Source organism: Topomyia yanbarensis, chromosome 3 (assembly GCF_030247195.1).
Source record: "Topomyia yanbarensis strain Yona2022 chromosome 3, ASM3024719v1, whole genome shotgun sequence".
Classification (NCBI taxonomy): domain Eukaryota; kingdom Metazoa; phylum Arthropoda; class Insecta; order Diptera; family Culicidae; genus Topomyia; species Topomyia yanbarensis.
This window is the reverse complement of record NC_080672.1, coordinates 140,254,064-140,324,704: the sequence shown is the minus strand read 5'-3', so window position 1 is coordinate 140,324,704 and position 70,641 is coordinate 140,254,064. Positions and strand designations below refer to the sequence as shown.

Sequence of the window (70,641 nt, the reverse complement as noted above, 5' to 3'; positions counted from 1 at the left end):
CATTACGACTTAGGCCCTAATGAATGATCTGTGTCGATATGATGGCCACTTCCCAGTTAAACTCATTTCGGAACCGGTTCGGATTTCTGAATGGCGTCAGCATGGATTCCAAATCAAATGCAACAACCGATTCCGACTCAGAATCGGTTGTTGCATTTGATTCGGAATCCATACTGACTCCATCCAGGATTCCGAACCAGTTTGGCAATTATATACCAAATATTCCAGGCTGCAACAATTCTACTCTATTGTTTCGAGTCTATTGATCAAAAGCAGGCAAAAACCTCAAGCGGTGTGAATTTAGTAAACGGGGTAATTCTAAAAGATGCGACGAAATGTTGAATGATAAAAGGTCGAATATAGCAAATGATTGAAAATAACAAAGGTTCCGATGTTACTAAAGGTTTAATGAAACAAAAGTTTAAAATTAAAAAAAAAAAAAGAATAATGTATTCTCACCGTTATGACGCGTCACCTCACCTAGTTTGGTGAGGTGAGAGCGAAAAAGCGATCACCGCAGTCACTTAGGTGACTATAGTCACCCAAGGTGACGGAAGTCACCTGGCAGAGCGATTCCAATAGGGCCCTATTCTCACCGTCACCTCACCTCACCTCACTTGAGTCACCGTCACCTCACTTACCAGTCACCTCACCCACGAAGAGGTATTCCGAGACTCACTTTAGGTGAGGTGACTGTTGGGTGACCGTCGTCACCCAGGTGACTCTCAGAATCGCAATTTTTGAAGTCCCCTCACGGAAATTGTAAAGTGACTACTAGCATCACTCAATCACTGACCCAGATATTTCGAAAGTGCATTGTGTCGATTGATTGATTGGTTGGCATTTTGAAATCCAAGATGGCGCCATTTTGAAATCCAAGATGGCGGCTTCCGGTTACCATGAAACACTTAAAACCACTATCAATATGGGTGTCATTTGAAAGGTATTGATTAGTAGAATGCGAAAATTGACGATTGGCGCCATTTTGAAATCCAAGATGGCGGCTTCCGGTTACCATAAAACACTTAAACCACCATCAATATGGGTGTCATTTGAAAGGTATTGATTAGTAGAATGCGAAAATTGACGATTGGCGCTATTTTGAAATCCAAGATGGCGGCTTCCGGTTACCACAAAACACTTAAAACCACCATCAATATGGGTGTCATTTGGAAGATATTGATTAGTAGAATGCGAAAATTAACGATTGGCGCCATTTTGAAATCCAAGATGGCGGCTTCCGGTTACCATAACACTTAAAACCACCATCAATATGGGTGTCATTTGGAAGGTATTGATTAATAGAAGGCGATAGTTGACGATTGGAGCCATTTTGAAATCCAAGATGGCGGCTTCCGGTTACCATAAAATACTTAAAACCACCATCAATATGGGTGTCATTTTTAAGGTATTGATTAGTAGAATGCAAAAATTGAAGATTGGTGCCATTTTGAAATCCAAGATGGCGGATTCCGGTTACCATTAAACACTTAAAATCACCATCAATATGGGTGTCATTTGAGAGGTATTGATTACTAGAAAGCAAAAATTGATGATTGGTTTCATTTTGAAATTCAAGACGAATTTGACTTGGTTCATCTGCTAGAGCCAATCAACCAGATTTTCATGTGAGAGGTGCCTGATAAGATAGGGTCTTCCCTGTATTTCGATGTTACCAATAAAAAACTGTCTATAATAATCCGTTTTGTGAAATCGGCATAATGATCCATTCGGCGAAACGGCATTCGGCAAAACGGTAATCGACGAACTTACCCGCCCGCTTTTTTTAAATAATTTGTTAATTGCTTTTAATAAGAGCGTTGAACTTAGAGGGAAAAACAAACGCTACGCACAAAGTGTAAATAATAGCGCTTGTCGTGAAGCAAGGAAACTTTCGACAGCCATAATCAATCAAGGTGTGAGATGTTTAAATAAACAAATTTCTTTTTGTGTGTCATTGAAGCAAGCGTTTACCGGCGCATGACGGGGAACGTGTAATTTAAGGCAATATATATTGATTCCTGATTCTTTGGTTCCAGTACTTGAGTATGAAGCGCTGCTGAATAGATAACGAATGCTTGTTTATGTAAAATATATCTGAAGTGAATCCCAAAAGGTATTGCCGTTACCGGGATATCATTTCGAAACGTGTGAACGTGAATATTGTAACCCGTTTTCTTGTGCTGTTTTTTTACTAAAATTCTGACGGCTGATTGAAAAATATATGTTTGCTCTTTCATTAGGCTTCATACCATGATTTTTTTAAATAATTTTCTGACAAAGAACCGTTTAAATATGCAAGCATAAATTAATGCCGTTTTCGTCGGTTAAAAAATTAAGCGAGCGCAAAGAAATGGGCCCTTAGAGATGAATGTTAATATAAGCAATAAAAGTGATATTACTAACCCGGATAGAAATTAACAATAATAATTACCCTACCAACAATCACAAAATAATTAATGTTATGCTTATTATTATGTTTCCACATTATTATGTGCAGAATTATTTCAGTAGATTTACAATGATACGTCATATAACATTTATTTTCATTCACCACAAAAAAATGATGTAGTAAATTAGCATTAAATATTACTGTTTCTAAGGGCCGATTTCTTCACCCTCGCCTAACTTTCAAACCAGGTTCACCAGTACGTTTAAACTTAGCTCAAGCCTTGGTGATGGTGAAAAAATCGGCCCTAAGAAAAAATCCGGAAAATTGATTTATTTAATGTTTAGGAATACAGTGAAGACCCGTTTTTATCAGAGCCTTGGTGAATTTAAGCCTGATAAAACGGGGACATTGACAAAATTGGGAGATACATTTTTCTTTTCAATAATCCGAAGTTCGTAAAATATTTGTCTTTAATCCATAGACATAGCCTCATAACCATTTCTGATTTTCTAGTTTAAATTTTCCTTAAGGGAGTCAGCACATATTTAAAAAAATAGGGACCCGGGGCTATTCGGGACTACTTAAGCGAATCACCCTTTTAGATAAATAGATGTAAAAAAATTTACTGGCAAAGGTCCTAATTGTTAGTTTGAAACCACAGCTACATTTTGGTGCCATAAAAGGTTCATTTGCACCACTCAATGGCATCGCTAGGCGACGATTTGTAAACCTCTACGTGTTTCCATCCATTTTACAATGTAGGGGTAATTCGGACCTCCCTACGGGGCAATTCAGACCGTCATTTTTCTTTAATTTTTTGCAATGGAATTATGTTTACCTATGAAATATTAATAAGAGCCACTCCTTAAGCAAAAAAAAATTGCTTTACAAAAATTTAATCTAGTAAGTCACTGCGAGGGCTTGTAAACAACATAACGCAAATCGTGGTTTAATCATTTTATGGGGCATTCTTCAAAGCTTATGGGGAACCTATATCCTTCGAGACTTTACCTTATGTCCAATTACTCTTCTAACTTTTTACACTTCACTTTTGTAATTTTTTGCTTCTATAACTCCTATTTAACTAACTTGCCTGTTCAACACTTTCCGGGTAAGCAATCAGCCTTTGCAATGATTTGTTGCATGATGCGAGTAGAGCGGGTTGGGTCATTTTCCTTCTGCAAAGTTCATTGCCACCATCTGTGGTACGTAATGCAATGCAAACTACTCAAATTGATCGCCATCCCACCAATGTCTTCGCCTTCCACCACCCTCTATCAATCGATGCCAGCTAGTGGTGCGTTTGAAAGGTATGCTGGGTGGGAGAGGGCATAGCATAGTTGGTAAGTCATTTGCCTTGTACGCAGCCTACCTGGGTTCGATTCCTAACCGCATATAGTTATAGATTTTCTTCATATTTTTATAACCCGAAGAGGCGAATAACCTTAGGGTTAAAACGTTAGTGTGCTTCTTGAGGGTTTATCAACCGTGACTCTCATGGGAGGTCGGTTTACAACAAACACATCAAATATAAACATTTTCTGCTTATAATTTCGAAAAACAAATGTACGACAATAAAAAACACGATAATCCAAACAAACTTCAAGAATTCCGCCGCTTACAGGTCTTTGATTTTCATCATTTATTTACTTGCCTCCTATAAAAATTTCATTCGGATTTTTAGTATTTTGTGGTAACCGCAAGCTGCTACTTTGGATTTCAAAACGGCGCCAATAGTCAATTTTCGCCTTTTACTAATCACTACCTTTCAATTGACACCCATATTGATGGTGGTTTCAGATGTTTTATGGTAACCGGAAGCCGCCATCTTGGATTTCAAAATGGCACCAATCGTCAATTTTCGCATTCTACTAATTAATACCTTTCAAATGACACTCATATTGATAGTGGTTTAAGATGTTTTATGGTAACCGGAAGCCGCCATCTTGGATTTCAAAATGGCGCCAATCGTCAATTTTCGCATTCTACTAATCAATATCTTCCAAATGACACCCATATTGATGGTGGTTTTAAGTGTTTTATGGTAACCGGAAGCCGCCATCTTGGATTTCAAAATGGCGCCAATCGTCAATTTTCGCATTCTACTAATCAATACCTTTCAAATGACACCCATATTGATGGTAGTTTTAAGTGTATTGTGGTAACCGGAAGCCGCCATCTTGGATTTCAAAATGGCGCCAATTGTCAATTTTCGCATTCTACTAATCAATACCTTTCAAATGACACCCATATTGATGGTGGTTTTAAGTGTATTATGATAACCGGAAGCCGCCATCTTGGATTTCAAAATGGCGTCAACGTCAATTTTCGCATTCTACTAATCAATACCTTTCAAATGACACTCATAATGATAGTGGTTTTAAGTGTATTATGGTAACCGGAAGCCGCCATTTTGGATTTCAAAATTCCGCCAATCGTCAATTTTCGCCCTCTACTAGTCACTACCTTTGAAATGACACCCATATTGATGGTGGTTTTAAGTGTTTTATGGTAGCCGGAAGCCGCCATCTTGGATTTCAAAATGGCACCAATCATCAATTTCGCCATTCAAAAACTTCCCAGCTGCCATTGGCCAAAAGAAAAAGTTACCCGAAAATTCTAAAAAAAATCTAAAAATTAACGCAACACTTTTTGGTTCTAGTCACCTAAATTTTTTAGGTGAGAATTTAGTCACTTTTTTTCCTTCTCGCGGTGACCGTCGTCACTCAAAATGACTCTGGGAATCGCTCTGCCAGGTGACTTCTGTCACCTTGGGTGACTATAGTCACCTAGGTGACTGCGGTGATCGCTTTTTTCGCTCTCACCTCACCCAACTAGGTGAGGTGACGGTGAGAATAGGGCCCATAATCATTTTGAGTGACGACGGTCACCGTAAGATGGAAAAAAGTGACTAAATTCTCACCTAAAAAATATAGGTGATTAAAACCAAAAAGTGTTGCGTTTACCTTCAGATTTTTTTTGAATTTTCGGGTAACATTTCCTTTTGGATAATGGCAATTGGGAAGTTTCTGAATGACGTAAATTGATGATAGGCGTTTTTTTGAAATTCAAGATGGCGGCTTCTGGTTACAACCAAACACTTAAAACTACCGTTAATATAAGTGTCATTTGAAAGGTAGTGTTTAGTAGAAGGCAAAAAATGATGATTGGAGCCGTTTAAAAATCCAAGATGGTGGATTCCGATTATCACAAAATACTGAAAACCACCCTCAGCATGGGTGTCATTTGAAAGGTAGTAATTAGTAGATGGCAAAAATTGATAATTGGCGCCATTTTGAGTTCCATGATGGCGGCTTCCAGTTACTGCAAAACATTGAAAACCATCATCAATATGGGTGTCAATTAAAAGGTAGTGTTTAGTAGAAGGCAAAAATTAATGATTGGTGTTGGAACTGGCAGCACGGACAATGTTGGAACTGGCAGCACGTACATTGTTGGAACTGGCAGTACGGACATGGTCGGAACTGGGAGCACGGACATACACGAGTAGGATTTACACATTTAGAGAGAGGAAAGATTTAGAGTGTAGAGAGGAAGAAGTGTCAGAATGAGAAAAAGGAAAAGATTAACAGCGTGCGGAAGAATTTCTATTTCTAAACCTAAACCCTAAAATTTATTGGCTAGTGTAAAACTTATTAACTAGTTAAAACTTAATATCTAGTGTAAAACTTAACCTATCTTAGAACTACTGCGAAACACTACTGTAAGTAAATTTGATTCAATTGCAATAATTAAAATATAAGCTAATTGGAAATTTATCCTAACCTAGATTCGCGTACGATAGAGTTAGTTTGCACTAAAAGCGGGAGATAGCGTATGCAATTGAACGAATACCGATTTATGTAAGTCTTTATTGTATAACTGCATTACCTTTATCTAAACAAATATAATTGCAGCTAAAAGCTGAATCGAAATCACAAATTGTGATTTGTTGTTTGCGATCTGCTAAACAGATTTCGGATCTTCACGCGCCCCGTCTTCTTGTTCTCCGGAACAAAACTTTTAGATAAATCGACCAACGGATCGATAATATGGCAACAAGTGGTAATAACGAGACCCCACAGACGCCAACCGGAGGCGTTGCTTCGAGCTGTGCGAATTGCGACCGTCCGGATAGTGCGGATAATTTTGTGCAGTGTGACAAATGCGACGCGTGGTGGCATATGTCGTGCGCTGGTGTATCGGAGTCGGTTGAAGGCCGTCCGTGGTCGTGTCGTAAATGCACCCCAGATAACGTAAGCATCCGTACGGTATCGTCAGCCACTCGAGCCGCTCGATTAGCGCTACAACTAGAGGAGCTTGAAGCGAAACGAGCCTTGGAAAAACAAATGTTGGAAGCGGAAAAACGACATCTGTCACAAATGTTCCAACTTAGAAAGGCCCAACTGGAATGTGAGGAAGAACACACGGACCGCAGCCGGATAAGCAAGCGGCAGAGTATCGACCAGGTGCGTCAGTGGATGGAAGAATGCGCTGAACAAGCAGAAGGTGCCGTTAGATTCTCAACCAATCTAGAAACAGCCTCGCTGTCAATGCCGCAGCAAACATCCCAGTTCGAGGGGAACACGAAAGACAGTTGCTACCCCGGTAGGACAGTGATGCCACAGGTAGGACAAGTCCAGAGTCCGCTGAGGCATCCTTCGTTACCAAACGTACTTCAGCGTACGTCATTGTCAGCAGTAAATCCAGCTGGCCAATACGGCTACTCCGTTCCAGGTGCCGGTAATTATAAGCAAATCCAACTGGTGGATACCGGTGCAATCCCCAAGGGAACCAACGTTGAGCAAGCCGTAGTAAGCGTTACCCACAACCCCGCAGGTAACCCTTTACCCCCCGTAGTACCAGGTAAGCCACCACATAGTAAAAATAAAGTGAAAGCCCAACTGTGTTGCGAGGATAATATTGCTCAATTAACCGAGCAGTTCGGGAACATTCAAATTCCCTCGGCATTACTAATGAACCAAAAGAGTGATGCTGTATTCCCAAAGAATCTAACGAGGAATGTGTGTATAGAGCAGGTACAACCGAACCCTTCGTTTGGAACAGTCCCAGTTCCTCAAGGGCTTTTGAATATGTCTACATTTGTTCCAACCCCCTCGCAGTTAGCAGCCCGACAGGTGATGACGAAAGAATTACCCCCCTTTTCGGGCAACCCAACCGACTGGCCCGTATTCATAAGCAGCTTTATGACAACTACGCTTGCTTGTGGATATTCGAGTGCCGAAAATTTAACACGTTTACAACGCTGCTTGAAAGGTGCTGCATACGAAGCTGTCCAGAGTCGTTTGGTTCTACCTGAGTGTGTTCCCCACGTGTTGGAGGACCTGCATTTTCTCTTTGGTAGGCCTGAGCTTTTAATCGACGCACTTCTTGAAAAGGTTCGTTCTGTCGCTGCACCGAAATCCGAAAAATTGGAATCCCTTATCGATTTTGGTATGGTGGTACGAACTCTTTGCGACCACTTGGAAGCTGCCGGTCAACGTGAACATTTATCGAATCCGTCCTTGTTGACGGAGCTTGTCGGGAAGCTTCCCGCTCACGTTAAAATGGAATGGGGTGCACATCTGAAAAACTGCCGAGAAGTCAATTTGAAAACTTTCGCCAGTTTCATGTCCAGTGTGATGACTTCTGTGGGTAGAGTGACAATGACAAAAGTGAACAAGCCGCCGGAGAAAACGAATCAAAGAACTAGAGGATCGATTAACACACACGCTGCTAATCCAGTAGCCGCCGTTGTTCCGGATAGGTTGTGCTATTCGTGTAGAAAACCTGGTCACCGCATTCAGGATTGTGGAATGTTCAAAGCGCTGCCTATGGAAGAACGTTGGAGGTACGTGAATACGAACGGACTTTGCCGAAACTGCTTGAATGCCCACGGGAAACGTAGCTGTCGCAGCAAGGGCTCGTGTGGCATCCAGGGTTGCGAGTATCGTCATCATCCTCTACTGCACGCAGCACGAAACAATCAAGTCTTGAACGGCCAACTCCAACATTCAGCGGGAAACTTCACGCATAGAGTACTCGAACAAGTCATCCTGTTTCGTATTGTGCCTGTGGTGTTACGCGGGAGTAAAGCTACCATTAACACGTTCGCTTTTCTCGACGAAGGATCGTCACTGACGCTTGTCGAAGATAAACTAGCAAACGAGCTCGGCGCCAACGGGATTACGAAGCCTTTGTGTCTGATGTGGACCGGAAACGTGACGAGGATGGAATCAGCATCAAAACAAATTTCTCTGACGATCTCGGCGGTGAACGGAAATAAGGAGTACGAGGTAGAAGATGCACGTACAGTGAAGGAGTTGTCTCTTCCAAAACAAACAGTATCATTTGAACGCTTGGTCAACCAGTATCGTCATCTCCAAGGACTTCCGATTGCCAGCTATGAAGATGCAACACCCAGACTGTTGATAGGAGTAAATAACTTGAATCTGATTGTTCCACTACGAACTAAAGAAGGCCTACGTTACGAACCCGTTGCTGTCAAAACCAGATTGGGCTGGTGCGTCTACGGCGGAAAGACGGGTGAGGGAACAACACATACAGTGAACTGTCATTCATGCGGTTGCACTGTAACTCAAGAGCTGCATAACACAGTGAGAGATTATTTCGCGCTAGAGGATGTCGCGGCTAAGGCGGTGACCGTGCTTGTGTCAGAAGAAGAGAAGCGTGCCCATCGTATCCTGGAACAAACGACAACTCGTATTGGCAAACGCTTCGAAACGGGGCTGCTATGGAAGTATGACCATATTGAGTTCCCTGATAGCTACAATATGGCTATAAGCCGACTGGAATGCCTGGAGAAGAAACTGTCACGAGAACCGAAGCTTAAGGAGATCGTTCAGGAGCAGTTGACTGCATACCAAACAAAAGGCTACGCCCATCTCGCTTCAAAGGAGGAACTACTCAATGCGGACCTGAAACGAGTCTGGTATCTGCCACTAGGACTGGTGACGAATCCACGGAAGCCAGGCAAAGTGCGAATAATTTGGGATGCAGCGGCGAAGGTCAGCGGAATTTCTCTCAATACGGCGCTTCTGAAAGGTCCCGATCAACTGACTTCGTTACCAGCGGTCCTGTTACGTTTCCGCCAGTTCAAAGTTGGAGTTACCGCAGACATCAAAGAGATGTTCCATCAAATCTCCATACGCAAAGAAGATCGCCACTCTCAGCGATTCCTCTGGCGTTCGGATCCTTCACACCGTCCGGAGATCTTCTTGATGGATGTGGCGACGTTTGGATCAACGTGCTCACCCGCATCAGCGCAATTCGTGAAAAACAAAAACGCTGAAGAGTTTCGGGAACAATATCCTCGCGCCGTGGAGGGCATAGTTGAAAACCATTATGTGGACGACTGCTTGGAGAGTTTTGAGAGCGCTGAAGAAGCCTTGCGCGTCAGTCGAGAAATGCGCATGATACACGATGAAGGAGGCTTCGAACTGAGAAGCTGGCATTCGAACAGTGCAGAAGTGCTAAATGGCTTAGGCGAAACCAAATCAGCTGAAACGAAGACCATCGTTCAAGGCGGTGGATTCGAGCGCGTGCTAGGACTACTGTGGAGTACGGAAGCAGATGAACTTCACTTCTCTACAACGATGACGAACGAGATCCAGAACTTGGTGGAAGGCAACCAACGTCCAACTAAAAGACAGATGCTGAAATGCCTAATGGGTTTCTTTGACCCACTGGGACTTATGAGTTTCTTCCATATCCATGGTAAGATGCTTCTGCAAGACGTCTGGCGATCGGGAATCGAGTGGGATGATGTGGTCAGCGATAGTATCTTTGAGCGTTGGCTGAAATGGACAAGACTCTTCAGCGAAGTTAGCGTAGTGCGCATACCCAGGTGTTACTTCCACGAAGCGACCCTAGAACACTATGATGGACTACAGCTGCTCGTTTTTGTGGATGCTAGCGAGGTAGCTTACTCCGCAGCTGCTTATTTTCGAGTAGTGAATCCTCACGGTATAGGCGAATGTGCGTTGGTCGCTGCGAAGGCGAAAGTAGCTCCGTTGAAGCCCCTCTCAGTGCCCAGGATGGAATTGCAAGCAGCTGTTTTGGGATCGCGGTTGATGAAATTCGTGGAAGAAGCTCATAGTCTCACCATAGCGCGAAGGTACTTGTGGACCGATTCGGCTACTGTGCTGTCGTGGCTTCGAGCGGATCATCGCAGGTATAAGCAGTTCGTGGCCTGTCGTATTGGAGAGTTACTTACCACAACGGATGCCGGTGACTGGCGATGGGTGCCCTCGAAATTTAACCCTGCTGATGCCGCAACCAAGTGGGGTAAAGGCCCAAAATTGACAACGGACAGTATGTGGTTCAAAAGTCCAGAATTCTTGTGCGAACCGGAGACAAGTTGGCCTGTTCAAAGAATTCGTTCCGTGGACACGGAAGAAGAGTTGCGCCCTTGCTATGCGCACCGCGGAATTATCCTGCCAACGCTGATAATCGATTTGGATCGATTTTCAAAGCTTTCTCGGGCGGTGAGGACCATCGGCCACGTGCATAGATTTCTGGGGAACCTGAAACGGAAGCGACTCAGCGAGAATGCGGTAAATGGAAGATTCAGTTCGGAGGAGCTCAAATCGGCAGAACGCTCATTGATACGGATGGTGCAATGGCAGGCATTTCCCGATGAAATGGCGATAACAGCGCGAAATCAACAGAAATCAGCTGAGCAGTGGGAACCTCTGGACAAGAGCAGCAGAATTTACCAGTTGTCTCCGATCGTGGATGATTATGGGGTGCTCCGGATCGGCGGACGCATTGGGAAAGCCCCTAATATCGACCTAGATGCGAAGTTTCCGGTCATACTCCCACGAAATCATAGGTTTACCACACTATTGGTGGACGACTACCACCGTAAGTTTCGTCATGGTAACCACGAAACCGTGACAAATGAAATACGCCAAAAGTATTATGTACCGAGATTGAGAGTAGCAGTGAAGCAGCAAGCAACAGCTTGTCAATGGTGCAAAATAAATAAGGTCAAGCCGCAAACTCCGCAGATGGCTCCATTACCGGCAGCACGCATGGCCGCATTCACTAAACCGTTCACTTATGTGGGCCTCGATTTCTTCGGACCGCTACTCGTGAAAATCGGGAGAAGCAACGCAAAGCGTTGGATCGCTGTGTTTACATGCCTGACCATTAGAGCCGTTCATGTAGAAGTAGCGCATAGCCTCAGCACCGACTCGTGCGTGAAGTGCGTACGGCGTTTCGTTTGTCGACGGGGTTCGCCGGCAGAGATACACAGCGACAACGGCACCAACTTCCAGGGTGCTAGCCGACTGTTGAGGGAACAAATGCAAGAAATACAAGGAGAGCTTGCAGCAACCTTCACCAATACGAGCACAAAATGGTTATTCATACCACCCGCGACCCCTCACATGGGTGGATCGTGGGAAAGAATGGTGCGCTCTATCAAAACCGCGATGGAGACGGCCTACAACAACTGTCGTAAGCTGGACGACGAAGCTTTGGAGACGTTAGTCGTAGAAGCGGAGGCGATCGTAAACACTCGTCCCTTGACGTATTTGCCATTGACTTCCGAAGAAAGTGAAGCCATTACTCCGAACCACTTTCTGTTGGGGAGCTCAAGCGGTGTTCGTCAGCCAACGGTTGAACCAACGGATTCATCGGCAGCCTTGCGGACCTCCTGGAATCAGATTCAGTTTCAACTAGACGTCTTCTGGAAAAGGTGGACTCGGGAATATCTTCCGACCCTCACGAAGCGCACGAAGTGGTTCGGGGATGTAAAGCCTGTCGCCGAAGGAGACTTGGTGTACATCGTGGACGGAGACAGAAGAAACGGCTGGGAACGAGGTCGCGTGCAGTTAGTCATCAAAGGAGCGGATGGGAAGATTCGTCAAGCGATTGTACAAACTGCGAGGGGGGTTGTGCGTAGACCTGTCTCGAGGTTGGCTGTCTTGGAGGTGGATCGTAAAACTGAACCTGGTGGCCAGTGTTACGGGGGGGAGGATGTTGGAACTGGCAGCACGGACAATGTTGGAACTGGCAGCACGTACATTGTTGGAACTGGCAGTACGGACATGGTCGGAACTGGGAGCACGGACATACACGAGTAGGATTTACACATTTAGAGAGAGGAAAGATTTAGAGTGTAGAGAGGAAGAAGTGTCAGAATGAGAAAAAGGAAAAGATTAACAGCGTGCGGAAGAATTTCTATTTCTAAACCTAAACCCTAAAATTTATTGGCTAGTGTAAAACTTATTAACTAGTTAAAACTTAATATCTAGTGTAAAACTTAACCTATCTTAGAACTACTGCGAAACACTACTGTAAGTAAATTTGATTCAATTGCAATAATTAAAATATAAGCTAATTGGAAATTTATCCTAACCTAGATTCGCGTACGATAGAGTTAGTTTGCACTAAAAGCGGGAGATAGCGTATGCAATTGAACGAATACCGATTTATGTAAGTCTTTATTGTATAACTGCATTACCTTTATCTAAACAAATATAATTGCAGCTAAAAGCTGAATCGAAATCACAAATTGTGATTTGTTGTTTGCGATCTGCTAAACAGATTTCGGATCTTCACGCGCCCCGTCTTCTTGTTCTCCGGAACAATTGGCGTCATTCCGAAATCCAAGATAGCGGCTTCCGGTTGCCACAAAACACTGAAAATCACCACCAATATGGGTGTCATTTGAAAGGTAGTTATTAGAAGAAGGCGAAAATTGATGATTGGTTCCATTTGGAAAACCAAGATGGCCGCTTTCGGTTATCACAAAACACCGTAAACCACCATTAATATGGATGTCATTGGAAAGGTAGTAATTAGTAGAAGGCGAAAATTGACGATTGGAGCCATTTGAAATCTAAGACGATTGACTTGGTTTGTTTGATAGAGCCCATCAAACGAATTTTCATGCGAGAGGTGACAGAACTATTTTTCCTTGAAAACAGTGAGGTTAAGAAACACGAAATCTTTTTTCATGAAGATAGGAGCTTCCCTCGCAGCGCTAGAAGCTGCTCAATTTCTACCTTCTAATGGTCAATTTCCCTAGAATATTCGATTTGAAACAGATTTTGCTTAGTGACCGCACCCCACAACCCATAACTCTGGAATCGGAAATCGGATCGAGATGAAATTTAATAGCCATTTACGGGGATAAAACACCTTTCATTTGAGACCAAGTTTGGTCGAATCTACGGGAAACCAATGAGACTGTAATTCTGAATTTGGATACTTCCGCCGGGGCTTCCGGAACCGACGATGGTGGCCAATGTGACCAAAGAGACTTTTAATGGCTGTTAGTGACCTAGTACTACAAATCTAAGTAGATGTGGCACCATTTTGAAAAAGTTTTCACCATTATACATTCATTACAGAATTTTGAAAATCGACATTGTCTGCGTAATCGTACTCTTCACTCTGCAATTCCGGAACCGGAAGTCGGATTCATTATAAATTCAATAGCAGCCTATAGGAATGTTGCACCTTTCATTTGACTAAGTTTATGAAAATCGGTTCAGCCATCTCTGAGAAAAGTGAATGAGATTGTGGTCACGGAAAACAGCGACCAGCTGCTGCATTTGCTCCACCACCCGTTTTTTTCTAAGAGATCAGAGATGTGTATTTTCGCTCTGCAGTTTGTTGCTTTTAGCTAAATGGTTGAAAAAAATTTTCTCCTCAAAATATTTGGTAAGTAAATAAGAACAGTTTTGCATGTAATATAAGTTGTTATCGTGGGCGTGGAAACGACATTTATTCACTATTACTTGTGGATACACTGGAAGATAAACTAATGGCGTTTTCGTTTTTGACTCTGCACTACACCCACCGACAAACTGACATGACACTGTATTTTCAAATTTGGCAAGATATTATTAGAGAGTCGACGCAAAATCTTGTAACTCGTACTGTCAAACGGACGTTCGTTTGACAGTACGAGTTACGAAATTTTCAGTCAACTCTCTAATAATCATCGAAGTTACTCTATGTAACTAGAGTTCCTCCAGTAGAAGTTTGGACAAGAGAAAATAGACAACCATAATTTCAAGACACTTGGCTCAAAGAAATTGGGCTATACTTGAAATAGTTAAAGGAAACTATAACCTTAGAAATATATGTTCTAGTTTTGTTGAACATTTGATAAACAGCTGAATAAATTTTGTAAACATATATATATATATATATATATATATATATATATATATATATATATATATATATATATATATATATATATATATATATATATATATATATATATATATATATATATATATATATATATATATATATATATATATATATATATATATATATATATATATATATATATATATATATATATATATATATATATATATATATATATATATATATATATATATATATATATATATATATATAAACAATATTTGACAAAATATGAGGTAAATCAGGGCAAATGGCATACACTGCATTTTCGGCGAAAGATCTACAGTTCGATCGTAAATGGTTTCATTCTCGGAAATGAAATAGTTTATTAATCAATGTGATAATAAATCCCGGAGTTGTTGTAACGGCATTTAATTAGCAAGACACTGGAAGATGAAGTATATTTTTCAATATTATGAGTACTCAAGGGAGAGCAAGGATGTGAGGGAAGAAAGTTTAGAAAAGCGTGGAATAGGGTCATTTGAGCAAGCTTAGTTTCCCGGCGACTTAACCTTTTGCATGCTACCGCAGGAGTTAGGATCTTTTGGCATTAGAATACAAATCACCTGAGTCTGCGGCATGTCCGGACGAGCGTAAAGTAACTTGTTACTTCATGCTGTCGGAACCGACTTGAAGTTGATTCAATTTTTTCGATTCACTTTTCATGAAGTCAACCAGAGAACAAAGCCAGTCAATACAGCAATATTGCCCGTGCTTTTCCAAAGGAGACACGACGATTATTTTTCGTCGCAGCAAGATTCGCAGCGCTATTCGGCGCAAGATTCGTCGCAATGTATTTCTTATGGGAGGACACTTTAATAAAAGATGGTGCAATTTTGTGTAAAAACATACGAAAACCTGAAACTTTAGAAGCACGATGCTCGATGCTCCGCTCATTTGAATTCGAAAAACTTCTGCTCGTTTGAATATGTCGTGTCCAGACTTTTACTAGAGGACATTAGTGTTCTTTTACGAAAGACACGTTAAGTAATGATGTGTAACTCATTATACAGATGGAGCTACTGTTCCGAGTCTAAATTATTTGCCAAAAATTTTCACTGAAATCATTCTAGTTGTCATGTCAGTTTGTCGGTGCTACACCAGTGTAGTCGGTGCTACACTCATTCAAACCTGAGGGGAATCAGTCTCTTTTTTTGCACTACACCGGTGTAGCACCAAGAAAAAACGAAAGCGCCATAAGACTAATTTAATTTCTACCACTTTTTATAGATTATTTCTGCTGCCTCTGCACTCCTTGCTGTCGTTCGATTCCGATCACGTGGCTTCGACGTGCTGCCTCGTGGATCGTCAACTCGTTGGTAGCGAGCCGCGTGTCTTGTTTCAATATTCCACCGGTGAAACAACGTCATATCGGTTATTGACTTCAGATACATCGAGCAATACGGAACATTTGAACAGCTTACCCGAGTTCCGAGCCACTACAATTCCATTTGACTTTAGCCATATCGGCCTGGAATATAATATAGTCTAAGCGACAAGTATTTTAATTGTGCATTCATTTTTTTTGTTTTTTTGTTGGTGATTAATTCATTTCAAATATATTTGTAGTTGGGACTGTGGCCATATTTGCAATTATGGCGCCACTGACATATGAGCAAGTGTATGGGGGATAGACCACTAGTGAATAATTGTTTTTAAACTTGAGGGGTAACCACCCATATTGATGGTGGTTTTAAGTGTTTTGTGGTAACCGGAAGCCGCCATCTTGAATTTCAAAATGACGCCAATCATCAATTTTCACTTTCTACTAATTACTACCTTTCAAATGACCCTCATATTGATGGTGGTTTTCAGTGTTTTGTAGTAACCGCAAGCCGCCATCTTGGATTTCAAAATGGCACCAATCATCGATTTTTATCTTCTACTAATTACTACCTTTCAAATGACACCCATATTGATGGTGGTTTTCAGTGTTTTATGGTAACAGGAGGCCGCCATCTTGGATTTCAAAATGGCGTCAATCATCAATTTTCGCCTTCTAACAATTACTAGAAAAACTCTAGAAAGAGAACTGCGCAGACTCCATTTTGGATCGATTGGATTCGCGTTTAGCGTCAAAAAACGAATCCAATCGAACATTGCCTATCCTTATAACATTGGACGTGTTGCCATACAATACCGGGGCATACGTTGCCAAAAATGCTGTTTTTCTCTCCGCAGTTCTCTTACTAGAATTTTTCTAACAATTACTACCTTTCAAATGACCCTCATATTGATCGTGGTTTTCAGTGTTTTGTGGTAACAGGAAGCCGCCATCTTGGATTTCAAAATGGCACCAATCATCGATTTTTATCTTCCACTAATTACTACCTTTGAAATGACACCCATATTGATGGTGGTTTTTAGTGTTTTGTGGTAACCGGAAATCGCCAATCAATTTTTGTCTTCTAACAATTTTTGCCTTCTAACAATTACTACCTTTGGGGCCATACACTAGTTACGTAAGGGAATATGGGGGGAGTTTCAAAACATCTTACGAATTCTTATCTAAGGGGGAGGGAGGGTTTGTCCTTTCTTACGTAATATCATAAAACAAGTATGAAATAAGAAATCATTATGGAAAATATTATTTTCATAAGAAAAGGGTACTATTTCTAATTTCTGCCATGAACATGTATATTACACAAAACGAGCATATATTGTACATCATGGTCAAAGAAGGGCGGACCTCGAATTAAAGTATTTTCCGGCAGGATATGATTCCTAAATTAATTATGGAATATTATTGATTGCTGGCAGCGTGAGGAGCGACTTAATTGTCGATGGTGTTGGAGCAGTTACAACAATTTCTTGACTCTTGATGGTACATTGTTCTGTTCAGGAACTCGAGTCACCATATACCTTACAAGTTAGGAAGTGTTGATACCGTGTTATTAGGCTAACATACTTTTTCAAATTTTCGCTTCCGCAAAGTAGCCGGAAAATGTTCTGTCATGCGATTGTCAAAGATCTTGTAGACCGAATATTTGCAGAGTGTGAACTGTATTTAACTTCAAGAAAATTCGTAGATAGCCATCTACGAATTTTCTTCGGAGCTACGCGTACGATAAGCGTCACAGTTGGAACTCAGAATTAATTCCCACCAGAAGAGATTTTACATCACAAGGAACTATTTCCGAATATAGCGGAGTTTCTGAATATCTCCCAGCAGTTATTCTGCAATTTCTACTGGGCAAAATTAAGATCCTAATAAAATTACTGCTGATGATTACAGTTGAATTTTGTCATTAATTTTCTTGTAATAATTCTTTAACCCCTTCGTGCCCATGTTGTTTGAGGACAACAACGTTTTTAAACAGCTATAACTTTTGATTGAGGCTAGATTTGCTCACAAATACAAGTAAGGCTCATAAATGTGACTATTGCCTTTCATTTGAGTATTATCAGTTGCCAGGATCATCTCTAGAACTGAAGTTATTGCAATTAGTCGGATTGGATTCCGATGGAGCAGTGCTGCCAGGGACAGTTTACGTTGACAACGGAAAATAATATTTTCATATATCTTCGTTATGTTACAATATTATGGAATACTGATAAAACTGATCAATTTAGACTGTTTTAGGCTACGTTTTCCACACAATTGGATTATTGTAAATATTCTAGGAGAATTGTATTGAGCATTGGAAGGAAAAAAATCTAGCACTGCGAGGGAAGTACCTATCTTTATGAAAAAAGGCTTTTCATGTTTCTTGACTTCATCATTTTCAAGGGAAAATTGTTTTGAAACCTTAAATGCACTAGAAAAAAGTTGGGCATGAAAGGGTTAAGTACCGTTTTCGCTATCTTTCTATTTAATGAATTATATGCTTTTTTAATTACGAAAATCATAAGATCTTACGTAGGGGGAGTTCACCAAAATCTTACGAACTCTTATCAGGGGGGAGGGGGAGGTGAAAAGTTCTAAAAAAGCCTTACGTAATTAGTGCATGGCCCCTTTCAAATGACCATCATATTGATGGTGGTTTTCAATGTTTTGTGGTAACCGGAAGCCGCCATCTTGGATTTCAAAATGGCACCAATCATCGATTTTTATCTTCTACTAATTACTACCTTTCAAATGACACCCATATTGATGGTGGTTTTTAGTGTTTTGTGGTAACTGGAAACCGCCATCTTGGATTTCAAAATGGCGCCAATCATCAATTTTCGCCTTCTACTAATTACTACCGTTTAAATGATAGCCATATTGATGGTGGTTTTCAGTGTTTTGAGGTAACCGGAAGCCGCCATTTTGGATTTCAAAATGGCACCAATCATCAATTTTCGCCTTCAACTAATCAATACCTTTCAAATGACACCCATATTTATGGTAGTTTCAAATGTTTTGTGGTAACCGGAAGCCGCCATCTTGGATTTCAAAATGGCCCCAATCATCAATTTTCAGCTTCTACGAATGGCTACTTTTCAAATGATACCCATATTGATGGTTGTTCTTAGTGCGAATGCCAAGCATCCATATAATATATATTGGAAGCCTAAATTTTGGGTTATCCGAACGTTACAGAAATTTTGGGTTATCCGCTCGTTTTAAATTTTGGGTTATGCGCTCACTTTGGGTTATTCGCTCTTTACTCAAATTTTGGGTTATCCGCTCAGTACTCAAATTCCGCTCAGTACTCAAATTTTGGGTTATCCGCTCAGTACTCAAATGTTGAGTTATCCGCTCGTTACTCAAACTTTGGGTTATTTCATCGTTACTTAAACTTTGGGTTACCCGCTCTGTACCCAACGCTTGGGTTATCTGTAACCCAAACTTTGGGTAGTCCTCACACAACCCAAAATTTAAGTTCAAAGCTTGTTACCCAAAAGTGAGGAGATGCACTTTAGTCCATTTTGGGTAGGATTCTACCCAAAATTAGGTAACGGCTGGTAAGCGTGTGCCCGGTCAAACCATTCGGAATTTGATTCGGAATCCTGAAAGGAGTCATTATGAATTCCAAATCAAATGCAACAACCGATTCTGAGTCGGAATCGGTTGTTGCATTTGATTTGGAATCCATAATGACTCCATTCAGAAATCCGAACCGGTTCCGGAATGAGTTTAACTGGGTGGGTGCCCTCTAAGAACGGTTGGTTTCAAAATCGTCCAATGAAGGACGTTCGTTGGACCAATTTGGACAACGTCCAAATAACCGTTCAACGAACGTCCATCATTGGACCCGTGTTGAACGATTTTGAAACAATTTTTTGGACGTCTCAGTGGGTGGTCAATACAAATTCGATCTTTGCTACCTACACGGTTAAATAAAACAACCTGCAGAATAAGTTCTTTTAACTTACTTTTGAGTTGTGCGTCGCTTTCGCACTTATTAGTGTTGTCAAAAACAAAAAGAGAGATTCGACTCAGTCAAGGTCTTTCGTGGAGGAAGGTACTTTTGAGTTGTTTGGGGTGAACTCAAAATTAGGTAAATTCAACTTAAATTTGAGTATAAAAAACCTATCAATGAGTTGTAATTTTTGCCGTGGTTAAATGGAAACTACCTTTAACACGGTTTACCTAATTTTAAGTTCCCCCACGATACCACGAGATTGAGTCAAAGGAACTCAATTTTAGGTAGTTTTTCGTTTCCGTGTAGACCTGTCGTAAAAAAACCACCCAGTAAAGTTCAGCCGGAAATGAACTGGAATTCTGGCTGGTTCCAGTTCGTATACACGGGCTCCACTGACACAACCGATTCTAACTAGAATCGGTTGTGTCATTGGAGCCGGAATACGAACTGGAACCAGCCAGAATTCCGGTTCATTTCCGGTTGAGCTTAACTGGGCAGAAGCTGTCAAAAACAGCTGAAGCATTGTTTTTATTTTGATTTCTGCGATTCGCTGGGAAGTGGTTTATATTTTATCTGTAGAAAAACGCTCAAAGTTCACAACTATGCAAATTTGTCGAGCATGTGGTCAAAGTCTTCTTGGCCAGGACAAATGTGAGGATTTCCAGAAATACGTTAATATTTACTATCATCTTACAACTATACAGGTCGGTGTTGAACTGGGTTGCTGATACCGGAAAACGGTTGTTAGCTTTGTCAATTTTTCGGTATGGGTGGTGTGAATAATACTAATTTTGCATTCGTTTATTTAATTCAGTTGCGCGAACGTAGTGATCTGAGTGGCCTGAAAGTGTGTAGTCAATGTGCCCACAAATTGCAAGAATTTGACTGTTTTCGGAAGGTTTGTCTACAGGTTCACTGGCGACTGCATGATGTGGTAAGACACTTGAAATATAAGTTCTAATCGACTGGATAAGATTCTTCAAACTTCAGAAATTTGAACCACCGGATGACGATTACGTTTACGTAGAATTGGAGTGTAAAGCGGAAGATACAAACGATCAGATTACTGGAAGTTTTGAAGCTAACGAGAACGACGGCGATGATGACGACGACGACGACAAGCCCCTTATGGCATTGCGTAAAGTAATTTCGACAAAATCTTTATCGCTGCCAACGGAAAATGTAATTAAATCAGAAGATGGTGAAACTATTCCCTCAAAGCCGAATAAAAAGCGCGCAAAATGGGGTAGCTTGAAGAAGCTAGCAGAACCAAGAGAACCGTTGCAGACATACAGCTGTGATCGATGTCCTCGGAAATTTCGGGTGCTGCTTCGTTTGAATGCACATAAACGAACCCACGACGGACTCAAGCCTTTCGAATGCAAACTATGTGGGAAAGATTTTGCAAAATGGAACAATTTAAAGTCGCATCATATTCAAAAGCACACCGAAGACAAAATTGCAATACCCTGTGAGCATCCGGGTTGTGGCCAAACCTTTGCCACAAGGCAGGGTCTAAAGCGTCATCGGTTGCGAACGCATGATCCGAATTACGTGCTGCCCGACCCTACAAAATTCGTTTGTGACAGTTGCGGAAAGACGTTTTCGACCAATGGAGCTTTGAAAAAACACCAGTATGTCCACACCCCGAACGAGATGCCTTTTGTTTGTGGACTGTGCGGCAAGAAGTTCCCGACGTCACACAAGTTGAAGGAGCACACAATGCGGCATGAAGGCATCAAGAATCATACCTGCCCGTTTTGCGGTTTGCGAAAGACAACTATGCATGAACTTAGAAGTCACATCGCCAACGTGCACTCGAGAGCTCGGTCATATACATGCGATATCTGCTCATCAGTTTTTACTAACATCGGTAAGTTATAATTTGATCAGATTCAGTGGCTCTGTAAAGTACTACACAAAAAATTTTTGTTAAATTTTTCTTCATTCTAAACTATAGGCAACCTTAATCGACACGTTAAAATTGTCCATCTTGGTTTGAAGCCGTACAGCTGTGCAGTCTGCAACAGGCGTTTCGGAAAAAGTGATCACCTAAAGCGACACATGAAAAGTCACAATTACACTTCATCCAGCCCACGCTCATTGCAACCTGAAACTCAACAAACATCAATTGAACAAGAACCGGGTTTGCCGGCAATGGTAATTCCGGACGCATAACACACTATAATTCAGTTATAACCATTTGTATTGTAATAAATTGCTGGGGTATGGATCTTCTTTACTTTCTATTTATAGGAGACTTGATTTATATGTGACGGAAGAAATCTATTCAAATTACTTACGCTTCTTACTTTGGCTGCCCGTGTCAACGATGTCATCGAAGATTTTTTCTGCCCTCTGACCTCCAATGGCCTTTGAAGAATTTTTCCACTGTGATGGATTCTGTCGGTACGCTTCAACCCTCAGTTTTCGGTTGATAATCACTCCCCATGGTTTGCTATTGAGCTGAGCAACTCGTTCCGATAATTCCCGTACAATAGCTTCCTTCTGGGATGAACCTGCTGATTCATACAGGAGCTCCAAAACACGCGAACCATGTGATGAGAGTGCCAAATCCATGTAGCATCCTTCCATATGACGAATTAACTTTTCGCGGGATTTCTCTCCGACGAATTTCGATGCGATGAACGCGTTGACGATGAAAGACCCTTTCGGATCAGTGAATACTTTAGCTAACTGGTCATTTTTTGTCTCCAAGATAGCCGTTACCAGCTTAATTGGTTTATTAAAGTCTAATATGGCCTGAAGAATTAACGATCCATGCAGGTGTATTTGAACGGAAGATTGTTTCTCCGGAGGCATTAAATTCAGAACCGGTGTCAAAAGCTTAACACCGGTAGCATCGGAACAGTGCAGTGCTTCCAGCAGCAATTTGACAAACTTTCCCTGTTGGCAAGCTAGTCGAGAACAAGCTTTAGCAAGGGAAGCCACCACTCCGGTGTGACCAAGCTGCAAAATTTCTTCCAGACCAACTTCTAACTCGGAGAAAAAGTGCTCAAGGATATGCTTGTCGGACACACAGTCTAAAAATTTCTGAACGGAGAAATTTGTGGCTCGCGTTTGGCTAAGAAGAAGAACATTTCCTTGGAAAAGTCTTTTGTACAACTGATCCTTGAAAAAATTGGGATCTGCTACTGATACAAGAACTTCCAACAACCTAATCGAGCTATCTCTATGAAAAACTTTGGGAAGTTTTTGTCTCTCATCGCTTTGATCTTGCTCCGGGTCTTTCAATAGGAAGCTATCATTCAGTAGTTTCTCGCCTATCTGCAACATCTGGAATTTGTCCTGCGTTTGATCTAACGATGTCAAAATATTCTGCAACAATACTGAAGTAAACTCATTGTATGGAAATTCTGGAAATTGAGGCCAGACTAACAGCCGCGAGCAAAACTCGTTGATTAACTTGAACCACTTATCAGGAACAATTAGCTTTCTGATTTCCGCCGAATTTCCTTTTCCAATTTTTAATTCGGTGATGCCAGCTAGATTCGAAACGCACTGCCGAATGACGTAATTTCCGAACGAATCCCATACAAACTCTTCTAAATTGTTCAACAAAAATTTAGCCACTTTCTTCACAAACTTTCCACAAACCCTTCGATGTCCCGGGCTGAAGTCCATCACTAGATTATAATCCATCTCTCTACCAACATCGGATTTTCGCTTTTTCCTACATTCCGAAGCGTCCTTATCCTCATCTACTTGCATTTCGCCAATACATCGTAGAACGGCTATAAATAATGTTTTTTGTAGTACATGCGAAGCAAATTTGTCACAGCACACCACCCGAAAGTTTTCTCCGAAAACTGTCATTACATGTTGTAGCGTCTCTTCGTCGGTAAAGCCTAATAAATTATCTAGAACTCGACTGCTCAGCTGATTGGAGCACGCCTTGATCTCTTTATCTCTGATTTGCGCGTACACGTTGTTTGCCATCGTTGATCGTTCTTCGGTGTCGTCACCAGTCATCCCGTTCAATGCCTCCAGAATTTCCAGGAAATAATTATATTCTTCCTGTTCCAACTCGGCACCGCGCCCAAAACTATGCTTCCGGCCAAATCCTTTCGCATTCTGGAGGAAACGATTACCGGCAGATTTACGTTTTTTGTTCCGATTTTTTGCATAACTAGATCGGTCATTGTATGCCGCCGCCGTTATTTGTTCTTCGTCCATTGTTGTCAGTGCAATGGCTTTACAGAAAACTACAACTTCCTTGGCTTGATTCACAGTCTATACTATCGTGTTAAATAAAGTTATAAATTTTTTTTAAATAAGCGTTTTTTTGGGCAATTTCCAAAGTATATAAACAAAGCCACGTGCGTGTCAGCTGTCGAACGTCGTTTCAAACCAATGTTGTATATACAGATATGGCGAAGATGGCACTTTGGTATTCGTAAGATGAATTTTATATGAGTGGTGTGAGTGATCACAGAATAAATCGACTTTTTTCGTCATACCGTTCGTTCCGCTCCCCGGTCAAACCATTCGGAATTTGATTCGGAATCCTGAATGGAGTCAGTATGGATTCCAAACTTGATTCCAAATCAAATGCAACAACCGATTCTGAGTCGGAATCGGTTGTTGCATTTGATTTGGAATCCATAATGACTCCATTCAGAAATCCGAACCGGTTCCGGAATGAGTTTAACTGGGTCCCATTGAATCGTGTGAACGCTATGACGTCGACCCGTTGTGGTTCTGGATTGTTTACATATTTTTGGTTGCCAACACTAGCAAACCGTGTGTTCTGCCACATCTATATATACAACATTGGTTTCAAACAGCCCCAGTAAAGTTCAGCCGGAAATGAACTGGAATTCTGGCTGGTTCCAGTTCACATTCTGGCTCCAGTGACACAACCGATTCTAACTAGAATCGGTTGTGTCACTGGAGCCGGATTGCGAACGGAAACCAGCCAGAATTCCGATTGATTTCCGGCTGAGCTTAACTGGGGCGATGCTGATGCCCAGTTAAGCTCAGCCGGAAATGAACTGAAATTCTGGCTGATTCCAGTTCGTATCCCGGCACCAGTGACACAACCGATTCTAGTTAGAATCGGTTGTGTCACTGAAGCCGGAATGCTGATTAGAACCAGCTGGAATTCCGGCTTATTTCCGGCTCATCTTTACTGGGAGATAACGGAGATAACCCGAGCAGCCAAAATCATTATACTTCTTTCCGCGTATATTTTAAACATCGTCTTTGGTTCATTTAAGAGCAGAACAAAAATAAGCAGAGCAATTAAGTATTATATGTTATTTTCTAAAGCATTATTTTAGAATAAAATTAAGAATGCACAACGTACAACTGGTATGTCGAATTTGCCTTTCCAAAGATGATGGTTCTGATCCTTTTATAAATATAATTCCGAAGGAGCAGCCGGTAATATATCTGAAATATTAGTGGCTGTAAATATGCATGTTATTTTTCTTTGCAATGTTTTGCAGGATTCAGAATTACCTATACTCGTTGCTCTAGGAAATATTTGTGGATTGGAGGTAAGTTGTCTTCTTTATGGTGTGCTCTTGACGAAAGATGTTTCTTTGTAGGTTTCGCCGGACGATTCTTACTCGAAGTTGATATGCCCGAAATGTCACACCCGACTAGAGGATGCTTATAATCTGCGTTTGCTGGCTCAGCGGTCTGAAGTAACATTTGCCAGTATGTCTCCAAAATCGGAAGCAGACATGATGGACGACGATTTTCGCATGTACCTCGATAGCGAAGATTCGGCTTCAACAATCTCGCTTGAATCAGATGATGAATTTACCGATATGGATTTTGAAAGTGATGAAGAAAATTCACTTGTACCTTATTTTAATGGACGGGTGCAAAGCGCAAACGATGGACAAGCTTGTTGCGCATGTGATGAAGTGTTTCAAAGCAAGAAAGATCTGAGGAAACATTCAGCCGAGAAACATCGCACTAATAAACCAGCAATTTTAGTAGTAGGAAGCGAGTACAAGTGTAACGTCTGCTATGAACATTTTGAGAGTACAGAAGCGGTGGCAGCTCACAAGGCTGGTAAAAACAACGTCCGTCCGCCGATACAGTGTGAATACTGTAGATGCAAGTTTCGTGTCTTGGAGGATATGAACGAACACAAAAGCACATTCCATAAGGACAATCTGTTCAAATGTTGTGGTTGTAGCTCCGTATTTGAAGACCGAATAGAGTTTCTCACACATTGTCTATTTCACAAACATAAGGTGAAACAGAAAGCTAGTCAACTGAAGCACCCGCGAAAAAAATATGATTGTCTGGTATGCTACAAACAGTTCAAAAGTCTCGAAGAGCAACGAGTCCATGAACTGGCACCCTATGGAATTGTCCGGACCCTGAAGAGTGCTAAAGAAGTTGCAGCAAGTGAATCAAAACCGGTAGAAAAATCCACTGCTAACGGTTTATGCTGTGGTTGTTTTTTGGTCTATGAAACCAATTCCGAATTAAAGGCGCACCAAGATCAGGTGCATAAATCTAATAGAACAGAGAAAAATAAAGCTTCAGAGAAAAATAAAGCTGAGTGCGGGGGTTGTTACCGACATTTCCGCTCACAGTTTGCAGTTAATAAGCATCTGGTCATGGCTGCTAGCAGGAAACGCTTCGACTGTAGCAAATGCCCTGCGCTGAGACATACTATGCAGGATATCATGAATCATTATGAAACCCATAAAGGACCAAAATCATTCCTGTGCTGCGGTTGCCCCAAGCGATTTGATTCGACTGAAGAGCTAGAAGAACACTCAAAAGAAGTCCACGCCAAGAAGCCTAAGATATATCATGACGGTGGTGTACCGGTGGAGCGACCATTCGAATGCAATGTTTGTTACAGAAGGTACAACACCAGAAAAGACGTTCGTAATCATCAACAGCAATCATACACCTTGAAAGTGTTTGTATGCGATATTTGCGGAATGGGTACTTATCGTATAATTCACTTTCGCCATGTTCATTTTTAATAAACCTCATTTTGTCTTAACAGGTTTTAAACAAAAGGCTGGTCTTACCACGCATCTTTTAACACACGAAACGGAAGCGAAATATCCGTGTTCCGAGTGTGGGAAGAAGTATAAAACGCCGGAGAAAGTTAAGGCCTGTTTATTTAAACATCAAAATCCCCGGGCCCATCAATGTAAGATATGCAATGCACCGTTCGATAGTCGCGAAAAATTGAACTCGCACTTGATCTCGCATTCAAACGAGCGTCGTTACAAATGTGAGATCTGTGAAAAAACTTTCAAACGTAGTTTCCATAAACGGAAGCATATGACCCAACACAGCAGTGAACCGTGGTATACCTGTCGATTTTGCCCATCTATGTACCGGAGTACCATAGCGCGTTCCAAGCATGAAGTAAAGCACACCAAGGTGCATCCTTATCAATGCGAGATTTGCAACAAAGGATTGTTGACGCGTGACACTTATATTAAGCACTACGAGAGGCATATTGACGAATCAGACAAGGTGTTTCAATGTGACCGTTGCGAAGTGCATTACAGCAAGGATCATTTTCTGTCTAATCATTTGATGTACACACACTTAGTTCAACCGACTGATGAAAACTGGAAAAAGAAATTCAATCGACGCAAACCAGGACGGCAAAACGTAAATGAGACCGAACCCGATGCACAGAGCGAGTGAATTGTAGCCGTGAGCAATTTTCTACACAGCGATGCGCGAAGGATTGTAGCAAAGCGACGAGGTGTGCGAAAGACTGTGTCAATCTGCAATATCTGGTCGCAGTTGAACACATTGTTTATTCACTTAGAAAACCGTTAGTCGAAGACACTACAGCCGATCATCATTTGGTTAAACGCCCCAATTCTTATGCCCTAAAAATACAAAGCTGCCCAGTAAAGCTCAGCGTGAATTGAACTGGAATTCTGACTGGTTCCAGTTCGTACACGGGCTCCAGTGACACAACCGATTCTAACTAGAATCGGTTGTGTCACTGGAGCCAGAATACGAACTGGAACCAGCCAGAATTCCGGTTCATTTCCGGCTGAGCTTAACTGGGTGTAATTACATTATTATACACACAAAACTAAGAATGCTTAAATTTTATTTCTTACACAAATTCGCCAGGTTTTCTTGCTTGATAACTGTGGAAATAGTTGCATATATGAGTTTGGGTGGCCGTGCTCATATGACGTATTCAGCTTATGTACCATAATTAGGCAATCCATTAGACGTTTGTTTGACAATTCAGCGGTGGGTTCTGTCAACAAGTCTACTCCTGCGAACAGAAAAACTCGTCCGACAAACAACTTTGTTAGTCCGATTCGTTTGATGTTGGATCGAATCAACGATATTGTCGGACGTCGCACCCCTCGGAGTAACGATCGAATCGATTGTGTCACTGGAGCCGGAATATAGGTTTTACACCATCCGACATAACCCTACAAAATGAGCCGGATGAACTTCGTTTGACAATTCTCGGTGGTTTGTTTAGATGGAAGTTACGTGAGTTTGAATGTATCAGATGAGCACCCTAGTGAGCACCCGTTGCACTCGCACTCCCGCTACTGGCAATGTGAACAAACCACCGAGAATTGTCAAACATAAACTTCATCATGCGTCCATTCGTGTCGTCATCTTGTAGAACTCAATTATCGTTACAGACTGTTGAAACCTGGAAAATCCAACCAGCGACAATTGTTTTGACGTAGGACTACGTCTTTGTTTTCGATATGGGGGTGCACGTTGCAAATTCAACAAAAATGGTATGTAACGAAAAGTGGTCCAATTTTAAACGCTTATAATTCAGCCATCTTACGAAAAATTTTCATTTTTTTGCGCATATCGCCCAGAAATACTTCTAAGAGTTGATTCCAATAGATAAACCCAAAGATTTTTGATATAATGGCATTAAAATTTTAAATAATGTTCAACATAGTTAAAATACCACGCATTTGCACACAGAAGGCTGCGCTTCCCTAGTCTGGCACGACAGATTTATGTACCAAACGCGCAACGCTTCTATGAATGACGTCACCATCGACTATTTAAAGAGCAGATTTGGTCGGGCAAGCTCAGTTAACTCTTGGACAGCAAGCAGAGCACTGCGCTTCATGCTCCCACAGCCAGTGTAGCAGAGGCTGGCGTCGTGGTACTAGTTGTCTCTTTCGCACCACCCATCATCACCAGCGTTGACTCATTTTGCTTGGTGCGTATCTTCCATTGGTGTACGGACACGATGTACTGGAACAGCTTTTTGATTCAAGCACGGAACACCGTTCGCTTGGGTTTATTGTTTGAGGCGAATGTGTAGGTATATCCAAGTGTTGCGTGTATGATAGAAATCTGAGCTTTCGTTGCGCGAAGCGAAAGCTTTCGGTTTTTCTTTGCGTTGTCTAGTCTCCATGACAGGCTGAGGAGACGAAAACTTTCTTAGCAACAAATTCACGCGAATGGATAGATGAAAGTGCAACGAAGTTTTATTATTTACGTTTCATCAATTTATTGATTCCACTAGATTCATTTCCACTCAACCTATCCCACTTTGATTCTACCAATACATAGGTACTACAAAGCCTATTTATGAATGGATGCACTGTTACTCAAAAAATCGCTGCAAAAAATGCATCTAAGTCCATCCATAAAACTATTTTCGATTCTTGTATATATGATTAAGACCACTGCATTCGCTATATTTATGTGTACCAGTGTTTCAAATAAACCACACATTTCACACCAAGGAGTCTGTTTCCAAAGGAGCGGTGGAAACCAATCATTGTTATGCACGTTTCTGGGAGTGAGTAAAAAAATCAAAGCAATCCAAGTGGGTTTTGACTCTTAGGTTTTCACTCCTGGTTTTGGCTCCTCCTGTCCACTCCGGTTTGTGATTCTTGTTCTGTCGCCGCTTATAGACCGAATTTAATTTCAAATTTTGCTAACAGCTCTTCAAGATTTGTATGTAATTTCTCAATTATCCCAGCAGTAGGTACAGGGTGCGCCAGCTGGATGTTTCCTTTTACCACATTGAACAACTTCGCAATTTTTAGCCGTTTTCACAAGTAAACAAGTTTTTTAGGATATTTTATGCCATTTAAACCAGGTTTATTATACAACGTAGATTATATAACCACCCCCATTTGATACACAAAAAGCAGCTCTTTTGCGGGCATTTTGCATGACATTGGACAGCATATCGGGCTTAATTGCAGCAATTTCATCTCGTATATTAGCTTTGTGTTCGTTTGCTAGAATACACTTTACTTTTCAAGTAACCCCACAGAAAAATATCTGGCACCGTTAAATCCGGAGAATGAGGAGGCCATTCCAAATCATCATTTTTCGAGACAACGCGTCCTGGGAATTTTCTCTGCAAGAACTTGATTGCGGTGTGGCATTGTGCCCCGTCTTCTTGAAAATATAAGTTTTTCAGACCTTTTTTCTGCATTTGTGGACAGACAAAGTGCGCCAAAATCCAACGGTAGCGCCCGTTGTCGATGGTCTCTCTTTGAAAAAATAAGGACCGACGCTTGTTTTGGAGCACACTCCGGCCAAAACAGTTACTTTCTGGTCGTGCGGTTTGATGTATAACGTGTGGGTTCTGTGTCCCCCAAATTCGAAAATTTTGTTTATTTAATCCGCCGGAAAGGGTGAAGTGAGCCTGCCATATTTTTTTACGATAAACACGCATAGTTTTCACTATTGAACGATCGTTTTCAATGTAAAGCGCTACGATTTCAGCGCGTTCTTTTGATATAAATCGACTTATAGCTAAAATGGCACTCCTTCGAGGTCTATCGAAAAGAAGCTTTCGCCATGAATTGTACCAAGGATTTGTTTTGCTTTTGTGCTTGATAAAATGAAAATTGAAAATCATAATTGTGCTCGGGCTTTTAAACTGTATGCTGCAATTATAATCTAGTAACCTGTTTTCACTCATTGGCGGTTTTCACTTCTCAGGAGCCAAAAAACCATGAGTGATGAAATCATGGATTTTATTGATTTGTCAAACTATGGTTTTTTCAACGCATGCTGATTGGAGTGATTTTTGAAACACTGATGTGTACTTTAGGAAAATTACAAAAACGGCAAAATAAAACCACAGAGAACAGACGTCCATCTTCAGCATTCAACTTGTGTAAAATCTCTAACGGTTTCGAAGGTAGTTTGGATATCTAAACCAGGTGCGCTACTGTCGTCATGTTTTTTTGTGGCTGAGTTCGACAGAATTGACAGCGATTATTCCTCTACCCAGTCAAACTAGTCCGGAACCGATTCGGACTTCCAGCATGAATTCCAGCTCAAATGCGTCAACCGATAGAGTCGGAATCGGTTGTTTCCTTTGAGCTAGATTCCATGCAGAATCCATCCAGGATTTCGAACCGGTTCCGGAATCGATTTGACGGATAGTTGGGATAGGTTGGTGTGGCGGCGCTAGTGTTTTTAGTATGTTAATTCAAATGTTTACACACGTTTTTTAAATATTTTTGTTCGATCATGGATGTCTGTTCTCTGCGATAAAACTATAAAGCTTGTCCTATACAAGAACTGTGACTATATTGTCTAAAACATGATTTTTAAGCATCGGTCTGGTTGTTTATTGCACACAATAGAATTTTTTTTAAATTTTAAAGCAGTTCCAGATATTAGTTCGGTTTCCATCACAGCACAGAGAACAGACGTCCATCTTCAGCATTCAACTTGTGTAAAATCTCTAACGGTTTCGAAGGTAGTTTGGATATCTAAACCAGGTGCGCTACTGTCGTCATGTTTTTTTGTGGCTGAGTGCGACAGAATTGACAGCGATTATTCCTCTACCCAGTCAAACTAGTCCGGAACCGATTCGGACTTCCAGCATGAATTCCAGCTCAAATGCGTCAACCGATAGAGTCGGAATCGGTTGTTTCCTTTGAGCTAGATTCCATGCAGAATCCATCCAGGATTTCGAACCGGTTCCGGAATCGATTTGACGGATAGTTGGGATAGGTTGGTGTGGCGGCGCTAGTGTTTTTAGTATGTTAATTCAAATGTTTACACACGTTTTTTAAATATTTTTGTTCGATCATGGATGTCTGTTCTCTGTGATCACAGTTTTCTGTCTGCTTTCTTTAATCGGATTCGATCGCTCATTGTAAATAAAATGATGAGCAAGACGGTTTGATTCATGAAGTGAACTGTAGAAAGAAATGTTTGATTAATTATTAATCCAAATGTAATAAAAAATTAAATCCTACGTTGTTGAATTTGATTTGGAATCCATAATGACTCCATTCAGAAATCCGAACCGGTTCCGGAACCCAGTAAAGCTCAGCCGGAAATGAACCGGAATTCCGGCTGGTTCCAGTTCGTATTCCGGCTCCAGTGACACAACCGATTCTAGTTAGAATCCGGTTCATTTCCGGCTGAGCTTAACTGGGAACCCACTGAGACGTCCAAAAAATTGTTTCAAAATCGTTCAACACGGGTCCAACGATGGACGTTCGTTGAACGGTTATTTGGACGTTGTCCAAATTGGTCCAACGAACGTCCTTCATTGGACTATTTTGAAACCAACCGTTCTTAGAGGGAATGAGTTTAACTTAGAGCACTCTAGTTAGAGTGTGGCTAAGAGGCCATGACGTATCCAAACGAACATGGAATTTGAAGTATACACAATAGAAATACGTCAAATTTCATGTTCGTTTGGATACGTCATGGCCTCTTGGGCACACTCTAACCCGGTCAAACCGTTCGGAATTTGATTTGGAATCCTGAATGGAGTCATTATGGATTCCAAATCAAATGCAACAACCGATTCTGAGTCGGAATCGGTTGTTGCATTTGATTTGGAATCCATAATGACTCCATTCAGAAATCCGAACCGGTTCCGAAATGAGTTTAACTGGGAACTAGAGTGCTCTAGTCAGGGTGGCCAGATAGAATTCCTTAATATCGGTAGGGTCACTAAAAGTTTATCGATAGTTATCGGTAGGCCGGATTGTTGTCCCAAAAACGTAGTGTTGACATAGAATTGTAAAATACTGCGAACACAAATCTCAGACCAAATCCAACACAAAAAATGAATGTTGAGTAGGATGTGTCCAAAATCAATAAAAAACGGTAGTTTTCGGTAGGAATAACAAAATATCGGTAGTTTTGCCTTGGTCGTCTGTGAATCGGTAGGGAAGACCAAAATCGGTAGGACTACCGATAAATCGGTAGGTCTGGCCACCCTGGCTCTAGTTTAACTGCCCACTGAGACGTCCAAAAAATTGTTTCAAAATCGTTCAACACGGGTCCAACGATGGACGTTTGTTGAACGGTTATTTGGACGTTGTCCGAATTGGTCCAACGAACGTCCTTCATTGGACGATTTTGAAACCAACCGTTCTTAGAGGGATGGGTTGGATTTTCTAGAGCACTCTAGTTAGAGTGTGGCCAAGAGGCCATGACCCCTCCACTGAGACGTCCAAAAATATGTTTCAAAATCGTTCAACACGGGTCCAACGATGGACGTTTATTGAACGGTTATTTGGACGTTGTCCAAATTGGTCCAACGAACGTCCTTCATTGGACGATTTTGAAACCAACCGTTCTTAGAGGGCGGTCAAACCATTCGGAATCCTGGATGGAGTCAGTATCCCAGTTAAGCTCAGCCGGAAATGAACCGGAATTCTGGCTGGTTCCAGTTCGTATTCCGGCTTCAGTGACACAACCGATTCTAGTTAGAATCGGTTGTGTCACTGGAGCCCGTGTACGAACTGGAACCAGCCAGAATTCCAGTTCAATTCCGGCTGAGCTTTACTGGGATGGATTCCAAATCAAATGCAACAACCGATTCTGCGTCGGAATCGGTTGACGCATTTGATTTGAAATCCATAATGGCTCCATTTAGAAATCCGAACCGGTTCCGGAATGAGTTTAACTCACGTAACTGGCATCCCTATCTCTACCCTCTAAGAACGGTTGGTTTCAAAATCGTCCAATGAAGGGCGTTCGTTCGACCAATTTGGACAATGTCCAAATAACCGTTCAACGAACGTCCATCGTTGGACCCGTGTTAAACGATTTTGAAACAATTTTTTGGACGTCTCAGTGGGTACATACAGCGTTTGACAATAGGCATCATCGTTTTTCCACAGATCGATGGGGGTCAGTTTGACAACGTCAAAATCGCTTAAAATGTCATCAACAAACAATAGTAGCAGTAAACAATAGAAAACAATGAACACTTTAACTGATTTGATGTAAACTAAAGTGCTTTTCGTTCGTATTTAGAATTAATTTCGTTCATTTTGTTACAAGCAAAGTTCTTATGTTGGCTACGAAAATATGACGTCACGTCACCCTCTTGGTTTAACTGGGACGTATCCAAACGAACATGGAATTTGACGTATACACAATAGAAATACGTCAAATTTCATGTTCGTTTGGATACGTCATGGCCTCTTGGCCACACTCTAACTAGAGTGCTCTAGGATTTTCCAGTTTTCAACTGCAACCAGAATATATTTATAAACAACACCTTTGGTTTTTTATTCTCTTGTGTCGGAAGACAATCAAAATAAGAATACTTTTAATTCATACCATAGTATACTACTTAGTACATACTACTTAGTACAAAATTATCAATAACGAAATGAATAAAAGTGAACCTATGTGCCGAATTTGTCTGTTTGAAGACAAAACCGGCTCCCGTTCACGGTTTGTCAGTATATTTAAACAGAATGAACAATTTAGCCAATTGGTAAGTTTTCATTTTTCAATAAAAACCGAGATCTAAAAGTATAGGAATGCGATCGAACCTCGATAAACCAAAACAAGTAGTACTGAACGCTGATTATTTGAATTTCTTAAATTGTTTCTTTTTTCCTGTAGAATTCCGAGTTTACAACCATTGAAGCCTTATTCGATATTTGCGGAATAAAGGTAATTAGGTATCTGAATTGTTCAATATAGATGATATTGATCGAGGTATTGCAGGTATTATTTGAAGACGTATATCCAAAAGTACTATGCGCCGCGTGCCATTTCAAGCTAGTTAAGGCATATAACCTTCGCAAGCAAGCACAGCGCTCCCAACAAACACTGACCAATATGCTGAATGAACAGCACCAACAAGATGCAAAGTCTGCCATACAGTTTCAAGATAAACTGGATATGGCATGGGCGCAACCGGAATCAGACGATGAATTTATCGAAGAGGACTTAAATACTGACGAGGAAGCGGGACTGAATTGGACACCTGAGGTCTTCGACGGTCAAGTGGAAGGTTCGATTGATGGACAGATTCGTTGTTGCGGTTGTGATGCGACGTTCGATAGAAAGGCACAGTTGCGAAAACATTCTTTTGAAGAGCATCGGCAATTAAGGCCAGCGGTGGTGGAAGGAAGTGAATATCAATGTAACATCTGTTATGCTCATTTTACTAGTAAGGCCTTGGTGGTGGCTCATAAGACCGGTAAAAATAATGCTCGACCACCGAAGAAGTGTGCTTTCTGCAAAGCTCTTTTTCGCACCGTACCGGAATTGGATGATCACGTGAGGGACATTCATTCGGACAACATGTTCAAATGTTGCGGTTGTGACTTGAGCACAACCAGTCGACAGAGGCTTGAAAATCATTCGAATATGCACAAGGAAGCTGATAAGAGAAAATGGAACCGCAAGCGAGTGACATTAAATAAGTACCAATGTTTCATTTGTTACGATCGGTTTAAGAATTTCGAAACATACCGTGCTCATGAACTTCTACCCTATGGTATATCTCGGAAGCAGCAATTTGAAAAAGATTTGTCTGCCACATTATCCCTATGCTGTGGTTGTAAGAAAGTTTTTGAAACAATTGGCGAGCTTAAAATTCACCAGGAGCAGGTACATAAACCGGACGCCTTCGAAGACGAGACACTTCCGATTGAATGTTCCGGTTGTTTCAAACGCTACCAAACTTCGTTCAAGCTGAAAGAGCATCTTCGTGCGTCAAAAAGTAGTCACTCTTTTGAATGCAGTAAATGCGTATCGGCCAGGCGTACACTTGAAGAGTTGTTGGAACACATGAAAATACATAAAGGGCCAAGAGGTTTTAGGTGCTGTGGGTGCTTTGAAGAATTCGATTCTCAGGAAAAACTTAAGCAACATTCTGAGGAACATGCCCGAACACCCAAAGTATATGAAGATGAGACAGAAATCGAACGTCCTTTCAAATGCCACATTTGTCACAAGAAATACAAATGTAAAGTAGATATTCGTCACCATCAACAGAACGTGTACTACGATAAGGTACATGTCTGCGACATCTGCGGCAAAGGATTTAGACATCCGCAAACATTAACCGTACATATAGCATCACATAAAGACAAATCCGAGCATAAATGTCCTGAATGTGGAAAAAAGTACAAACATGAACTGCTCGTCCGCAGCTGTCTAAGGCGGCACAAAAATCCTCGTGAGTATCGTTGCAAAATTTGTAAAGGAACCTTCAAGGCCCGAGGCAACTTAACTTCGCACATGATTTCGCACTCCGATGAACGAAAGTACGAATGCTGCATTTGTAATTTTTCCTTCAAACGCCCCGGTCACCTCAAAGATCATATGCTGATGCATACGAGCGAGCAAAGATTTCCCTGCCGATTTTGCTCACTAGTTTTGCGCTCACAATCGGAGAGGAGCACTCACGAGATTCGACACAGCGGACAATATCCGTATCAGTGCGAAATATGTGGCAAACAGCACACAAGACGTATGTTATACATCCAGCACTACGAAACGCATAAGGAAGACTCGGCCAAGGTGCATGCATGTCATATGTGTACTCAACGGTACAGTCAGGACCATTTTTTGGCCAATCATCTCAAGTACGTGCATCGCATCGAATCTGCTGACCGAAGCTGGGATGCTAAGTTTCAACGACTAAATCATCGAAAAAAATCCGTCCGAACGACTTCAACAGACGTTGACAATGCAGGGGATGAAGAAATGGTTGCTGTTGAAACTACCAACGATAGTATGGTTTTGGATGACAAATAATTATGTTTTTGTTATGGTATTGAACTTTTTTCTAAATATGTGAGATGGCACGATTTTCTTTTTACTCTATTCGAAATAACTCATTCATGTTATCCTTTTACCGGCTTTCAAAGCTAAACAAAAGCACAAGAATCAAAACAAGTTTCAACTTGCAATTCACTCAAACGTGCGTAACCCGATAGCTATGCCGATTGGTTTCATTTAAGCACGATACAATAATTGCATTTCATCAGCATATACTTTAAAGCGTAATATGGTGCTCATTTGAGCTAACAAAACATATCTCAACAATATAATTACACAGAATATGAGAACTCATGTTTTTTACTATAGCGAATCGAGAATTAATGCTTCCCAGCAATTCCCTCTTCCTCACACTCCTTTGGGATTTGGCCGATCTCGACAATTGGATTGATTTTGGTTTTGTGCTTTCGTTTCATTTCCCGTCCGCTTTTGAACAGTATTGATTCGTCGTACTTTAGTTCGTTCAGTGTTTCAAACAGTTCCAGTTTTTTCAGGTGAGTTACGATGTGATGCGAACCATCAGCAGAAGGACTTTCCTCTAGTGGCTGACCGAAGTCAACAGTGTCATCCCCACTGCACTGGCTGTCGACACCGTTTGAGCAACCTGAGCTGCTGGCTATTTCTGCGAATGATTCCTGCTCGATGCACTCGTCCGCTAGCACAATTTGATGGTCGCTATCGCTTGTGGCAAAAAGATCGAGATTTTTGTATAATATTGTGGTTTGACTACTGTCCGGTAGTGTGGATAGACGGATTAGAGAGCGACAACTTTCAAGAATTAGAATTTCATGTTTGCTGACTGAGATGTCGATTATTTTGCGTAGTCGAGTTAATGAGGCTACAACTTTCATTTGGTCCAAGTCCAATACAAAAAGCGCATCATTGGCTACCGACAACAAATATTTATCTTGGAATGGATATAGCGTTCCGAACGTGGTAGGAATTCGGATCGGATGCCTGCTGGGATTTAAAACGGGTATCTCATAGGAGGGTGTTCGGATTAACTCTTTAAAGATCAACGTGTGTGCGACATCTCCTACCATATCTGCTACCCACAGCCGAAATCCAGATCGAGCAGAAACTACTTGAGGTTTTTTATGGTATGTGTGAAATACGGCCCCGAAGTGACTTAGTATTTTCCGGTCCTTTTTACCGATTTGTGTCACTCGCCATTTGCCGGGATCTTCCTGAACGCAAATAACCGTTCGGTAAGTTGTTGAAACCAGTAGATATTCTTTTTGCAAACTTAGCTGAATAATTTCATACTTTTCGTTAACAATTTCCCAAGACTCACAGGACTTTGACTGGTAATTGATGTTCGTCAAGACTACTGTTCCAGAGTTATCGCCGGAAAATAGCTTCATTCCATTTTTAGACCATACGAGATTGGTTAACGATGTACGATGAATTCCACCGACTGTGTACCGCTCGGTAGGTTTACTTTTCAACAGAAGTTCAAGGCAAACATCCGGGGGTGCTTCTTTGGGGATTTGAAAGATATTAATTTTTCCTTGCCGACATCCTGTTGCGACCATAAAATCCACTGTTGAAATGATCCGTACGCAAGTCAACTCACCGGAACCCTGTTCACGGAAAAAAAATCTATTTGTATATATTGACGTGATGTACAGTGTAAACTAACAGATTTTCGTGCGCAATAAAATTACAAATTGATTACTTATTTAGCACTTACCTCAGCCTGTAATCTTTCGATGGCGCTGTTCTTTCGATTGTACCAAAACACTATTCCCACATTAGTCCCGAGAGCAATGAATTCGTCTACGAAGTCCACACAGGTGATGGATACGTCATGGAACAAGATACCTCGTTGTACTCTGGTTGGAAGTTTACCTACCAGACTGACAAGCGGACTCCACTCGCGCAGCTCCATAATCAGTCGGTACACTTATTATGCGCCTAATATGATTTAGATCAGACCCCAATCCGGCTCATTGCTAGCTCGCGATCGACAGACGACAACACTGATAACAAAGTTTTTTTTTACTAGAGTTCCTCTGACTAAACTGTATTGATGTTTTTTTGCTTAAGTTCAAATTATTGAGACGAAACTGTCAGGTTTTTACCAAAGACGATGCTTTAAATATTTATGAAGACACGCGGCGAGAAAAAAAGTATAAATTTGGCTGCATCCCAGTCAAAAAAGGCGAACGTACTAGAGCACTCTAGTTAGAGTGTGGCTAAAACGCGTTTGACGTATCCAAACGAGCAGAAATCTGACGTATTTCTTTTGTGAATACGTCAAATTTCATGTTCGTTTGGATACGTCATGGCCTCTTGGCCACACTCTAACTAGATCTAGAGTGCTCTAGAACGAACATGGTCATGCAGGTACCCGGTCACCGTGGTAAGCAAAAAGTTAGCAAAAATTGAGCAAAGCGAAATTGATGCTGGCAGAGTTTCTGCGAGCATTTTGCGCGAGAATTCTGGCAAAGAATTCGCTCAAATGCAACAACCGCACCAAGTTCGCTCTTGTTCAACTAACCCGACAGGACGCGAGCAGAAATCTGACAGGGCTGCCAAACCAAGACTGGTAGAAATCTAGCAGAGCGGTCTCTGCCAGAAAATTGCGATTTAAACACTTTGACGTTCGACTCAACTCGCCTGGGATAACTGCGCTTACGAACAAATGCAATTTGCGGATTTCAGCGTCAAAGAAAAAACACTTTTTTGCGAATTTTTTTAGAACTTTGCGTTAAACTTTCGTACATTTTACAGTCGTGATTCGCTCGCTGGACACTGGACAGCCCTTTAGTTGGACCTCCGCTAGTTGGACTATTGTCTGAACGCCAAAATTTCATGTCAAATTTGCTTTGACAATCTATCTAACAATCACTACTAATGTCTTTTCTTTGGGGAGTTTCTGACATTTGTCAGTCGGTCCAAATAGCGAATCAAATTCGTTAGTTGGACAGAGGATGTGGCTTAACCAGCGAATCACGACTGTAGTGTATCATTTCAATAACATTTTGTATTTTTTTATATATTGCAAAAATATCGATAAACGACTCGGTGACGAAGCTTTTTGTAGAACGTCTCTGAAAAAAAACATGATTTGCGGTGTTACCTGCCATTCAAGAACTACCGTCATCGGGGGTTACTTTACGCCAAAAATAGAAGGTTTTGTACATTATACTCAAGAACTACGATCACGCAACGTTAAATTTGAAACTGCTTGATGATTTTACATATGGTAGAAGTCTGGGACGGGACATGCGAAGACGGTCTTCTTTTTCCTTACCGACATTGGTGTTATTTTGTAGGGAAAAATCAGCTTGCAAAATAATTTCAAGCAAATGTCGATGACAGTGCTGTGCCGATGCGACATAGATTTCTGCCGATGAGGTACAGATTTGTGCCGAAAATAATAGAGCTCATACATGACATGAATTATGTTATCGTTTCTCTGTGCTACACTCAAAAAATGTAAACGTTATGCCTATTCAGCTTTTGTTGGTGGCTGCGTCCCCAAATGCGCACCCCACTTTGACAAGTCGTCCGTCCAATGTTAATTCATCAGTCTTGTCAAATTTGACAAACCGTCCTTCAGATTCAATTTTTTGATCGTGGTAGGCGTTCACTTCTGCTCTCAACTAAAATTGAACGTCAAAAAAATATTGTTTTTCAGTTGAAAAACTAAACTGATTTCGGTACGGATCCGCACAGTCAACTATAGTCCCATTCAACAGCGGCACTCAACTCGAAATGTGGAAACAGAACATCTGCTATTCAAAACTATTCGCTACTCGCAATTGGCATACAAAAATCGGTCGACCAATACGGCAGTTAATCAGTCTTATAATGTAATTGGGCAATTATTATACTGAGGAAAACCAATCAGCGATACTCAATCTAATCGAAACTAATAAGTCAGGTGGATTGCAACCGATTTCTTCGGTAAACGCAGCTGCAGCTGACAATTGTCAATTCTTGGTGCTAAATTTTGCTACAAATTTGTATCCAAAATCAGGTGTGAACAAACATTGTTTAGGACTATGTTTATGTACCGTATCGTTAGAAGATGCTTTCCGGGTAGTTTAAAAGCAAGTTTCAGGTGCTATTATTAGTCATTACTTGTGTGATGAATTTAAGTAAGAGCAGAGGTTCAAATCGCATAATTCTTTCGACACTTTCAAACAGCTGAGAATATGCTTATAAATAAATTCGCGAAGAAATTAAAATCATCGAAAAAGGCGTTTGAAAATAAACTAACAAATTTTCTGGTTATGTTTAATATAATGGTGGAAATGTCTATTAGATATTCAGTGCGATTTACACATACGTACAATGAATCGACAACTACGAACTTGAGTTGCTATGTGTCGACGTTGAAACACTTGAAACCGTTTGAAAATAAACTAACAAATTTTAAATTTGACATTTAACGTTTAAGAAAATAAATAAACAGGATACATGATAGCCGTGAAACTCAAGGCTGATGAGACCGCTTGTCAAAATTGACACTGCTGACGAGTTGTCAAAGTTGACACTGTACAGGCGACTTGTCAAAATAGAGTGCGCATTTGAAAACGCAGCCACCAGCAAAAAGCTGAATTGATTTTACACATAGATTTTTGCAATTAGTAGAGGCAGATAGACACTATTTGCTGGCACGTAAACCTAATGTGTGTGTTTACAAGACATATTAATCCCACATTAACATTTCATAACTATAAAGCACATAAAACCCGATTCTATAACAATACGCACACATATCTTATGTGTGCGCATACATAGTTTATACCACAGAGAACAGACATCCATGATCGAACAAAAATATTTAAAAAACGTGTGTAAACATTTGAATTAATATACTAAAAACACTAGCGCCGCCACACCAACCTATCCCAACTATCCGTCAAATCGATTTCGGAACCGGTTCGAAATCCTGGATGGATTCTGCATGGAATCTAGCTCAAAGGAAACAACCGATTCCGACTCTATCGGTTGACGCATTTGAGCTGGAATTCATGCTGGAAGTCCGAATCGGTTCCGGACTAGTTTGACTGGGTAGAGGAATAATCGCTGGCAATTTTGTCGCACTCAGCCACAAAAAAACATGACGACAGTAGCGCACCTGGTTTAGATATCCAAACTACCTTCGAAACCCTTAGAGATTTTACACAAGTTGAATGCTGAAGATGGACGTCTGTTCTCTGTGTTTATACAGTTGACACATAGAAGGTATGTGTGCGCGTGATAACATTAGCAGGTCTTCTTCATATGGATTTTAAGTGGTTTGACGCAAATAGAATTAACGTTTGTTTTTTTTCAGTGTATGTAAAACAACATTAACCATAACTGTTGAGCAGAATAATAAAATTGCACTTGCCGTCGTTGCATTTTTCATATTCGTTTCTGTGCATGTACATGCATTTAAGCAACATGTAAAATATCGACAAACATATGATTACGGCCTAAAAGCCAACTGTCAAAATCCACTTTGAATGGAAATTCCGGACAAACCGTTACAAGCCAATCACAGATGTTGGTAGTAAACGAAAGAGAAAAGTGTTTCTCTTTCATAAACTGTTGTGAACTATGTTCGACTAGTAACGGTTTGTCTGGAATTTCCATTCAAAATGGATTTTGACAGTTGGCTTTTAGTCCGTAATCATATGTTTGTCGAGAAATATATTTTCTAAAAACACCTTGTATATAGCCAGAATATTACGATACTACCCAGACACTGTTTGTAACAAGAAAATTAAAATCATCAAGAAAGGCCCGGTTCGCAGTGACAGGCCATTGCTGGTTCGCGTCGACAGTTAGGGTGCAGATAAGCTCAGAAACGGAATTCCGTTTTCTTGCATCTCTTTTCCGGCTGCCCTATTTTTCTATTTTGATCTCTCTCTAAAACGGAATGAAATTTATTCCGTTTCGTGATCAGGGTTGTGTTAAATTCGAAGAAAATCTTCCGTTCCACAAATATTTGACATTTTGTTCCACAGCTTCCACATAGAGCTGTCAACATTGTTTTGACTGTTGTTACTTTGAATATAAATATTTGATATTATATTATTGCAATTAGATAAACTTACAAAAGATTACAAACAAAAAGTTAATGTTGTTGATCCAAATCTTAGCAAAAAATTGTTTATTCAGTTGGTATGGGGACAGACATGCAATTTGAAGACAACATATATGCGCTAGTATATGCGTAATTAAAATGACGACGAAAATAAGTTGTTTTGAAAACGAGTGCGGAGTATTCCAGTTGTGACCTACTTCTTGTGGTGGTCAAGTTTCATTGAATGATAGACTGCTTTTAAGAGTATCAAAATTTATTCATTGGCTACCATTGTGAATAACTGTACCTGTAACGGACAAGTTCATCTGAAACCTTTTAATTAGATATTAAAACTCTAATCATTGGCTAAGTTTGTCGCAGTTTTCCCAATTGTAGATAGTAAAATTAAAGTCTTTCCTAGCAAACAATCGTACATTCTGTTGGTTAATTTGATCTGCATAGTATCAGTGAGTAGTTGAGGGATATAACAATATAAACATTCGCGATATTCTAATCTGCATCTGTGTTTCTCATGCTGAAATATCGATATATCGTTTTGCATCACCTGCTAGTAAATATATCGTTTTGCCTCATCTGCTTTAGTAAAATCATTATTTTGCCTCACCTACTAAAGAAGAAAATTGATGTTGTTTATTTCTGTTTAGGGTTTGTGACCAACGTGCAATAATTGCTCAGGCCCGGAATTTGTGTTTGAGTGACTGCAAATGTTTTAATACCCGCACACCGGAAACCCACTGCTACGGTTACGTGCCGGGTGTAAGGAAAGACGAGCATCATCGCCAACGTAAATTTTTGCTTCTGGGTAAGTAAGGGTAAGCCTTCAGCTATTGATTATTTTAATTCCGTTGTGTATTATTTCAGCCACTGAACCTTCCCATCAACAACAAACTTTCAGATGATTCCGCCAACGAAACAGTGCCAACGAATATGCTTCGAAATGAGATAGTCATGTCACGCGATGACTACAAAGTTCGGAAAAAAATTTTCCCGAGCGGAGAACATGAACATGATGCAAAATGAGCCTATTGGCAGCGACGGCCATCGAATCGATTGGCAGAAGCAGATTTTCCCCGCACTTTGCACGATAGTCATCAATTCGAACAATTTCAAGGTACGGATCAATTCTGCAGCTGCCCTTTCGGTAATCAAATTTGAAGCTCTCTGTTGACCGCACTAGAGCAGTCGGATAATCTTATTGACTTCAATGAGTACAAACACAGAGATAATCTGCAAGAGCAGCTTTGTCACTTTCGCACTTTCTTCGACTGACAACGCGGGACGACCTGGTGGCAATGAGCAACGAATTACTTCCTTTGTTCGATACGGTGCGCCAGAATTGGGACCGGGTCATCAACCGGATATTGCCGGAAAAGGCGGTCAAACTGTTTGAAGCACACGTCAAACTGAAAGAATTATAACCGACGGTCAGAAATGCGGAACCACGTGGTGCCGTTGAGATGATTTTGAACTGTTTCGACAGTGATGGACATGTTTTGTAGAATTATTATTATATCACCATAATTTATTATATATGTTTATATAATGTTCTACCAATTAGCATTACACAATCAATATTTGTGTAAACTTTGTATATTTTACTAAAAAGAATTCCTTTGAATAACATCTAGGAAATCTCTTTAAAGAAATACCCGTAAAGTACAAACCGCCGGCGTCGGCCAGTGAACTAGCAGTGTCGGCAATGTTGGGCATTATCGTTTAAGCGTTACCCCTCGTGATGCTCAAGGTCGAATCGGACCGACACAGAAATTTGGCTATTTAGCTTCAGTTGACACTCATGACTATGATCGACCGGGCGGTGGTGATAGAGGTGGCCAATGGCACAGCAAATGAGCATCATAGTGGCCACGAGCACTGGATACAGGCCGTTCCTGTATCCGCCACCCGTGGACGCGCTCGATGGCTCTAAGCTGAGCATGTGTGTACGTATGCGAGTGTTAAATAATGTTACTTTTCCCAGAGATGGCTGGGCCGATTTAAACAATGTTATACTCAAATGAAATGTGCAATGTATCCATATACTGCTATTAAATTTTATTTGGATCTGGTTCTGGAGTTATGAATATGAAAGTGCGATCGCACATGAAATTCCCTAAACCTTTGTGCTTTTCGCATATAAAGAAATGCTATGCACTCACTCCAAAAATCAACTTTCCAACTGAGACTCGGGGGCCGAATGTCATATTCCATTCGATTCAGTTCGTCGAGATCGCACAATGTCTGTGTGTGCATGTGTGCATATCTATGTGTTAAATAATGGCACTCGATTTATGGCTGCACCGATTCGCACAAATAAACTTAGTAAATTAATTTTGAGGCAGCATGAATGGTCTCGTCAGGATTCTAATTAGAAATTATTTTTCGTTGCAGTTGAGAGTCGCAACCACATGGTCTCCGGCTTACCTAATCGATGCGAGCAGCTGTGATGATGGACTAGCCGTGATTTTGCTCAATCGGCCTATTCTACTGCACAAGGAATACTTTCGCTCAGTTTGGAATAATGGTTTGTGGATCAATTTAAACATCGTTTCTGCTGCAATTATTTGAGCTTGTCAAATTCCAGCAAAAATCCGCATTACCGTCGACGGGGGTACGAATCGATGGGTGGACTTTATTAAGGAAAATATTGGCACAGAAGCACAATTAAAGCCACCCGATCTGGCAACGGGGGATTTCGATTCTTGCACCGATGAATCCATGTCGTACGTAATGCGGTTGAATTGCAAGGTAAGAACATTACAAATTAAAAAAAACGTTTCATTCGTTACTGATGTCTATTTAACAGATAATCAAAACACCCGACCAGAATGCTACAGATTTTACAAAATCTCTCAAAGCGCTCCAGAGCGCCGGTTACGATAGCGAAATAAGTCGGATTCTGGTGTTGTGTGAAAGTTCTGGCCGGTTGGACCAAATCATGGCCAACATTAATACTTTGTTTCTGGCCCGTGACATTCTACCGAATGCATTTGTATTCTTGCGACCCAGTAACTCTCTCAGTTGGCTGCTACCGGCGGGAACCCACTTAATACAAATTCCCCCTCGGTTGGTACACGAACGTATCTGGTGTTCGCTTTTTCCTATTGGACAACGGGCCGTATGTAGAACTAGTGGATTGCACTGGAACCTCGACAACCGGGTGATGGAGTTTGGCAGTTTGGTAATTACTTCGAACACTTACTCTAGCCAGGAAGTTCAAATTCAATCAGGGAGCGCCGTACTTTGGTCAATGGAAACGACCCCGAAGGATATGTGATAAGAGTATTGCCTGAGCAACTGAAAATACGTGTTCATGTCAACGGGCTTTTAGGTGCCTAATACAATCACCTCATTTCTGTATGTTGCTTTATTAGATGTACGAATATATTGATATAGAATGACAATGTTTTATTTTCTTAAAATAAAAGTATCAAATTCTAGTTTTTTAGAAATGGTGTTCAGAGAAATCGATTAGAAAATAGGATAGCTGGACCATTTCGGAAGTTCCGAATGCTTGCAAGTATAAATGCAGATACTGCTGTAGGTGTGCATCTCTCCAAGAACCTGGGGTATAGACAAACCTCACGAATGTGGTACCTGTTGAGCAGCCAGCACATGAATCGTTCCAATCCCAACCCGTATCCCCCGTGCGGTTGTGAGCCATACACTCGTTACCGACGTTTTTAAAGCCATCGCGAACCCAGAGCTTCTTAATTTTCTTGAGCTGAGATTTGGCTGCCAGTTGGTAGAGTGATTCCGATTTTGCATTCTTGGCGTCCACGTAAATTGCTGAGAAAGGTTCCTTACCGGCGTGCTTCGTGGCTTGCAGGATTGTTTTGAAGGGTTTTTCCGCTGTTCCATCACCGGACATCGCCACGCTTTTCCGAGGTGTGGAGTTCGTCTGGAGGTGGTGAGAAAAATTGGATCAATATTCAATTATTATGATCTATCACCGTTGGTTGAATTTCAGCGGCCGTTCACTTTCCGGCAAGTGTAATGGCTAAGAGCACTTACTGGCAACGTTGGGTGGTCTTTTGTTGAGTGCCGAACAGGCGATTGATTTCCGTTTCATCCTTGTTACTACGAGTAGGTTGTGCTTCTTTTGCCATCTCAGTATAGATATCAGTTTCGGCTGCCAACCTCGGATGGTAATCTAACGAGAAGAGATTATATTGTGCGAGAAGAGATTATTAAAAGAAAATTTTAAAGAAAGAAACCACCCAACTGGCTATTAAGAATTGAAACTTTTCATAGTTAGCGTCATACTGTTGAATTTCGCTGTCCAAGCATTCCTGACGATCTTCCGGGTGTTGCATGTGCATCTCCGCCCCCCGTAACGAACGGTTGTGACTGCTTCGATCTGTATAGCTTTATCCAGGTCAGCTGGAAGCGTCTAACCGCAATAAAAGAGCAAAATTAATAAAAGAGCTCCTGATTGAAACAGTCAACCATATAGTGTAGATGATTTGTTTTTCCTCGAACTATTAGAGCTTCCGATCAATGTATTGAAAAAGGTAGAAACTTGATTTAAACAAATAGCAGGCACTGCTCGTACTAATGTATTCGACTAGGTAGAATAAATAGAGAGACTACGGCAATTTAAAGACCTGTTTCCCTTTCAGTAGATAGAATATTTATACGGTTTTACTCGACCGAAAATAATCATAATTCATACACCATAGACAAAAATATTGCGAATGAATAAATTGAGTTCCTGAAGCAAATTGCTTTATATATCGAAAGAAAATATCCAGTAGATATAAAAATTTACCCTTCTGTTTGGGAATAATTCAGCAGTACAATCTTATAGTTTACAATCTTGCCTAAAATAAAAGCACTCAGGGAGCCGAAAGCGATATACGAAGAATAAGTAGAATCATAATAACCTTGTATGGAGAAAAGAACTTAGTTTGGCTTTCTTTCATTTACAATCTTGATTAAAAACAGTATACGGAGTGACGTTTTTGTTTATTCTTATATATTATTATGCTTATTCTTTATATATAGTCATGAATTGTTATGCGCCCGCTCCAAATAGCATGCTAGCATGTTTAGATCTCGTACCGAGGGTATCCATTTTCGCCGCTACAAAGCGGCATGGTCACCGATACAGATAGCAGACGTTTATCAAAGCTGCGTACGCTGGTACACGTTTCGCTCGCAGTAATCTCGTAATTTGCACTACCATATAGTAGGGCCCTCGACTGAAAGAATGCAGAAAAGGAAAGCTATCGTTACCTGAATCCAAGGAGGATGCGTGGCATTTAACGAATAAAACATGCGACCGAAATTTAATAATATATTTTCAGTACAATAAAACACTATCAGTAGTAATCTTAGTCAGTCCTTTCACTACATAATCTTCCTGTTCGTGCTATAAAACATCTAGATCAATCTCTTGTAGTTTCACCACGTATTACACATAATAGTCAAATATTTAAAAAAAAGCTTTTAACGTGGTTTTCACAGTGAAAAACGATATATTAACCATTTGATATTTTTTGCTGACATGGTATTCAGTAATATTTGCCATCACCAGCTTACTCGGTCAAACAACAAAATATACTCCACAAGCGCTTCCGGAACTCGTTCATGCTTCGATTGTGATAAACATTTTTCAATGCATGTTTTAACTGGAGAAAATAGACTTGAAATGAACAAATTTTATTTACTGCATTTAATAATGTAAACAAACTGAATTTTTCATCTCTTTCCGTCTGCTAATGGAATGTATGATGACACACGAAAGAAAAATTGATAGGAGAAAAAGAGATGCTCGATTTGTTTTGCTCTGATTTAGACATATGCACAGGGTTGAACATAAGTTCCACAGCGATCCACAACGTCAAAACGGAATGGAATCGGAACGGAATTTCAGCTTATCTGAGCCCTTACTTTATTTCACTTTGCACGTCCCGTCTTAGGTAGAAGTACCTCCAATATCATTTTTTGGAAAATCAAAATTGAACATGAGATATAAAGATCTGAAAATTGGCTTAAAAAAATTGAAAATTGCCGCAGGGGAGCTGCAAACAAATGTCGTGCTCGTAAAAATAAAAGTCCTACAACGAAAAACAGCGTAAAAATAAGTCCTACAATGAAAAACAATAAGCCGAGAAAAAACGCTCACCATGACACACTTTTTGCCTTATGAATCAGACAACCTTGCTTTAGTATTTTTCTAAAAGTAGTTGTAATTGTGTTCCGGAGTGCAAAGGCTTTTCAAACAGAAACGCGAATGGTATTGTTATATTTAATGGTCAGGTCAGTTCATTCATCTTTTATGAGATTTCCAATATACTGAGGAACTCCCTGTTTAGTAAGATTTTAACCATAAAGTCATTCGCCTACACTGCATAACTACTCCCCGCTGCTCTTTCTGTCATTCCACAACAAATTGCTTCAATACACATAGTTTAAATACTTCTAGAAACGATAGCGCTTTTATATGCTTGCTCCATTGGAACTATACTACTCAACTTTGAAAAAGCTCGATTACAGTTATTTTTCAAAACAGTCAAACTAGTACCAAATACAAATTTACATATTTGTATTTGCTAGTACGCTAATAAAAATCTGCTTTGAATTAGAATAAAATCCCAAAATAAGAGTAAATTTTAGAACAGATTGTGTAATATAGGTTTAAGTAAAGCTTGGCATAAAGTAGTCCCAATTTTAGATAAAATGAACATATGGTCACCAATTACCAAACAATCAAAAATACGAACAAAACGCACAAACACAAATAATTGCATTACAATATCAGGTTAATTTCACGTAATTTATATTCTCTTATCTAATAATTGGATTAGTATATCACACTTTCCCAAGAGAATTTGAGTTACAATGTTTTTTACAATATTTTATGTTTCAGTTTCATCGCCTACTACGATTACAGTCGTGATTTAAATCTCTGAACGTCGAAATATCATGTCAAATTTGCTTTGACAATCTATTCATCAATCTTTTACATTAATAACGTCTTCTTTGAAGAGTTTTTGACATTTGTCAGTTGGTCCAACCAGGGATGCCAAGTGTTTTTCCAAGAAGTCTGTAATAATTTTCGAAAAAGTCTGGAATTGTCTGGATAGCCTAATTTTTTTTGAAAAAGCTTGAGGATTGAATTTGGGGCTGTGAGCTTTCAGCTTCTTGGATTGCTGAAATTTCCAGCAGATGCAAACTCAACAAAATTTATTCGCTTTAGTGAACAAAAACTTTGCCATTTTGTGTTTCCAGCTAATCTAAAAAGTTTTTTTGAAAATCGTAGCTAGAAAAGGTGGTTTAAAAATCAACGATGCATTCTTGTATCTCATTTTGTTATTTTTCAAATTGTCTGAATAAATCTGTACAAATTTTCTGAAATCTGGATCAGAAAAAACATAAATCTGTATGTCTGGATGACGCTTAAAAATCTGGAAGAATCCAGATAAATCTGGAAGGTTGGCACCCCTGTTCTACGGGTACGTTAACATTCTGACTATGAGAGGAAGTAGGAAAGAAAAAAAAATAGCATAGGAAAGAATGTACTTATAAGTGTGTAGTTGCCTGTGTATGTAAATTAGGCGTGGGTGAATAAGACGGATAATCCTGTTTAGCCTCAATAAGACAGATGATCCTGTTACGCCTGTTCTCTTTATTCTACATTAGTTTTCTTGGCATCAATATCGTCTCCTGATTTGTGAGTTGCGCACGCATTTAGCGCTTAAATAGTTTATCATTCCTAAATGGGGCAAACTAATTTTGATTTAAATGAGACAAGATATTGAATTATTACATTGAATGCTGGTAATTATTTCGATTTCTTACATTCCCCTCTCGTAAATCTACCTACTACTTGATTTACCGTTAAAGAATTTATTATACTTTGTTTACATTCTTGATTCAAATTTTCACATTAACCTGGTTCACTCCTTATATATTTTACATTTCATTTAGATGTTAATTATAATCTAGGATTAATTCGTCCTGAAATAGTCGTGTTGGTGTTTTCGGTGTTTTCTTCCATGGGAATAGACGTCTCTTCGCTATTAATTGTACCGTTAGTCCTAGGTAGAAAAACTCTATAAAGAGAACTGCGGAGACTCCATTTTGGATCGATTGGATTCGCGTTTAGCTGTCAAAAAACGAATTCAATCGAACATTGCCTATCCTTATAACATTGGACGTGTTGCCATACAATGCCGGGGTATACGCTGCCAAAAATGCTGTTTTTCTCTCCGCAGTTCTCTTACTAGAGTTTTTCTAGTCCTAGGTGATCCGTCATTTGAGTCTATAGAAGTAACTCGTGTTTGCCGGGCAGCATTCCGGTGAGAATGAAATGTTGTGAGCGAGTCCCAACACGAAGCCAGCAGTTGCCAGCCGAATCCATAGATGTCGTATAAAATCCTGCCGTGCATGATTGTGTCGATAACGAACTTTATTACTCTGCCCATCATGTACAATCCTATTGCTGTCGATGTGATATTTCCTAGCCAGGTTGACCAAGACATAACTCTCGTCCAATATCTCGTAATTGCACTGTCGATTATGTCTCCAGAAACTAATGCTCCGAAGTTAAATCCTTGATCATTAGGTTGTTGTCCAATTAGTATCTTATGAAAGACATTCGTTGCTACTCTGCGATCGCCTTGCTCGTAGATCATATTTCTCATCTTATGAAGACTGTCAGCTTCGTACACGCCGCTTTGCATTAGACTCGGGAGCGGTGTATACGACCAAGTTGTAACAATATCTGATGCCTTCTTTTCTGGTGGTGTAGTGTCCCGTAATCGACCATCAGTTGTATACCATTTTCCACCAAACAAACTTTGCTGGTAGCAATGGTGTACAATCTATCTCGACTCTTCGAGTTTGGAGTATTCTTGCTACAGGTGCCAAAAACATTGATTTGTTGTTGTAATCAACTGGAATTTCTTGAAAACATCGAGCCTCTGCTCTGGGTGTAACATATACTGGTTTGCACTCAATGACGTAAAGTACACTCAAAAAAAGTAAACGTTATGCTTATTGATTTTACACATAGATTTTTGCAATTAACGGAGGCATATAGACACTATTTGCTGGCACATTAACCTAATGTGTGTATTTACAAGAAATATTAATCTTACATTCACATTTCATAACTATTAGGCTGCGTTTACGTAGCGATGTGAATGCATGCATTTGGGATGCAAGCATGTAACGCACATCAGAAATGAAAACTGATGTTTTCTCCAGTGTTTTTCTTGTAGTTCTCGTTTTATTTTTTCTCGTCCGCTACCTGTCAAATTCGCAAAATGTCATCCATATTCGCCAGAATCACCACTCAACAGTGAAAATTTGCTCAAAAAGTTAAAAAGTTTTGCTGGTTCGATTAAAAATGGAAACTGGTCCAGACCGTAAAGCACAAAAGGTTAATTACTATTTCATCAATTATAAAACCTTTGTGAACGTCGTCAAGTACAAGCTCGATGATATGCGGAAGCGTATGGAAACCGAGGAACGTGATGCCACTAGTGCAAGTTTCGTGTCCTTCCTGCGATAAGACTTTTACCGATCTGGAGGCAGACCATATTGTGGCAGTACTGTGGAGGAGTTTCAGCACTACCGAAAAAAGATTCACGCTTACTGTTGGCCAAGTTCAACGAGCAATTACAGCCGCTGTACGATTTGTTAAGACAAGTTGAAGATATCAAGCTTGCTCCGGAAATTCTCGAGCCTGAACCGGTTGATATTGACACTATTAGAGGGTATGGATATAGTATTGTTTTTGTTTAGTATTTTCTTCACATTTTTTTGTTTTAGTATTGCCCAACCAACAGGATTTCAAATGAGCAATGGTCCGGCGAAGCAACGCGAACCAGTGGATTCGCTGTGGAAGAAACCCGTGTTGATGTTACCATTGGTGATTCAGACGCAGTGGAAACCACAACACATCGGAAAGATCGTCCGGTGTGTATGACGGAATCAACTGCTATAAAGATTCCGACGATATTATGTCGGTATTGCAACAGCGCGAGAAGCAAAGCTCTTACAATGCAACGAATGATGCCATCAAGGGGCTAGGTCTCAACAACGGGCCAAGTAGTGACGATGAGAAGGATATTGACAATACAGAGAATCCGCTGTTGAAATTATGGATACCGATTCGGATGACGATATGTCAATGATAACGGTGGTGGGTAGACCACAGCCACTGGATTAGATCAATGACATGCTGATAGCGGAAGTGACTCCACAGGAGAAAGAAACATACATTCAGGTGTATCAAGATCATTTCAGTCATATGTATCATTAGATGGAACGACGAAAAGTAAGTGGCATTAAAAAGTTGAATTTAAAATGCGGCCGTACACACTATTCTGAGAAACTCCTGGAAATGGTACGCATGTTACGTAAGATATGAACGTATATCCGTGAACTATTTATTGTTATTGTTGTTGGGCTGAAAATTATTTTCAGGTCTTTCGTACCTGACCCTGATTCCTGCAGGAGATAAGAAAAAACGCAACAGTTCAATGCTACCGAAGAGATAGTTGTTGATTGCCAAGAGAGATTAAAGCTGCATGTGTATTTAGTTTGATAAACAAAAAAATATAGTTTCTCAGTATTTAACATAAACGTAAATAAACACAAAGAATGCAAGCACTTCTAACTACTCGTATTCGTATTTTATTCATACTCGTTCGATTATTTTTATCGCTGTACGGCAGCCAAACTATCACGTTGGTATGCACTTGATAGAAAGACGCCTGTTCGACTCCTTCATCCATACGGTGTCGTGATGTTCTTACTTATCGTCCCGGCTTTTGGTGATGACCGCAAGCAGCCCCTAACCCTTGCAATTTAGACCTTCAATTAGCTGACGTAGCTGGTAATTGTATTATAGTGTTCAACGATTGCCGATTCGACGGCCACCGTGCAGGTCATGGTCGCTTTATTACTTAGAAGAAAGCGGCCGATACCCTGCTCGAATCCGGAACGTTCCACAGCGGGAGCAAGGTGGTCCGGTTGGCATATTACTCGATCGAATTCGGCTTTGTAAATCTTAACCTGGGACCCAGATCTTAACCTGCTCCCACATGTGCTCGATGGTACGACCCATCTTGGTGTGACCTGTGTGTTCGGCGGGGAAATACGTGCTGTTAATGACGGTTATCGGTCAATGTGGTTCGCAATATCATCCTCCAAATTATGTTTACCGAGACCAGCATAATGCCTCCAATGCCTCCCTGCTTCCTTCGCCAATGCACAATGCCTCCCGCATTCCTTAACCTTCAAATGTTCAATGTCTCCTTCATTCTTTCACCTTCAAGTGTTTTTACGCACAATCGAATGCCCTTAGTTAAGAAGAAGTATAAATTCACGCACCGACCAAAGCATTCATTTCAACGATCATAATCGTTGAGGAATCGGTATTTAAACAACTTATCATCTACCGAATGCCACTGACGGCCAGTGTAATTATATGATTGATTGTTTATGATTCTAGGGAAACCCAACCATTCCGGGTGACCGAAATCGTTACCTATTAAGTTCAGGTAAGCTTCACCCGAGGCTTCATCACCTACTGAATCAATAGGAAGACTTATCCCGCAATCGATGATCATGTTCGGTTCTGAAGTTACCGACATATGTGGATATTTATCCTTATCCATAGGCCAGTAATTGTTTAATCATCCACCAATGTTTGATAGTGTGATTCAGCATATGCCAGTGACATCGTGTTTTCCATCTAGCGGCGATTGGTCGACATTTCATAGGTTCCCAGTGTTCCGATGCTCATCATTCGTTGTTTTGAGATGTTCGATCCACTTATCTGTAATTGTCATACCCAGAAGGCAGTCGAATCCAACACCACCTTCATCAGTGGGTCGACAAAGCACCACGTCCTATGCAAATGTGATCACATTGGGATTCAATATGTGCAAGAACTCGTTCTCCGTGGCTAAATAAAACAAAGCTTCGATGTCAACATTCAAATTACCGGAGAACCCTTCGTCGATATCACGTGAGTGGTACAACATTGAGTTTTACTCGTCATGCCGCGAGCGAAGGACCTCCTATCTGTTCAAACAAAATTTTATTATTTTTTCTGTAGAAAGTTGTAAATTTTTCAAAGCAATAACTTACTCTAATTAAAAAAAAACAGCTGTCCCATAAAGTGTGTTCGTCTCGAGAACCACCGAGGAAGTAGTACGAATTATTTCCATCAAACTGGTTCCATCCGTCGTGAGTGTTGTTGATGGCATGTGAATGAGCCACATTCAGCAGCACGAAGAGACCCTGCCCATGTGCTTTATCAACCATATATTTCAACTCCTCTGGTGTGCCATAGTGGCTACTGTCAACGAAGAAACTTGTCATCTGATGGCCAAAACTGGCATAATAGGCATGCTCCATGATGACTATCACCTGAATGGTGTTGTACTTGAGATCTTTGATCCTAGATACAATGTTATCAGCCAAGTTTATATATGTTCCAACACCAAGTTCTTCAGTGGCAATGGCTACGCGGTATTTTGATATACGGAGCACTCGGGGTTTGGCCGATATTCTCTACCCATGGCGATAGTCGATCTACTAGCTGACATCTTATAGCACAGATCCCGCCAGCGTTCGGAGGTAGGATTAGCTCCCATTTGCCAAATGGAAGTTGTTTGTACGGAGAGGCTTTCCATTGCCAGTTATCTGCGTAAGCAAAAACACGTTAGAAACTTTTGGAAGCTTTAAAATAAATATACGCACTAAAATCACCGGCGAAGTAAAGCTACTGCGCTCCTGGAGCCCATTCACGAGCCTCTATACTGTTGTTAGGAGCGATATACAATCCACAGTACCTGTAACGTTGAGTGAACTCTTCCATGCCACCTTCCGGTTGCCTTAGTTTAGTCAACCAATTACGAAGTTCTTTATTTCTAAAAATAATACAAATAAAATCAATTATTATCAAAGTCACATTCATTGTTAGCGACGGTATGAGAGAAAAACGTCGCGCGCAGCACCGGCGAGCGTTGTTTTCGTTGCATAATAAAAAGTGAACTGTAAAAGGATCATAAAACAATCATACATAGCCTCATATTTTTTATTGGTCCAACTGGAGGCATGGACGTAGGATGCTAGGAGCGAAGGTAGAGATTTCCAAACGCGACCGATTCATATCGCATGAACATGTGTTTGTGGATTTCCGGTTGATACTGCGTTTATAAGTTTATTATTAAATACACCGGGGTGTTTTCATGTTTATGTAACCGCGGGCTTTGGTGTGCGTGGATGATCGCGATGGTCTTAAGCTTTTTTATGTTAATATACTGAGTGATGAAAAAAGTGAGATTCCCCATATCACTAGAGTCCCTGGTTGTGTCACCAAGTACCGTGTTGTATAGTGGATATGCTGCCACTATACGCATAACTGCTATGGGATTCCCTATACACATGGGACAATTATGCGTAGAGCGGCAGTATGAGCGTCGTTTTTTAATTGGTCCAACTAAAGACATGAACCTAAGCTGCTATGACCGAAGGTACCGATTGACGATCGCGCGAATGGTGGGTTAATGCTTAAGACCGCGTTTGCAAATATATAAGTGCTAAAACGTTTACTTAATTACTGAGCGTTTGTTCGTTCGGAATGAAAGAAATTGTGAGTGTATATGAGAGAATGCGCAATTGATTGTGTTAGTGAACGATAGTATGAGTCTAATTTAAGTTTTTTTATTCCCTTATGATCAGCTAGGGCCGAGGGTGGTGGCTAGTGGGTTCCATACATCTTTGACCTGACCGACGAAGCTATGGTGCCTTGAGCACAGGTAACAAGGCCTTCATTAAAATAAGTTCTGCGTTTGAGATGTACTTCCCCCAGTTGCCAGACGAATACATTTGAAAAAAAAAGCGTTTGAAGTTTGTAGCACGCTTGGAGTTTACCTAAACATGATAGGAAAGAATTGAAAATACAATTAGGTATTCTGTTCGCCTTTCGTTGTCTGTTATATCATTTTAATTCAATAACAAAATTTCGAAATCTTAAAAATTCTACAGTGGTGTATTATGCTTTTCACCGAAGATTACCACGCGACGGAATCGACTCAAAATAGTAAAAGAATTAAAACATACCATTTTGACTGAATCCGCAAAATTTTGAACAAATATCATGCAGAATATAGGGCATGTTGGCCAGGAATTAGACATTCATGAATTTATTCATCCCCACTACCTGCGGGGGAAAATTGGAAAGTATTTGTTTCTATTTTGGTACCCATTTCATTTATTGATATCCCGCCCATTGAGGGGCTTTTTATTCCCCACTCGATTTTTTAAATTTTTAAGTTTCTTTTTGGGTCAAAACCAAAGTCGTTCGTAAGCTGTTCGTATAATGATCAATTTAAATTATAATAGGTTAAAAATTTAAAATGACAGTTTCGCAATCTTGTTTTTGCTAATTTTCAGTGATAACCACAGTAACCACCAAAAATCAAAATAAATTTAAAAATATTTTCAAACAACTTTTCATGTTCCCTCTAAACAAGGTCCTAGCTAGAGTCTGTGGTATTATATGGCGATTTCGCTTGAACCTGAAACTGAGTCAGGTTCTAACCCCAACCGCTGTCAGTTCATACATTTTGACAGCAGTTGGGGTTAGGAACTGACTCAGTTTCGCCTCAAACAAAACCCACAATAGAGTCCCGTACGGAGGAATGCGCAACACTGCCTAAAATGATGCCCTCTTCTTTGTTCCTGGCACCCACAGTTTTTGCTGTAACTTTGAGTGACTTTAACCGCGTTACACAGTGGAGTGAATTGAAAACCTACTGTTTTGTGGCTCATAGCACTTTATTTATGATACTATTATACGTAATTTAAGTAAGCATGCGTCAAAACTATTAGTGGTAGTAAACAGAGACAGCCTATAAAACGTGGTATTGATGACGTAGATGCTACCATTCGTCCAAAAAAACTGTCACACATATGAGCACAGAGGCAGTTTTAGTTTTAACGCATGCTAGGACCTTCCTATACAAGGAATTAGTAGCACCCGTCGCGCGTTGCTGCGACACTCTGCGAAATAGGAGGAAAACACAATTTGTTCCAAAGCGCCATCTGGCGGGCAGATAATCTCCAACTAATAGCACACAAACACGCCCCATACCAAATACCTACTGTGTGCAAATTTTTATGGAAATCGGTTAAGCCGTTTGGGAGTCTATAAATCATATACATACAAACATTGACTTTTATATATATAGATAGATAGATAGAGATAGATAGATAGAGATAGATAGATAGAGATAGATAGATAGATAGATAGATAGATATAGATAGATATAGATAGATATAGATAGATATAGATAGATAGATATAGATAGATATAGATAGATAGATAGATAGATAGATAGATAGATAGATAGATAGATAGATAGATAGATAGATATATAGATAGATAGATAGATAGATAGATAGATAGATAGATAGATAGATAGATAGATAGATAGACAGATAGATAGATAGATAGATAGATAGATAGATAGATAGATAGATAGATAGATAGATAGATAGATAGATAGATAGATAGATAGATAGATAGATAGATAGATAGATAGATAGACAGATAGATAGATAGATAGATAGATAGATAGATAGATAGATAGATAGATAGATAGATAGATAGATAGATAGATAGATAGATAGATAGATAGATAGATAGATAGATAGATAGATAGATAGATAGATAGATAGATAGATAGATAGATAGATAGATAGATAGATAGATAGATAGATAGATAGATAGATAGATAGATAGATAGATAGATAGATAGATAGATAGATAGATAGATAGATAGATAGATAGATAGATAGATAGATAGATAGATAGATAGATAGATAGATAGATAGATAGATAGATAGATAGATAGATAGATAGATAGATAGATAGATAGATAGATAGATAGATAGATAGATAGATAGATAGATAGATAGATAGATAGATAGATAGATAGATAGATAGATAGATAGATAGATAGATAGATAGATAGATAGATAGATAGATAGATAGATAGATAGATAGATAGATAGATAGATAGATAGATAGATAGATAGATAGACTGGGGCAGCAGGGACAGGAAGGACAGGAGTCTAGGGGCCTAACGAACCCCCCCCCCCCCCCACAGCCCTACTGCGAGTTGGGGTCTTTTGCTAGGATATGGTGGGGCTAAGATTGGGCTCTTCTGAACCTCTAAAAAAAGCCATAACTCCGAAAGCAGTCTGTGCCGCTTCTGCTAAGATCCTAAGATTCCAATAATCTAAGATCTGGGCAATAAAAGCACTCTAGCCCAACCGGAGTGCCAACCGGCACATCAGGATCGACGCCAGTAACATCTTGATTATGGTATACTGGCCATGGCGAACGGCAACGGACAGGACACGGATGACGAAAAGGATGGCGACTTAGGGCTGACAGGCGTGCTGTTCTACTCCCTGAGTAAGGAAGGATGAAACCGACTTGAAATGGCGAGTGGGCTAACAGCATGGCTGCCTCCGTTCCAACAAAACCCTGGCAGGTCTCCGGGTACGTTCGAAACTCGCCATCATTTGGTTGGTGGTACTAGGTTCGGTTGAAGCATTCCCGATTTACGCCGATCCGGCTCTGAACACTACTCCCCATGAGAGATGGTGTCAACCCTTGCATGACCTCACTGCTGCTTTTCGGCAGCATAGATAATCATGGGATCGCGAGAGGCGACTATGTGCAGCGAGTGGAGATAGCGCCCCGGAGTTGGGACCCAATAAAATAAAATGGAGAAACAACAAGCAACCGATATAAATGGAGCAGGCACGGCAAATCCGTTTGCCAGAGGTGGGTTGGTGAGGTCACCGCCACCAATAGTAGCTGAAGTCACCCAGCAAGAGCAGGAGGAGGGGAAGCCGAAGCAACAGCAGCAACAAAAACAGCCGGAGCAGAGCGGAAGGAGCTACACCCCACAAACGCCAAAGGTAGTGGTAGCGAGGCACTTGGTGGAGGAGCTCCACAAGTTCGTGGACATGAGAAACAATGTCCACAAAGACATTAAGGAGATGGTCATCAAAATCCGGAAGGCGCTACTGTCTGCCGTGAAAGAGTACGATACGGCAATGCAGAGGGCAGATTCAGCTGAGCGAGCATCCGCGTCGGCTAAGGCCACTATCCTTCTAGCCCCTCCGAAACAGGGTAAGGAGAGGCAGATTGGAGTGGAGAACACGCCAGTTCCCATAACTCCAAAGAGGACAAGATCCTCGCCAGGAGAAGAAAGACCAGGCGGGTCAAAGAGGCAGACGCTCGAGGATGCTGTTGCTGCCGAAGAAAAGGAAGCCACCTTACAGGGTGAAAGCTGGAGCACCGTTGTAGGTCGGAAGGAGAAACGCGGGAAACAGCAAAAAAAGAAGGAGGAGCGAAAAGGGGAGCAGAAGAGGAAATCAGAACCCTCGGCTCGTCAGAAGGCGCCTAAGGGAGAAGCCGTGCTCGTCAAAGCAAATGACGAGACTACGTACGCAGCACTGCTCAAAAAGGTCAGAGAGGACCCGGAGCTGAAAGATTTGGGGGAAAACGTGTTAAGAGTCAGGCGTACCCAAAAAAATGAGATGCTCCTCGAGCTTAAGAAGAATACTATGACTAGTAGCTCTGCCTTGCAGGAGACTATAACTAAATCAATGGGTGGAAAGGCAGAAGTTAAAGCCTTAAGCCCGGAGATGGTAATCGTGTGCAAAGACCTCGACGAAATAACGACGGAAGACGAGCTGAGAGGTGCTATGAAGCAGCAGTGCAAACTGGGCGAGGTGCACATGACGATCCGGTTAAGGAAGGGATACGGAGGAACGCAGATAGCGATGATACGTTTACCGGTAACCGCTGCAGACAAGGCACTGGAGGTAGGTAAGGTTACAGTTGGATGGTCGAGATGCCTACTGAGAGCCGCCCCACGAGTAAACAAACAAGCAGAGAAATGCTTCAAATGTTTAGGCTTTGGACATTTAGCAGGGGCTTGCAAAGGCCCGGACAGATCCGGGATGTGCTGGAAATGCGGAGAGATGGGCCATCTTGCGAGAGACTGTACGCAGAGGCCGAAGTGCTTGCTTTGCACCCCAGCGGAAGGAAACGACCATCAGACGGGTGGCTTTAAATGCCCAGCGTACAAGAAGGCGACTGCAGGCCAACGGTGATGGAGATGACCCAGATAAACTTGAATCACTGTGATACCGCACAGCAACTGTTGTGGCAGTCTACGACAGAAACTATGTGCGATGTCGCTTTGATCGCAGAGCCTTATCAAGTCCCCCCTAATAACGGTAACTGGGTGGCGGATAGATCAGGAACCGCAGCGATACAAGTAATGGGAAGATTCCCTATCCAAGAAGTGGTAGAACGTTCCTATGAGGGTTTCGTGATAGCCAAAATCAACGGCATCTTCGTATGTAGCTGTTACGCTCCCCCAAGGTGGACAGTAGAGCAGTTCAGCCTAATGCTGGAGCAGTTAACCGAGCAGTTGATCGATCGGAAGCCGGTAGTCATTGGTGGTGACTTCAACGCCTGGGCTGTGGAATGGGGCAGTAGAGTAACCAACACAAGAGGGTGTATCCTGCAGGAAGCTCTAGCGAAGTTAGACGTACGATTGTGCAATGAAGGCTCTGTTAGTACATTTCGGAGAGACGGGAGGGAGTCCATCATAGACGTCACATTCTGTAGTCCCTCATTGACGGTGAACATGGATTGGAGAGTATGCGAAACGTATACGCATAGTGACCACCAGGAGATTCGCTACCGTATCGGCCAACGGAACCCCGCGGCAGTACAGAGAAGGGTGACCGGCGAACGAAAGTGGAAGACGAAAGCCTTCAACAAAGACCTCTTTGTTGAGGCACTTCGGCCGAACGGCGGGACCGAGAACGTGGATGCGGCTGACCTAACAAGAAGGATTGTGGCGGCTTGTGACGCCACAATGCCGCGAAAACTGGAACCACGCAACAAACGGCGTCCAGCTTACTGGTGGAACGAGACGCTTAGTACGTTACGCGCTGCTTGTCTCAGAGCCAGAAGGCGGGCCCAAAGAGCAAGGTCGGAACCAGATAGAGAAGAGCATAAGGCATCGTTTCGGGAAGCTAGGGCCGCTCTAAAACGGGAGATCAGACTTAGCAAGTCAGAGTGCCACAAGGAGCTATGCCGAGAAGTAGACGCCAATCCCTGGAGTGACGCATACCGAGTCGTGATGGCGAAAATGAAGGGTCCGACGACGCCAGCCGAAATGTGTCCGAGCAAGCTGAAGATAATCGTCGAGGGTCTTTTCCCGAAGCACGATCCGACTATATGGCCACCGTCACCGCACGGCGAGAAAGAAGGAACAAACATGGATCGGCAAGTGACTAACGACGAGCTAGTAGAAGCATCGAAGCGCCTAAAACCAAAGAAAGCCCCTGGTCCGGATGGAATACCAAACGTGGTACTGAAAGCTGCGATCCTGGCATATCCGGACATGTTCAGGATAGTGATGCAGAAGTGCCTAAATGAAGGCAACTTCCCCGAAATGTGGAAGGTCCAGAAGCTGGTGTTGCTGCCGAAGCCAGGGAAGCCACCTGGCGACCCGACCTCGTACAGACCCATATGCCTGCTGGATACACTCGGAAAACTCCTGGAAAGGATCATTCTTAACAGGTTGACGAAATTCACGGAAGGTGAGCGCGGACTGTCCAAGATGCAGTTTGGTTTCCGCAAAGGAGCATCGACAGTGGATGCAATTCGGATAGTGCTCGAGAGTGCCGAGAAGTCATCTAAACAGAAGCGAAGAGGAGATCGATACTGCGCTGTGGTCACGATAGATGTGAAGAACGCGTTCAACAGTGCCAGCTGGGAAGCCATCGCTGCAGCGCTGCATAGAATGAGGGTTTCCGACTATCTGTGCCAGATCCTGAAGAGCTACTTTCAGAGCAGAGTGCTACTGTACGAGACGAGCGAAGGACAGAAGTCATTGCGTGTCACAGCGGGCGTTCCTCAGGGCTCCATTCTCGGTCCAACCCTTTGGAACGGGATGTACGATGGGGTGTTAACGCTGCAGCTGCCTAGGAAAGTGAAAATCGTAGGTTTCGCGGACGACGTGTCACTAACGGTGATGGGTGAGACACTTGAAGAAGTGGAGGTGTCGGTGACGGAGACAATAGACGCGATCGAGAGCTGGATGAACGGGGTCAAGCTGCAAATAGCTCACCACAAGACGGAGGTGTTGTTGGTCAGTAACTGCAGATCGGTCCAACGGATGCAGATCGACGTCGGAGGGCACGTGATTGCATCGAAACGTGCATTGAAGCAATTGGGAGTTATAATCGACGACCGGTTCAGCTTCAACAACCACGTTGATTACGCCTGTGAAAAGTCGGCGAAGGCAACGAACGCAATAGCGAGAATCATGCCAAACGTCGGCGGTCCGAGAAGCAGCACGAGACGTCTGCTATCTACTGTTTCGTCATCGATACTCCGATATGGGGTTCCTGCCTGGAGTGCTGCGCTGAAAACCAAGCGGAACCGTGAAAAGCTAAACAGGACATTCCGACTGATGGCCGTACGAGTCGCGAGTGCCTACATAACAATATCGTCGGAGGCAGTATGCGTTATCGCCGGGATGATCCCCATCTGCATTACCCTGGCGGAGGACGTGGAATGCTATCAGCGGAGAAATGCACGTAACGCTAGGAGACAGGTTCGAGCGGACTCGTTGGCTAAATGGCAACAGGAGTGGGACAACGCGGAGAAAGGAAGGTGGACCCACCGACTCATCCCAAATGTATCGGCCTGGGTACATAGGAAGCATGGAGAGGTGAACTTCCATTTGACGCAGTTTTTGTCCGGGCACGGATGCTTCCGGAAGTACTTGCATCGGTTTGGACATGCTTCGTCACCCCTTTGCCCGGGTTGTGCGACCGTGCAGGAGACACCGGAACACGTGGTCTTCGAATGCCCTAGATTCGAAGAAGTTCGTAGGGGTATACCTGGTATGACAGTGGACAATATCGTCGAAGAGATGTGCCGTGACGAACATACCTGGGACGCTGTCAACAGAGTGGTCTCGAGCATACTCTCCGAGTTGCAGAGGAAGTGGCGTAGAGACCAACAAGAAACCGCAAATCGGGTTTCGAGAGAAATTCCGTCGCCGGGGAACTCTCCAACTGTGTAGACTAGGTCCACCGCCGGGGACCAGTTGAGTAGTGCGTGATGTAGCACCGAGTTGGGTCGTCGGGGCGCCTGGGAACCGGCCGTCAAGCTTCACCGGAATCGCTGAACCGACCTCGACATCCTTCCGGGTAGCTCGTGAGTAGGCTATATCCACCGCCGGGGATTGGACCGAATAGACCGCGTCGCAGAGCTAGCAGTGGGTCGTTGGGGCGCCGGTGAACCGGAAGTTACGCTCCAACCGGAATCGCCGGATAGACCTCAGCACCTACTGTATGGCCCGCTAAGTAGGCTAGTTCCACCGCCGGGGACTAGATCGAGTAGATCGGGCGAAACGGAACGAGAGGAAGCCAAAGAGCTCATGAAATTGTGGTGCTAAAACAAAAGAAGAATCGGTACCGGGGGAGCCTCCTTCGCCGGGGAACTCTCCGTCGGCGTAAGCTAGATCCACCGCCGGGGACTAGACTGAGTAGACCGCGACGAAATACCACCAGTCGCCGGTCGTCGAGGCATCAGCGAACCGGACGCTCTGCTCCACCGGAATCGCCGAACTGACCTCGACATCTGGTTGGTTGGCTCGGTTTCGGGAGAACTTTTCTCGCCGGGGAATTCTCCGTCGGAGTAGGCTAGGTCCATCGTCGGGGACTAGACCGAGTAGTTCGCGAACAAGTCTGGTGCTCAAAGAGTAAACGGCGTTGAATGGTGCGAGAAGGGAGTTGCGGTGCTAACCGGCACAAGCGAGCCGCAGGGCTCGGTGAATTAGACAGTCAGAAGTTTGCCGCTCAGACTGTACTCGTAGGGGAGGAGTACTAAGCCTCGACTCACAGCCAGCTTTCCGACTGCCATGCAGAGCTTGCCAGTCTGTGTGGATGGTAGAGAATTGGTGGTGTGTAGAGGAGTGGGGCTGTCACCCTACGGAAGAAACGAACTAGTAAGTAGTTGAATTAGAGTGCGTGCTATGCACATAATTTAATAACAAAATTTCGAAATCTTAAAAATTCTACAGTGGTGTATTATGGTTTTCACCGAAGTTTACCATGCGACGAAATCGATTCAAAATAGTAAAAGAATTGAAAACATACCATTTTGTCTGAATCCGCAAAATCTGGAACCAATATCAGCCAAAATATAAGATGTTCATATACTGATCAATTTAAATAATTTTTTTTAACTATCGCGGAATCGAATAGATTAAATATTTAAAATGACAGTTTCGCAATCTTGTTTTTCGCCAATTTTCAATGATAACCACAGTAACAACTCAAGATAAAAATATTTTCAAACAACTTTTTATAACAGAGAACAGACATCCATGATCGAACAAAAGATGGGTGGGTAATGTCTGCGACATAACCGGAGAGATGTAGAATACATAAGGAACACGTTCTTCAAACATGTTGATACTCATTGGAATTTTCGGACAAAAGGTGATTTGGGCGAGGAATATTTCAAATTGTTCTTTACAAAAATGATGGTGGTCCTAAAAAGGACCGGTTTTGTTGGCGTTGTTGGCCTTGGTGAGGGAGATGGCTAACGATGAAATTAATTGTTAGCATGAGGAAGTCGCGTAGTACTGGCCAATGGAAGAACAGATAATAATTGATTCCTGAAAATCAATTTTTCTTTATTCATGTAAATTATACATACTTACAAATCTAATAGAAGATTCCTGGTCATATTTCTGAATCATTAGTGCGAACATTGTGTAATTTGGTTAAGTACAATGAAAGTTACAAACTTTCCAAACTCGACCTTCTGTTCCTTCAGAAATATTGAAATGGGGTGTCTATATTAAAGCGTTAGTCGTGGTCACAATAAAAAAAGATGGGTGGGTAATGTCTGTCACATAACCGGAGCGTCGTGATTTCAATTCGAGACGTTAATTTAAATCTAATAATATTCAACAAAATCACGTTTGAATGGGAAATTTTCAAATAATTCTCTATGGTAATAATGGTGGTTCTGAAAAGAACCTTTGGTATCGGCGTTGGTGTTGATGGTGATGCGCTGGATCGTTGGATATTTTTGGCATGATAGTTACGTGCCTGGCGAACTGTTTTGTAGCCTCGAACAAAACGACAAGACTGGCTTCTTCGGGTACCATTACGGCTGAACTTTATAAGCTTAGCTCGACTTTGAAATCCTGCACAATCTCACGAATCAGACACTGGTAGAGCCATTTTGTTTGCTACTAGCACGGAGCTGCACAAAAAAATTATTTAATGCAGTTAGTTCACAGAGGCTGCCAAAAAGCTTGAATAGAAGCATGCGACTTCAACATTTCTCTTAAACACATGCAACAACACATTCGTTTTGGTAATACTGATAATAACAGTAGAAAGGAATGGAAAAACAGTGCACGAAATGAGCGAGAGGATAATATAATTTTTTGTTCCGTGTGCAAGCTTCTTCTTTCCACACAACGTATTATGTTGATTGTTGAAAATTTGTTACACACCTTAAAATGAAAGTTTCAGTTTAACTCTCACTAGAACACAATTGATTGGTCCTGAAAAGAACCGTTGCTTTTATTATAATTTACGCCCACTCCCAGCGGACACTGTGAGCCAGTTTGATTTCTTTTGCGAGAAAGTTACGCACTTGGCGCACTATTTTGTATCCTCAAACAAACCGACCAAGTAGGCATCACTGGCTTCGTTACGGCTGAGTTTTGTAAGCGTAGCTCGACTTTGAAGTAATACACAACCTTACGAACCAGACGCTGGAATGTTAGCCAGCGGATTAGTTTCTTTGTTGCCCTTTATTTGGGGCGAAATACTGGCATGGCAACAGTTCCTGATCGGTAGTTGGTTGCGATAGGCCACCAGTAGCTGGGGCACTTTTGCGGACCGTCATCATTGCCAACTGTTTTCCTCCGGTGGACTGGCTGCTTGCTAGCGCTTGAACGAATACGAATGATGAGAAAAACCGACCGACCAATATTCATATATGAAAACACGAGAAAGCACTACTATCACTCTCTCGCTCGTTTTCGTGCCATTCCTGTGCCTTTCCTTTCCGTTCGGCTACCAATACTAGCATAACCAAAACGAATATTCTGTCTTTCCATCGCCTTCAATCTAGTGGCCAGTGCTAGCAAACTTGTATGTTCAGTTTTTCAATAACAACATTCCAACAATATTTTCAAAGAATGTTGCAGATTTGAAAAGAAGGAAGGAAAAGATTTTCACAAATTTAAATTCTTTTTTTTTTTTTTTTTATTCATTTCGTTTATTTGATAGGCACAAATGCGTTAGCTTGGCGGTGCCAAATGCTTTTGTTTTTACATTTTGGATATCTTAAAACTAGGAGGTTACAATGTTGAAATATTTTTTTTTACAAAGGAAAAGAAAGTTTACAGCTATCTTAAGACTAGAAATAAGATTCAATATACAAAAGAGGGCCAAAAGATTTTTTTATGAAAAAAATTTAAAACAAGGGATTCACTTTGATATACAAGAGGGGGAGTAATAGTATTTTACGAAATATTTTACGGTTATCTTAAAACTAACAATATAGTTTAGTACACAAAAGGGGGAACAAATATTTATGAGAAATTTCACAGAAATCTTAAAACTAGGGATTCAATTCTATTTACAAGATGGAGGACAAGAGTTTCAATAAAGAGTAAAAATTATAGCTATCTTAAAACTAGGAATACAGAATACTAATTTGAATTTTTTAACTAAAACTTATGCTTGGTCAAGATATTCAAAGGGTGGCTTATTTCCGCATCAGTGTAGCAGCAGTTGTATCAAAGACAGGGGAGAGACAGGGAAAGAAGAGCAAAACTTGCAACTTTCGCTCGAACGGCGGGGGGGGGGGGGGGGGGGAGGGAGATCAGCGTATCAAATTTGCGCCTCAGTCTAGTAAGTCGTCGAGTACCGGATTGGCGGATGGTATTCTTCGGACCCGCGGGGAATCCTTCAAAAGTCATCGGACCTCGAGTCGCTCTCGCTTCAGTTTCCTTCTATGCAGGCGTAGTGGTAAGGGCGACGGCGGTTACATAGTGGCACTCTGGAGCTGATCGGTTCCACAAGGCAGGAGGAAACTCTAAAAACGAGAAATAAAAGAGAGGGGCTAAATTGGGATATTTATCGTTTTTATGAAGGTATAAATAAGGGACATATAGGGGAAATCACGAGTTGCCAGCATATCTCGGACTGGTACATTGGGTGGTCTACCTCGGGCCCGAAGGGATTCCTTTAACTGAGACCTGGCGTCACAATACCCGGCGCACACCCAGACAACGTGTTCGATGTCGTGATAGCCCTCGTCACAAGCGCACAGACTACTCTCCGCAAGCCCAATACGCCGCAAATGCGCATCCATGGTGTAGTGATTGGACATAAGTCGGGACATTACACGAATAAAATCCCGACCCACATCCATCCCCCCGAACCAAGGCTTCGTTGATACCTTTGGGATAATCGAATGTAGCCATCGTCCAAGTTCCCCATTGCTCCACGAGGTTTGCCAACTGTTGAGCGTCCTCTGACGACAAATACTAAAAAATTCATTGAAGCAGATTGGTCTTTCGTATATGTCACCATTTAATGCGCCCACCTTTGCTAATGAGTCGGCCTTTTCATTGCCCGGGATAGAACAATGAGAGGGGACCCAAACAAAGGTAATCTTATAAGATTTTTCAGATAACGTACACAAGGACTCCTGTATCTTCCCCAGAAAATACGGTAATTGCTTTTTAGATTTAAATTCTTTTGTCTTATTTGTTAGCGGTGATACTGGCCATGGGATGGTGGGGCAACACCCACATTCGTTTGTTATGATGGTATTAGCAGCATAAAGGAATGGAAAAGCAGTGCACGAAAACGAGCGAGAGAGGATAATTTAAATTCTCTTTCTTTCTTTCCACACATCGTATTTCTTATATAGCTTTCTGAAAATTATTTGTTATACACCATAAAATGTAAATTTCAGTTTAACTTTTATTAGAACACAATTAATTGGTCCTGTAAAGAACCGTTTATTGTTTTATTGCGGGAGCATAATTCAGACGCACTCCCCGCGGACACGGTGAGCTAGAAAGCACTATTTTGCATTCTCGAACAAACCGACCAAGTAGGCATCGTTGGCTTCTCGGGCCATCATTACGACTGAGCTTTGTAAGCGTAGCTCGACTTTGCAGTCCTGCACAATCTCACGACCCAGACGCTGGAACGATAGCCTACTCTGTTGCCCTTTAGTTGGGGCGAAATTCTTGCAGGGCGACAGTTCCGATGAGTCACCAGTAGCTGGGGCACTTTTTCCGTCCGTCGCTATTGCTAACTGCTTTCCTTCGGTGGACTGGCTGCTTGCTAGTGCTTGAACGAATACGAATGATGAGAAAAACCGAACGACCAATATTCATATACGAGAAAGCACTACTATCGCTCTCTCGCTCGTTTTCGTGCCATTCCTGCGCCTTTCCTTTCCGTTCGGCTACCAATACTAGCATAACCAAAACGAATATTCTGTCTTTCCATCGCCTTCAATCTAGTGGCCAATGCTAGCAAACTTGCATGTTCAGTTTTTCAATAACAACATTCAAACAATATTTTCAAAGAATGTTGCAGATTTGAAAAGAAGGAAGGAAAAGATTTTCACAAATTTAAATTCTTTCGTGTTATTTGTTAGCGCTGATAAAGGCTATTTAGTTTGCTACTAGCAAGGAGCTGCACAAACAAATCGATTTATGCAGTTAATCAACGGAGGCTGCCAAAAAGTTCGAATAAAAGCATGCGACTAGTGTACTTTGCACGTTCTATATTTTATCAATACTAGAGAGGATCAATAAAATAATTCAAATTGTAATAGCGACATGCAATTGTGGCAACACTGGTCATGAGATGGTGGGGGAACACGCACATTCGTTTTAGTTATGATGGTAGTAGCAGCAGAAAGGAATGGAAAAGCAGTGCACGAAAACGAGCGAGAGAAGATAATTTAAATTCTCTTTCTTTCTTTCCACACATCGTATTTCTTATATTGCTTTCTGAAAATTATTTGTTATACACCATAAAATGTAAATTTCAGTTTAACTCTTATTAGAACACAATTAATTGGTCCTGTAAAGAACCGTTTATTGTTTTATTGCGGGAGCATAATTCAGACGCACTCCCCGCGGACACGGTGAGCTAGAAAGCACTATTTTGCATTCTCGAACAAACCGACCAAGTAGGCATCGTTGGCTTCTCGGGGCATCATTACGACTGAGCTTTGTAAGCGTAGCTCGACTTTGCAGTCCTGCACAATCTCACGACCCAGACGCTGGAACGATAGCCTACTCTGTTGCCCTTTAGTTGGGGCGAAATTCTTGCAGGGCGACAGTTCCGATGAGTCACCAGTAGCTGGGGCACTTTTTCCGCCGTCGTCATCGCCGACTGCTTTTCTTCGGTGGACTGGCTGCTTGCTAGTGCTTGAACGAATACGAATGATGAGAAAAACCGACCGACAGATATTTATATAATCGCGCTAATATGCACTACTATCGCTTTCTCGCTCGTTCTCGTGCCGTGCATGAGCCTTTCCTTTCCGTCCGGCT

At 41.5% G+C, this 70,641-nt stretch overlaps 7 protein-coding genes, 1 long non-coding RNA gene and 3 pseudogenes across 15 annotated transcripts; 5 read left to right on the top strand and 6 right to left on the bottom strand.

Annotated features, from left to right (window-relative positions):
- The first annotated feature begins 10,332 nt into the window (after positions 1-10,332).
- LOC131692885 (uncharacterized) lies at positions 10,333-12,857 on the top strand. Its single transcript, XM_058980243.1, has 2 exons — positions 10,333-12,717; positions 12,784-12,857. The coding sequence occupies exon 1, from the start codon at positions 10,450-10,452 to the stop codon at positions 12,502-12,504; it is 2,055 nt and encodes a 684-aa protein (XP_058836226.1). The 5' UTR covers positions 10,333-10,449; the 3' UTR covers positions 12,505-12,717; positions 12,784-12,857.
- A 7,526-nt stretch (positions 12,858-20,383) lies between these two features.
- On the top strand, positions 20,384-30,795 carry LOC131687247 (zinc finger protein 546-like). Its single transcript, XM_058971318.1, has 8 exons — positions 20,384-20,585; positions 20,696-20,815; positions 20,872-21,754; positions 21,842-22,053; positions 25,144-25,287; positions 25,353-25,403; positions 25,455-26,823; positions 26,888-30,795. The coding sequence occupies exons 1-8, from the start codon at positions 20,484-20,486 to the stop codon at positions 27,544-27,546; spliced, it is 3,540 nt and encodes a 1,179-aa protein (XP_058827301.1). The 5' UTR covers positions 20,384-20,483; the 3' UTR covers positions 27,547-30,795.
- Positions 22,100-24,256, bottom strand: LOC131689243 (nucleolar protein 9-like). The gene has a single exon (XM_058974194.1). It carries the CDS (start codon positions 24,076-24,078, stop codon positions 22,177-22,179), a length of 1,902 nt encoding a protein of 633 aa, XP_058830177.1. The 5' UTR covers positions 24,079-24,256; the 3' UTR covers positions 22,100-22,176.
- A 3,583-nt stretch (positions 30,796-34,378) lies between the features above and the next one.
- Positions 34,379-36,904, top strand: LOC131690361 (zinc finger protein 708-like). The gene is made up of 3 exons (XM_058976073.1): positions 34,379-34,585; positions 34,717-34,767; positions 34,822-36,904. Exons 1-3 carry the CDS (start codon positions 34,478-34,480, stop codon positions 36,862-36,864), a joined length of 2,202 nt encoding a protein of 733 aa, XP_058832056.1. The 5' UTR covers positions 34,379-34,477; the 3' UTR covers positions 36,865-36,904.
- Positions 36,905-36,953: 49 nt separating this feature from the next.
- LOC131690362 (WD repeat-containing protein CG11141-like) lies at positions 36,954-38,947 on the bottom strand. The gene is made up of 2 exons (XM_058976074.1): positions 38,582-38,947; positions 36,954-38,471 (listed from the first exon to the last, which is right to left on the bottom strand). The coding sequence occupies exons 1-2, from the start codon at positions 38,777-38,779 to the stop codon at positions 37,209-37,211; spliced, it is 1,461 nt and encodes a 486-aa protein (XP_058832057.1). The 5' UTR covers positions 38,780-38,947; the 3' UTR covers positions 36,954-37,208.
- A 3,946-nt stretch (positions 38,948-42,893) lies between these two features.
- Positions 42,894-46,330, top strand: LOC131692126 (thiamin pyrophosphokinase 1-like). 8 transcript variants are annotated; one of them, XM_058978999.1, is made up of 6 exons: positions 42,894-43,014; positions 43,582-43,739; positions 43,799-44,048; positions 45,326-45,458; positions 45,519-45,682; positions 45,741-46,330. In XM_058978999.1, the coding sequence occupies exons 3-6, from the start codon at positions 43,896-43,898 to the stop codon at positions 46,209-46,211; spliced, it is 921 nt and encodes a 306-aa protein (XP_058834982.1). In that variant the 5' UTR covers positions 42,894-43,014; positions 43,582-43,739; positions 43,799-43,895; the 3' UTR covers positions 46,212-46,330. The 8 variants fall into 8 exon arrangements, with proteins under 8 accessions (XP_058834982.1, XP_058834981.1, XP_058834980.1 ...); XM_058978998.1 differs by having other exon boundaries at positions 42,912-43,107; XM_058978997.1 differs by having other exon boundaries at positions 42,912-43,142.
- Positions 46,299-47,560, bottom strand: LOC131692128 (uncharacterized). Its single transcript, XM_058979001.1, has 3 exons — positions 47,160-47,560; positions 46,949-47,087; positions 46,299-46,835 (listed from the first exon to the last, which is right to left on the bottom strand). Exons 1-3 carry the CDS (start codon positions 47,254-47,256, stop codon positions 46,517-46,519), a joined length of 555 nt encoding a protein of 184 aa, XP_058834984.1. The 5' UTR covers positions 47,257-47,560; the 3' UTR covers positions 46,299-46,516.
- Positions 47,561-47,890: 330 nt separating this feature from the next.
- Positions 47,891-49,422, bottom strand: LOC131690796 (uncharacterized). Its single transcript, XR_009305633.1, has 2 exons — positions 48,479-49,422; positions 47,891-48,138 (listed from the first exon to the last, which is right to left on the bottom strand). It is a non-coding gene; the product is annotated as an uncharacterized LOC131690796 (long non-coding RNA).
- A 2,870-nt stretch (positions 49,423-52,292) lies between these two features.
- Positions 52,293-53,210, top strand: LOC131687246 (general transcription factor IIE subunit 1-like; annotated as a pseudogene).
- Positions 53,211-54,300: 1,090 nt separating this feature from the next.
- On the bottom strand, positions 54,301-54,939 carry LOC131687245 (uncharacterized; annotated as a pseudogene).
- On the bottom strand, positions 54,800-58,174 carry LOC131689438 (1,4-alpha-glucan-branching enzyme-like; annotated as a pseudogene).
- Positions 58,175-70,641: the final 12,467 nt, after the last annotated feature.

Coding starts and splice junctions, on each gene's coding strand:
- LOC131692885 (XM_058980243.1), top strand. CDS start 10,450: ATGGAATTGCAAGCAGCTGTTTTGGGATCGCGGTTGATGAAATTCGTG.
- LOC131687247 (XM_058971318.1), top strand. CDS start 20,484: ATGCAAATTTGTCGAGCATGTGGTCAAAGTCTTCTTGGCCAGGACAAA. Junction 20,816..20,871: donor ACTGGCGACTGCATGATGTG/GTAAGACACTTG, acceptor TTCAAACTTCAG/AAATTTGAACCACCGGATGA. Junction 22,054..25,143: donor CGGCAATGGTAATTCCGGAC/GCATAACACACT, acceptor AAATAAGCAGAG/CAATTAAGTATTATATGTTA.
- LOC131689243 (XM_058974194.1), bottom strand. CDS start 24,078: ATGGACGAAGAACAAATAACGGCGGCGGCATACAATGACCGATCTAGT.
- LOC131690361 (XM_058976073.1), top strand. CDS start 34,478: ATGAATAAAAGTGAACCTATGTGCCGAATTTGTCTGTTTGAAGACAAA. Junction 34,586..34,716: donor ATGAACAATTTAGCCAATTG/GTAAGTTTTCAT, acceptor TTTTTCCTGTAG/AATTCCGAGTTTACAACCAT. Junction 34,768..34,821: donor TCGATATTTGCGGAATAAAG/GTAATTAGGTAT, acceptor GAGGTATTGCAG/GTATTATTTGAAGACGTATA.
- LOC131690362 (XM_058976074.1), bottom strand. CDS start 38,779: ATGGAGCTGCGCGAGTGGAGTCCGCTTGTCAGTCTGGTAGGTAAACTT. Junction 38,472..38,581: donor TCGAAAGATTACAGGCTGAG/GTAAGTGCTAAA, acceptor TTCCGTGAACAG/GGTTCCGGTGAGTTGACTTG.
- LOC131692126 (XM_058978999.1), top strand. CDS start 43,896: ATGACTACAAAGTTCGGAAAAAAATTTTCCCGAGCGGAGAACATGAAC. Junction 44,049..45,325: donor TCAATTCGAACAATTTCAAG/GTACGGATCAAT, acceptor TTTTCGTTGCAG/TTGAGAGTCGCAACCACATG. Junction 45,683..45,740: donor TAATGCGGTTGAATTGCAAG/GTAAGAACATTA, acceptor TCTATTTAACAG/ATAATCAAAACACCCGACCA.
- LOC131692128 (XM_058979001.1), bottom strand. CDS start 47,256: ATGCACATGCAACACCCGGAAGATCGTCAGGAATGCTTGGACAGCGAA. Junction 47,088..47,159: donor GTTTCAATTCTTAATAGCCA/GTTGGGTGGTTT, acceptor TCTTCTCGTTAG/ATTACCATCCGAGGTTGGCA. Junction 46,836..46,948: donor AAGACCACCCAACGTTGCCA/GTAAGTGCTCTT, acceptor CACCACCTCCAG/ACGAACTCCACACCTCGGAA.